At 40.5% G+C, this 72089-nt stretch overlaps 1 protein-coding gene across 3 annotated transcripts; it reads right to left on the reverse strand.

Moving 5' to 3' along the window:
• Positions 1 to 10232: 10232 nt before the first annotated feature.
• DDX18 (DEAD-box helicase 18) lies at positions 10233 to 36286 on the reverse strand. 3 transcript variants are annotated; one of them, XR_013401956.1, is made up of 14 exons: positions 36097 to 36286; positions 33072 to 33356; positions 30985 to 31128; positions 29499 to 29634; positions 29045 to 29145; positions 28732 to 28931; positions 28532 to 28646; positions 26062 to 26201; positions 25669 to 25830; positions 25150 to 25302; positions 24379 to 24492; positions 21777 to 22032; positions 21318 to 21495; positions 18422 to 20219 (listed from the first exon to the last, which is right to left on the reverse strand). XR_013401956.1 is itself a non-coding variant. In XM_015109944.3 (14 exons), the coding sequence occupies exons 1-14, from the start codon at positions 36179 to 36181 to the stop codon at positions 20077 to 20079; spliced, it is 2013 nt and encodes a 670-aa protein (XP_014965430.3). In that variant the 5' UTR covers positions 36182 to 36286; the 3' UTR covers positions 18422 to 20076. The 3 variants fall into 3 exon arrangements, 2 of the variants coding, with proteins under 2 accessions (XP_077812994.1, XP_014965430.3); XM_015109944.3 differs by having other exon boundaries at positions 21777 to 21833; XM_077956868.1 differs by lacking the exons at positions 18422 to 20219; positions 21318 to 21495; positions 21777 to 22032 and adding an exon at positions 10233 to 10528.
• Positions 36287 to 72089: the final 35803 nt, after the last annotated feature.

Below are 72089 nucleotides of genomic sequence, written 5' to 3' on the forward strand. Positions count from 1 at the left end.
AGAAGCAGGATAAGGTGGGGAGGGAGAGGAGCACGTGAAGAGTATGTGTCTCAGCTGATCTTTCCTGCATTTTAAGCTGCTTATAGGAAGGCGAAATTGGGAAGGAGGCCTGTAATGAGGTGGAGAATTACCCACGTTCCCCCTGCAGGCTAATTTACTCCCCTACTCAGAGCTGCGTGAGGTTCAGGGTAGCCAGTACCAGGGAATTTAGTCTCCAGATTCTGTAACTGAACCATCAGGCCTGGAATAACCAGTAGTTGCAATTTCTAACTAACTTCGGAGAAGCAAAAGAAAAAAGTGCTTAAAAACCAAAATGATTAAAAGAACCCCAAGGCTTGTAATTTGGAAATGTCAATTAAGAAACACATCACTGAGAAAAGTATAGATTAGGAAAATAAATCAAGACAAGATGATACTTATAAGTTTAATGTGTAGATTAACAGGATGACTATAGAGGGCCATAAAGAAATATCTTACTCATGTATTGCTTGTCGGTGAATGATAGCTATGAAGTTTTAGAGAAAAGCACGAAATATTTCAAAAAATGCATGAGTTTAAGTATAGATTCTAAGAAAAACCCCTTACTCACTATCTTACTTCACGTTCTGTGATGAAAATTCCAATTCTGCCCAAGACCCTGGGGCAGAAGGTATTCTGATTTCTGGAAGCCCTTGCCTTTCTTCTCCTCTAGGAATTTTCTGAAATGAATTCAAATTCTCCAGCTGCAGAGAAAGGTTCTGGTGGTTCCTGTTTCCCTGGTGTGCTGACTGGCAGCTGTAAATGAACTTTGGAATTCGGAAGGAGGGAGTAATACTTTCAAGTTGCCCAGGTTCCCTCAGTGCTCCCTCGCTTTCTCCGCCCAGCCTCTCTTCTCCTGTATTGATCTTTCTCTTTGCTGGAATTTGATTTCCTATGGGTGGTAGGAGAGAGTCGTTACCACGCCTCCTCCTCAGAGTTTCTTTGATGTTTATAATTTCTGATTCCAGCACATTCCACGTACATGCTTTTTATCTTGCAAAATCTGAACTTTTTTTCTGGACTTTATAGAAATCCAGTCTCTGGATCTCCTTCCTCTGAGCAAACTTACCTTTCACTTTTTTTTTTTTTTCTTTTGAGACAGAGTTTTCACTCTTGTTGCCCAGGCTGGGGTGCAATGGCGCCATCCCAGGTCACTGCAACCTCCGCCTCCTGGGTTCAAGTGGTTCTCCTGCCTCAGCCTCCTGAGTAGCTGGGATTGCAGTCGTGCACCACCATGCCCGGCTGATTTTTATATTTTTAGTAGAGATGGGATTTCGCCATGTTGGCTAGGGTGGTCTCGAACTCCTGATCTCAGATGATCCACCCGCCTTGGCCTCTCAAAGTGCTGGGATTACAGGCATGAGCCAGCGCGCCCGGCCAGCTTTCATCTTTAAAAATGCAGTTTGTGCAATGGATTATTTTCCTACTGTGAAATTTTCTTTTGGTTTCTAAGGGTTATAGAGAACACAGAAGACTTTCAAGGTCCTCGTTCTTTTCGCTCCCACTGTTCTTTCAGCATCTCCACAGACTTACCCAGCCATGATGTGACCCAAGGCTTGGTTTGCTGTCACTGAGTGAAGAAAGAAGGGGAGCTCTGGAGCCCAGCAGGTGCAAATGCCTGCCTGGTCACCACCAGGTTGCTGGTGCAGTCACTGTGGGCAGGAGGCTTCATTGATCTGCACATTATTCCCATGGCCTTCTTGCAGCTCACCTCTGTCCTATAGGGAGTGACTGCCTTGGCACACTCTGTTTCAAATAAGACCTGACAAGCAAGTGTGATGGATGTTTTCCTTTCTTTCCTCTTTTTCATCCATTCTCCTCCTTTTCTTTTGTTCTCTTTCTTTCAAGGCCATCACAGTTAACACCAAGATCCCCCTTTCAGGACTGAAGGACTGTGTTGTCCCTCCCTCCCTGTATTAGTCCATTTTCATGCTGCTGATAAAGACATACCCGAGACTGGGAAGAAAAAGAGGTTTAATTGTAGTTACAGTTCCACATGGCTGGGGAGGCCTCAGAATCATGGCAGGAGGGGAAAAGCACTTCTTACATGGCGATGGCAAGAGAAAATGAGGAAGAAGCAGAAGTGCAAACCCCTGATAAACCCATAGGATCTCATGAGACTTATTCACTATCTTGAAAATAGCACAGGAAAGACTGGCCCCCATGATTCAATTACCTCCCCCTGGGTCCCTTTGTGGGAGATACAATTCAAGTTGAGATTTGGGTGGGGACACAGGCAAACCGTATCACTTCCCTTCTTGGCTGCTGGGAAATCTTCCACAAACAGCCTTCACCTCACCACACAGCCTCTTTTGGAATCACTTCACACAAGGCTACTGCCTGTTCCAGGAGCAGCCCTCAGACATAATCAACACAGCATATAAAGGCCCAGGTCCCAGCCCCAACTTAAGGCTCAGAAGGGTCTGATCAGCTTCAGAACTTCCCAGTGGGGTTAGCTGCAACTTTTGTTGAAACTGTCATGCCTCAGCTTCCCCCTTGGCCCACATCTTCCTTCATTCCCTGCGTACCAATCCCCATCTCAGTGTCTGTGTCCTAGGGAACCTGACCTACAAGAATCATGATGAGGTAGGATAAAGAAGACACAATTCAATGGACAAAAGAAATGTACACTCAACAGGTCCATCGTGATAAAAGATCGTGACAAATGAAAGGTCATAATTTAGCATTCCATTCAAACAACATATTTACGAGGAAAAAAATCAATGAGGAAAAAAATCAATAGGAGACAGTAGTCAGGGGAGGCTTCCTGGAGGAGGTAGAGTGAGAACTGTTGTTCATGGGTAGTAGGACTTGAAAAGGAGCAGGAACAATGCTGAGGACTTTAGATAAGGGAATTGCTTAAGTAATTTGAGAATGAACATCCCTAGTTTGTGACACAGTGAGTTTTATGTGGGCAAAGCAGACACGTGGTTTGGATAAGCTAGATGGTGGTTAGTTAGATTTGGAAGAACTTTGACAGCCAGGTTGAAATGACTGAGCTCCCCAAGCAGTGAGGAACAATGAGACATAGTGGTGCGGAAGAGGGACTTGAATGTTATCTAGGTGGAGGTGACGCTGAATAATTGTTTAGGCTGGGTGGCAGAGATTTCATGATCATAGTTGATACCAGTAGTTGAAACAATCACTCTTAATTTTACTTATTTTTTTAAAAAATTACTACATTTTCATTTTGTTGTAGAGTATAACAACTTGGTGGCAAATTAATTGTGGTTTTGCTATTAGAATGGCAAAAGAGCAATTAATTTTGCACCAACCTAATAGAACAGCGACTCAAGTCTCACAAGGTGTGTGACTGTTGTAGCAACTGTCGACAGCTCCATTGCAGTGACGCCTTCCCCTCCCGGCTGTTGGCACATTATAATGGGAGTTGGAGAGAGGCTGCTCGGTGGCACCAGAATTTTCCTTTTGCATTTGTATGTGTAGGAATATTATTTTACCAGCAGTCTATATGATGAGTTAGTGCTGGGACTACATTGAAGGGAGGAAACCTTTTGGGTGACAATTTCCACAGATCCAAGGGGGGAGTGAAAGGAACAAGGACCTAGGCAAGGGCAACGGGGAAGGACAAGAACAACCATTTCGAGGGAATTGGTCAGATTAATTGGAATTGCCAAAGAGAGCTCAATTCTGCCTGATGGAATTTTTAAACAGGGAAGATGGGTGTAGGAGTGGGGAGTTGGAACCTGAGGCTCCAGGGGCTTCCAGACCCCATCCCTCCAGTGGACCCAAAGTGCTGTTGCCTGGTAAGGCCCAGAGCATATCTGTCGCTTTCACTGTTGCTCGCCAAATTATCCCACTTCACATATTTTGGGGAAAATGAACTGACCTCAACAAGGAGGCCACACCCCCTCACTCTGAGTTTCTTTCTCATGAAGGCAAATGGTTTGCCCTGAGCCATTCACAGTTGCTATAATTTGTCACCAAAGGGTGTGAATAGGGCTACAGATCTGGTGTGCGACACAGTTAGTGTCAGAACTGTCCTCAGTTGGAGGGTATCTAGCCCATATGGACAAGAGCCAGCAGCCTTGAACTTGTTAGCATGGAAGCCTCATTTCCCTGCTTTGCCTTGGGTGTCAGGATGCTTAGAGCTGTATTTAATTTGTCTAATTTTTTATTGTGGTTTTACATATATATACATACACACACACACACACACATATATATATATATATATATACATATTATGTTTTATAAACATAAAATTTGTCATTTTAAAAATTTTAAAGTGTACAATTCAGTAGCATTAATTACATTTACAACATATGCAACCACCACCACTATTCCCAAACTTTTTTTTTAAATCACCTCAAACAAAAACTGTCTAACCATGAAGCCATAACTCCTCATTTTCCCTTCTCCCAACCCCTGGTAGCCTCTAATTAACTTTATTTTTCCATGAGTTTTTCCTATTCTAGATACTTCATTTAAGTAAAATTGTATAATGTTTGTTTTTTTGTGTCCAGCTATTTTCACTTAGCAAAGTGTTTTCAAGGTTCATCCACCTTGTAGCATTTCATCCCTTTTCATCTTCAGTTGAAATATATAAACCTCATTTTATTTCTGGATTCATCTGTTGATGGACACTTGGGCTGTTTACATCTTTTGGTTATTGTAAATAAGGCTGCAAATACATAGACGTACAAGTACCTGGTGGAGTCCCTGTTTTAATTTCCTTTGGAGTGGAATTGTTGGGTCATATGACAATTCTATGTTTAACTTATTGAGGAACTGGTTAACCATTTTCCACTGTGGCTGCACCATGTTACACTCCCCCAGCAATGTATAAGGGTTACAATTTCTTCACATCCTTGCAACATTTGTTATTTTCCATTTTTTCTTTTCTTTTTAAATTATAGCCATCTCAGTCAGTGTTCATTGTATCTCACTGTGGCTCATATTTAATTATTATTTGCATATATCTTTCCCTTCGTAATAATTTTATAAATTATCTCTATTTCTATTGTTTATTGTCTTCTTTTTTCATTGTACCTCTTTTTGGAAATAGGTGAATTTTAAATCATGTGCAAAGAAATGAAAAAATATCACAAAGACTTAATGGGACTTTCACTGCTTTAAAGGAGCTTATGTTTTGTGTTATGAAGCACTACATCCCAATTGCTTTTCAGCTCCCAGATGATTTTGTCATGGAGGATTTTCTTGTTTTCTCTGTTTTTCTTTTTCAAGTTTTTTGTGTTTGCCTGTACGGTCCAGTGGAGATTTGGCTGTTTCCTGAGCCATTTGACAGTTGAACTCATCTAGTCAAAAGAAATGCTAGTCCTTATTGTCTTTTTTGAGTAACATTTATATCCAGTTGACAAGATATGAAACGCCTAGTGTATCCTGCGTGAAATGATACAGGTGATGGAAGTCACCACAACCAGCCCCAACCCTCACTCTGTCATGACAAATTTCCAAGACGAATTCTGGAAATTCTCTGTTGTTCTTTAAACATTTTCTTGGGCAAATATTAACTATTATTTTCATTAATGACTTCAAGAAGGGCTAATTACGGTTAATCACAGTGGAAAATAACACTTGATTCCCTTTCCTGCATGGTTTGAGCATGAAATAGGAGAAGGGACAAGACAACCTCTGAGTATTGTTTCTAATTCTTTAAAAAGTTGTACTTGCAGCCAGGCATGGTGGCTCACACCTGTAATCCCAGCACTTTGGGAGGCCAAGGCAGGCAGATTGCCTGAGCTCAGGAGTTCCAGACCAGCCTGGGCAACACAGTGAAACCCCATCTCTACTAAAAATACAAAAAAATTAGCTGGGCATGGCAGAGTGCCTTTGTAGTGCCAGCTACTCGGGAGGCTGAAGCAGGAGAATGGCGTGAACCCGGGAGGCAGAGGTTGCAGTGAGCTGAGATCGCACCACTGCACTCCAGCCTGGGTGACAGAGCGACACTCCATCTCAACAACAACAACAAAAAAGTTGTACTTGCACATAGAAAAAGCATTTGACAAATTCAACACCAGTTCAAGACAAAATATCCAAGAAACTAGGATTAAAAGGGAACTTCCAGTTGGGCATGGTGGTGGCTCATAATCTCAGCACTTTGGGAGGCTAAGGTGGGCAGACTGCTTGAGTCCAGGAGTGTTAGACCAGCCTGACCAACATGGCAAAACCCTGTCTCTACTAAAAATACAAAAATTAGCCAGGTGTGGTGGCCCATGCCTGTAACCCCAGCTACTTGGGAGGTTGAGGCATGAGAAGCACTTGAACCTGGGAGGTGGAGGTTGCAGTGAGCCAAGATCACGCCATTGCACCCCAGCCTGGGTGACAGAGTGAGACTCTGTCTCAAAAAAAAAAAGTTGGGGGGACCTTCCTCAACATGATACAGGACCATCATCGTATATGGAAACCCATAGCTATCACATGCAATGGTGAAAGACTGAAAGCTTTCTTTCTAAGACTAGGAACGAGATCAGGATGTCAACTTTTGCCACTTCGGTTAAGCATAGTTCTAGCCACAGCAATCAAGCAAGAAATAGAAATAAAAGGCATCCAAATTGGGAAGAAAGAAGTAAAACGCTATTTTCAGATGACATCATATTATATATAGAAAACCCTGAAGAATCCACAAAAAATTGTTAGAGCTAATTAATTCAACAAAGTTGCAGGATACAAGATCAACACTTAAAAATGAGTTGTATTTCTATATACAAACAATGAACAATTCAAAATAAAATTAAGAAACAATTCTACTTATAATACCATTAAAAAGTATAAAATATGTAGGAATAAATTTAGCCAAAAAGATGCAAGGCTTGTAAATGAAAACTAAAAAACATTGCTGAAAGAAATTTTAAAAGACCTAAATAAATGAAAAGACATGCCGTATTCATACACTGAAAGACAACATTATATTATTAAGATATCAGTACTTCTCAAAGCAATCTACAGATTTAATGCAATCCATATCAAAATCATAACAGCCTTTCTTCATTGTTGTTGCAGAAATAGAAAACTCAGTCCTAAAATTTATGTGGAATCTCAAGAACCTGGAATAGCCAAAATAATGTTGAGAAAAGAATAAAGTTGAAAGACTCATAACTCACAGGTTCAAAACTGACTACAAAGCGACAGTAATCAAAAAAGTGTGGTACTGGCATCAGGATACACATATACACCAATGGAACAGAATTGAGAGTTCATAAATAAATTCATACATCAATGGTCAATTGATTTTTGAACAGTGCCAAGACCATTCAATGGGTAAAAGAACACTCTGTTCAACAAATGGTTCTGGAACAAATGGATATCCGCAAGTAAAAGAAAGATGTTGAATCCTTACCTCACACCTAATGCAAAAATTAACTCAAAATCTATCAAAGACTGAAAGTTAAGAGCTAAAACTATAAAACTCTTAGGAGACAACACAGAGGAAAATCTTCAGAGCAGTAGCTTGCGCGCTGGTTTGTTAACTATGACACCAAAGGCATAAGCAACAAAAGAAAACAATGGATAAATTGGGCTTGTCAAAATTTGAAACTTGTGCATCAAAGGACAAGTTGACAAGTTGTGCACTAGTAAGAAGGTAAAAAGACAACCCACAGAATGGGAGAAAATATTTGCAAATTATATATTTGATAAGAGTATAGTATCCAACATATGTGAAGAACTTTTTCAATTCAGCAATTTAAGTTTCTCAATTTTCAAAAGGGCAAAGGACCTGAATAGATATTTTTCTAAAGAAGATATACACAAATGGCCAACAAACACCTAAAAAGATGCTAAGTGATATTAGTCATTAGGAAAATGCAAATCAAAAGCACAGTGAGATATCATTTTATACCTACCAGGATGGCTACAAGAAAAATGAAAAATATTAATAACAAGTGTTAGCAAGGATACAAAAAAATTGTAGCCCTCATGAAATATATATAATGGTGCAGCTACTGTGAAAAACTGTTTGGCAGTTTCTCAATAAGCTAATCATAGAATTACCATACGACCCAGCAATTCCACTCCCACCTATACTCTCAAAAGAATTGAAAAACTTATACATGAATGTTCATAACAGCTACGTTCATAATAACCAAAATGTGGAAGCAACCCAAATGCCCATGAACAGATGAATGGATAACTAAATGTGGTATGTCCATACAATGGAATATTATTCAGCTATATAAAGGAATGAAGTACTGATACATGGTATGTCATGAGTGAACCTTGAAGGCATTAAGGTAAGTGAAAGAAGCCAGGCACCAAACAGTACATACTGTATGAATCCATTTATATGAAACGTCCAGAATAGGCAAATTTATAAAGACAGAAATTAGATCAGTGGTTATCAGTAGCTAGACACAGAGGAAAATGGGGAGTGACTACAAATGGGTATAGTAGTGCCCCTTTATCATTGAAAGATGCATTCCAAGGCCCCCAGTAGATGGCTGAAACCACGGAGAGTACTGAACCGTACACACATGATGTTTTTCCTATATGTTTATACATAGGATCAAGTTTAATTTACAAATTAGGCACAGTAGGAAACTCAGCAATAGTAAAATAGGACAATAATAACGATACACTATGATAAAAGTTATGTGAATGTGTGTCTCTCTCTCAAAATATTTTATCGTACTGTACTCACCTATTTTCAGACCATAGTTGACTGTGGGTAACTGACACCATGAAAACGGAAACATCAGGTAAGGGGAACTACCATATAGATTTTCTTTTTGAGCCAGTGACAAGGTTCAAAAATTGTAGTGAAGGTTGCACAACTCTGTGAATATGTGTAAAACCATTAAATTATACAGTTTAAATGGGTAAATTATATAGTATGTGAATTATATCCCCAAAAAAGCTACCCATAAAAAGTTATAAAAAAGAAAAGATAATCCCAGCACTTTGGGAGGCCAAAGCAGGAGGATTGCTTGAAGTCAGGAGTTCAAAATCAGCCTGGGGAACAAAGCAAGACTCCATGTCTACAAACTGTAAAAAGAAATTAGCTGGACTTGGTGGTGTGTGCCTGTGGTCCCAGCTACTTGGAGGTTAAGGTGGGAGGATTACCCAAAAAGTCACTCCAGCCTGGACAACAGAGTGAGACCCTATCTCAATAAATAAATAGGGACAAAAGTAAAACAAGAAAATATTCATAGGGGCTAGACTCCTTCAACACCTTCAGATCACCTGGCAGGCGACTGACTTGTGCGCACTGCAGAGAGAGAAGGACCTCCCAGTTTCCACTGAGATTCTCACACTGGCCTCCACTGGTTATTCTGGGTTCTCCTGTTCCAGGCCATGACTCCCCTCGACTTCCTCCAGACACTGCGGATGACAAGCAGGGCCTGTGGCAGTTTGGTGCTTTATCCCACCCACTTGTATTTTGGGATTCAAGGTGACACTTTGTCACCTACTTTTGTTGTCCATAACTTTTCAGTTTTGGTTGCTGTTTTCACATGAGCACCCTGGAAGCTCCAAACATGATTCTGGTATCGCTGTCACCATCTTCCTAGGCCTCCCGTTGGAGAGCTTTGTGAAATACCCCTTTTTGATATGGATTTCAAATATGTTTTCCCAATTTACATTTGTCTTTTGTCATTTGAGCAGCTTGGATGGGGGACTTGGATAATGAGATGGGGGAATTTGGGGATCATGGGCGGCTTGTCACCTTGCGTCCCATGTGAGCTGGCAGCAGCACTTCCTAATCACCCAGGGAGTCCATCTTATCCCCCTCTTAACAGCCCTGAGGCTCCATAAAGTGATTAGACTTTCTCATGTTGTTATTAGTATTTTTCTCCTGGGCTTCTTCAATAGTATAATTCAGTTCACTTATTGCTCAGAAAATATTGCTATGGTAACCTATTCTGGCAAGTAAAGCAATTACCTAGAGTTGAAGAAGAAAAAGTTGGACTAAACACCTGAGTACTCAACCATTTATTACCCAAAGGCACTTGAAAGAATTAAGGAAAACAAATGCAGGTACATTGCTCTGTCCATGACTGATGAGAAAGGGCTTAACCCAACTGGAATGATCAGAGGACAATCCTTTAAAGTAGGGAATGTGGGTAAATTTGATTCCCAGGCCAGTCGGAAAATCAGACTCGCCTGCCAGCTTTCTGTGTGACTTTGCTTCATTAAATACCCTCATTTTCCCTTTTTAATCTTCAACCTCTCTCACCTTTGAATTCTTCTTTCGCTTTGACCAAAAATATGCCTGAGTCTGTTCCATCCTAAGAAAAGCAAACAACGCTGCCTTCCCAGGCCACTCCAGCACCCCTTGACCAAGACTACTGGGCAGCTCAACAACCAGTTTTTAACAGAAAATGTGGCCAGAAAATTAGTACTCATTCCACAGAACACCACTGCTGTGATGGAGACCGTGTGGCTGTGGTCTGGGCATCTTCACTGCCCTTTCTGTAGGAATCACTGCACATCCAAAGTTCTGAGTGGGAGCATCCACATGGCAGAGCCAGGGTCTCGGGCCTATCGTTTGGCATCCAGGGGAACAGGAAGAAGGACAAGCTTTCCATTTTGGATCCTGAAGGGGAGCAAGACACAGCCATCAAACCACAACGACACCTTGTGGCAAAGTTCCCCCATCATATCTGCATATGAGTTAGAATTAGGTCTCACTGCATGTGAGACAGACAGATATGCACATGTGCGCACACATACACCCCAGAAAAAAACAAAGCTTAAACTATATTTCTATGTCACACAAATAAAATGTGGAGGTAGAGAGTCTAGTGGTGACATGGTAGCTCTGTGATCATCGACTACTCAGATTCTTTCTGGGTGGTGTGTCACCATGTTAGCATGTAGTCTCCTAGCCCAAGATGGCTGCTTACACTCCAGACATCATTTCTGTTTTCCAGCCAGAGAGATCAAAATGACACAAAGAAGGTAACAACCCAAGGGGATGTGACCACATCTTTCTAGGCTACTTAAGAAGTTGCAATACATGATACTTCCTCTGACATATCATTGACTGGAACTTAGATAACTACAGTTAGGTTTAAGAGGGGCCAGACATGGCTGTCTTCTTCTGGGCAGCCATGTGCCTAGATGAAATCAGGGGCTTTGTAACTGAGGAAGAATAGATAATGGGACTAGTATTTTTGAGAGGTTAAATTCCTGCTATTTTTCACCTTTCTTAAAATATTGAAGAAAGTCCACTATGGCTTCTGTGTTAGTTCATTGTCTCGATTATCCTTCTTTTTTTTTTTTTTTTTTTCAGACAAGGTCACACTCTGTCATCCAGGTTGGAGTATAGTGGTTCAATCTCTCTGCTCACTGAAACCTCTGCCTCCCGGGTTCAAGCAATCCTCCCACCTCAGCCTTCTGAGAAGTTGGGACTACAGGTGTGAGTCACCACACCCAGCCAATTTTTTGTATTTTTGGTAGAGATGAGGTTTTGCCATGTTACCCAGGTTGGTCTTGAACTCCTGAGCTCAAGCAATCCACCTGCCTCGGCCTCCCAAAGTGCTGGGATTACAGGAATGAACCACCACATGCAGCCTTCTGTGTTTAAGCCATTTGTTGTATTCTATTCCTTCCTCACTGACTTTATCAATTAAGTTACTCTGGTTGCAAGTAACAGAAAGTGACTATGTAACTTAAGGAAAAATGGGGGGAATAAAAGGCTTACAGAATTGAAGGGAAGGCTTGCAAACCTAGCTTAGAGAAGTCAGAAACTCAGCAGCTCTAGGGACCTGAGAAACAGGAATTATTTGAGAATCTCATTGAAATGCAATACTAAGGTTAGTGAGCTTCAACTATTTTTTTTTCAACAATTTCATCATGACTCCTGGGATTGTAAGTTATATTTGAGAACATGTCATTGATTTAGCTTTTTCTCATGCCTGTACCTCCACTAGGAGAGGACTGAGGGGGAAGAGATAATTCTCTAAAGAATATAGATGCTATTACCAAAAAGAGAAATAGCCAAAAAACCTATAGATGCGTCCTACCCTTCTTCAAATAGAACAATGGTCAATTTCACTGCTCTGGCCCCACCTGCTATTCCCTGCTATGCACCTCACTCCTCTGCCTCATGACCCTCTCACTACAGCCCTGCTAGGCATTTCCACCATTCTCATTTTATGTAAGTTGTTCCCACTGCCTGGAATATCCTTCCAGCCCTCACTCTTCTTTACCAGAGATCTCTACTGATGCCTCCTGTTTTGGCCCATGATTCCTCAGACCACGCTGGGTGTCCATCCCCTGGGCTCCCACTGGCTCCGCTGAGAACAGATGAATTTCTATGTTTCTCCCACTATGTGTAGACCAGGAGTGCCTTATTCATAGGGGTGGCCTTGCTTATCTCTGTTGCCACAGCATCTAGTACAGTGCCTCACACAAAATAGTTACTCAATAAAATTATGATGGCTGGATAAATGGCTCTAAATGTCTTGCTGCAAATTCTCTTCTGAATTCCAGTCTCCTTGCCAGAGCCCCTCTGGCTGTCCAGCTGAATTCTCAACTCTAAACTAAATCTTTCTTTTTTCCTGTCAATTAGCACCTCCTGATTTCTGTTCAACTCCTATTTGCTGAACTCATACTCTGCTTGTGAGACATGAGGGAACAAAGATAAGTAAGATTCAGTCTATGCCTTCAAGAATTGTCTTCATTAGGGTTTCATAACCCCGGCACTATTGACATTTGGGGCTGGATAATCTGTGTGGCGGGCGTCCTGGGCACTGCGGGATGTTCCGCAGTATCCCTGGCCTCTGCCCACTAGATGCCAATAGCATTCTCCTCTTGGTCAGGACAATTAAAAATGTCTCCAGATGTTGTTAAGTGTGCCCTGTGGAGCAAAACTGACCTCAATTGGGAACCACTGGTCTAGATGCAGAGACATAAAGAAACAGAAAGAGAAAATTTCAATATGAAGTAGATATAAGGACAAGTACCGAAATGGTCTGTGAGGAAATTAAAATTGGAGGCTTTAAAAATACTTGTATCTACAAGGATGAACTGGCCAATAAGCTGAAGTTTAACCAAACAAAATAATTAAAGGACATCATAAGACAGCATTTTCACCGGCGGGAAGGGAGGAAAGGAGCTAACACTTGTTTAGTCTTTGTTATGCAAAACCTGCTTTGCATTTGTTGATTTATTTCATTCTTATGATAACTCAAAGTGTACAGCATGCTCTGCTAACGGCAGCTAATATTTCTGCACTGCTCACAGTGCTAGTTCATATAACCTTTACGGTATAAGGGCTGGGTGGCAATTCTGTCTTTACATGTGACAGCCAGGAGGCACAGGGAGGTCCCCTGCTAGTCAGTGACAGCACTAGAATTCAGACAACGGCAGACTCCAGGGTCCAGCCCCACGCTGCCCCTTTGCCTTGGCTCATGCTGTTCACGTTGCCTGCATGCCTTGGCTTCTCCCTTCCTTTCTCCCCTTTGCTGTTAGAACATCCTTCAGGACTCAATTCCAACGCGGAGCCCACCCAGCGCCGTTCTTGAGCGTTCAGTCCTTGAGATGGCGATTTTCTCTCTGTGGTACATTTCCCCCTGGATTTTCTTCAGATCCCTCTCACATAAGTTTGTCGGAGGGGGCTGGAATCACCCTTGCACGCCCAGGCTCTTACTCTTAGTAGCCAAACAAATATACGTGTTATCAGAATGGAGTCCAGGGCGCTGCTCCTAGGGAGTCTGACCTTTTTCTATTTCCTCACCCAAAGCCGCCCTGGTAACCCTCTGTGCTGGAGTCTCAGGGTTGGAGGCCACATCCTCTGTCTTTGCCCCAGCACCTCCAGCCCTGGTTCGGGCCAGGCTCTCAGGCGCTGGCAGATTTCTCCTGCCCGCATCTGAGGACACCGGCAGCATTCCCTGGGGGCAGCAGGGAGGGAAGGGCAGCTCTCCCTGAGGAGGAAGAGGAGGCGGTCAGGGAGCGGGAAAGCGCCCGGCCCTAGGGCTGAGCAAACCGCGCTGGCGTCCAGGTTAGGCGCCCTCCTATCTGCGGTTTACTCTGCGCTTCTGCTCCCTCACTGTGACGTCCGGGTAAGACTGTCCTTCCCAGGGCGGCCGGCAGGCTTACAGCGCTTAAAGTACAGGGGGCACTTGGTCCAGAGCCTCAGCAGCCTGGGAGTCAGAATCCTCTCTCCACGTCCCCCTTAGCGCGTGCTCTGGGCACGACCGAGTCGCGTGTTTGTCCCACTCTTCCCCTATACTCCAACCTTTCTTTCCTCAAGCTGGATAAAATGAACCCTTTATAGCGCTTCTCTGCCAGCAACGGCAAGTCAAAATCACCAGCTGCTCCTCTGACAAGCGTAGCTGGCCGGGTCGCAGCCGCTGTCCTGAGTCGGCACAGCCGAGAGCCCTCTGCTGGGGACATTGGGTGCCGCGGAAAGGCCGGAGACTTCCCAGAAGGAGGCTCCTTTTGGCGTTTTTGGCCTAATGCCTCTGAAACCATGATTTTGATGGTGGGGAGAGAGTGTGAGAAACCGGTAAGTCCTAGAAAACGTCGTTTTTCTCGCTTCTGACCTTCTTCCCGCTTTTCCTGATGTTCCTGGTAATAGTGTGTTAGCTCTTGTTTCTAAGACCTGACTTGGCCTGACTCTGTGCACCTAATCCTTGTGTATTCATTCCTTCCGTTCTACAGATAAGGAAACTGAGTCACAGAGCAGGGAAGTCACTTGCCCCAAGCCTCCTGTATATTCTGCCTGACTCCAGAAAGTGCTGCCTTGGGAGGGCTGACAACCCTTGACTCCCCCTTTCCCAGCTGTGGACACTCCTCTAGAGGCTCCCAGTGATGCCAAGCATCCCGCTTTTGCCTGCCTCCCAAACCTCCAGAGCAGTTTCCCCATGACCTGTCCCGAGGTGAGTTTGCCACTTGTTCTTTTTTCAACGCATCCTTGCCCTCGATGTTTCAAAGTCCTGGCCTTGCTCAAAATGTCCAATTTTCCCTGTGCCAAGGGGTAGAGGCTCCAGGCAGGGAGGGCACGAATGGTGGCAAGCAACCTGGACACGTCAACAAGAGGGAGAGGGAAACCAAACCCTAGCGGCTATTATATCCTTGGGCTAATTATGAGCAACAAAAAACCACTCTGAGAAATTTAAACTGAAACAGAATGAATTGAAAAGATATGAAATAGCTGCTGAACTAGGCTTGCAAAATAGGCAGGAACAAGGGCAGGTAGCTAAAGGGCAGGAACCCAGCCAAAGTCATGGCACACACTCAGTCACACTCAACCTGGTGTGAGTGCGGCTGCTGCCTGGTGCCACAGCTGGAGCTGCCTGTTCCCAACACAGCTGCTTCTGGACCCTGGATGAGAAAGCTGCTACATCTACTGTTTCTGCTCCTGTTTTATTAGTTAGTAACTGATTCACTCTGGGCAAGTGCATGTGATTAGTCAAACCCAGGTCACAGCCCCACCCTGGCTGCATGGGAGGCCTTTCTGCTTGTCCGATGGGAGGTGATCTCAGCAGCCTACCAGTACTTGAAAGGTATTGTCTCCAAATAAAAGGTTGGATGCAGGCTAGGCGAGATGGCTCACACCTGTAATCCCAGCACTTTGGGGGGCCGAGGCGGGTGGATCACCTGACGTCAGGTGTTTGAGACTAGCCTGGCCAACAGGCTCACGTCTGTAATTCCAGCACTTTGGGAGGCCGAGGCAGGCGGATCATGAGGTCAGGAGATGGAGACCACCCTGGCTAACGCAGTGAAACCCCATCTCTACTAAAAATACAAAAAAGTTAGCCGGGTGTGGTGGTGGGTGCCTGTAGTCCCAGCAACTTGGAAGGCTGAGGCAGGAGAATGGCGTGAACCTGGAAGGCAGAGTTTGCAGTGAGCCAAGATCGCACCACTGCACTCCAGGCTGGGTGACAGAGCCAGACTCTGTCTCAAAAAAATAAAAATAAAAATAAAAATAAAAATAAAAATTAGCCGGGCGTGGTAGCACAGGCCTGTAGTCCCAGCTGTTCAACAGGCTGAGGAAGGAGAATCGCTTGAACCTGGGAGATGGAGGCTGCAGTGAGTCGAGATCGCACCATTGCACTCTAGCCTGGGTGACAGAGCGAGACTCTGTCTCAAAAAAAAGTTCGATACTGGGTAGCCCCTCAAAACAAAATGTGTGTTTTTCCCTCCACAGAAAAGTGATCATCCAGTTGGAATTTTCCACATTCGCCTCTTATATGAAAGGTACGTGTGCCTGATTTCCAGAAGGGAGAGTGGCTTTTTTTCTCAGACATGTGGCCAAGGCAAATTGGTTTCATCTCTGGTCCAACACCAATGGACAGGGATTGAATGGAGCACTGTTGAGGGATATGGAGGTTTTGTCTGGTGCAAGGAGGTTCCATGAAGCTAGGCTGTCCTACTTCTGACACCAGGCATTCAAATGAAACACAGCTGTTTCTCTCTCGAAAGCCCCAGCCTCTCTCTCTTCCGGGCAGCCCTAGTTTGTGAATGACTACAACATACTAACACCATTTCCTTTGCTGGGCACTTTCAGTTTGCAAGGTGACAGTAGAAAATATTTACTAAGAGTCTGTATGTGAATGGATTCTAGTCTGGCTGCTCCCAAACCTAGCTGAGCATAAGCATCACCTGCATACCTCTACCCTGGCAAAGGCCTACTGAATCAGAATCTCCTAGAGATGGGGCAAGAAAATCATAGTCCACTACTAGGACCCGAGGACGCAGGATTTCCAGGCTTAATAAAAATAGCTGGAATATTTGCCTGCATCCGAGGATGCAGGATTTCCAGGCTTAATAAAAATAGCTGGAATATTTACCTGCATCCAAGGACGCAGGATTTCCAGGCTTAATAAAAATAGCTGGAATATTTGCCTGCATCTGTCACATCATTTGGAAAACAATATTGCCACAATTTATGCCTACCTTCTCTCATCTGTATCCTTCCTAAGAAGGATCTGGGCATATTCTTCTGTGTCCTCTGCAGTTTATGACATCTAACAGGTTTTTAATTTATGATGAACCTTCTTTAATCTGTATCCATCCTAAGAAGGATCTGGGCATATTCTTCCGTGTCCTCTGCAGTTTGTGACATCTAACAGGCTTTTAATTTATGATGAATTAGGTTATCCAAAGGCACACTACACTGTTGTTGCCACCCCACACTCAGTAATGTTGAAAACAGCATTAATATACTTGACAGCTACTTTAGGAAGGTGCTGCAGGACTGGACCACTTTCCAAAGCCCAGGTCTGCTCTCCAGAATTCCAAGAGATCCAGACTGTTAGAAATCCTGTCTGTATGCCAAAGCCCAGACTGCCTCAGGGTTTGGGATGAGCCTCTGTATCTGCCGCTGTATGGCAGCAAGTTTTTCGTGTAAGGCGCACGGAGGCAGGTACCATGGACAGAGCACTCAGCAACCGGGCAGTGTCCTGAGCACCGCCTTCTGAAGGAGGAAGTATTTACTTTTGCATCACTCCTGAATCAGCCCCGAGGTTAGCAAGTGGCACCAGCTGGAATTTGAATCCAGGCATTCTGGTTACAGAGCTCTCACTTATAACCCCTGTATAACTTAGGGATCCTGTTTTGGATATCTTGTTGTATTTATACAAGGCTGGCTGAGACTAAATAAATTTGGACACAGCAATGTCATCACTTGCAGCCCACAGGACCCAAAGACTTACTGGCATGTAGTGATGTGCTTGGCTCCCCCACCTCACATTCTGCCTTCAAACCTTCATGGCTGCAGCCACCTAATCCCACCTGTCAAACACCCATATTTGCCACCAAATGTGCTCTTAGCACAGGAACCTATGAAGCCCTTACTGTGCATGAGCCTTGCAGATGGTGCTGCTTTCATTCACGGTACGTGATACCAGTAACTGGCTCCTTCTTGTCTGAATATGGCCAGGCTGGTCAAGTCTGGTTGTCTCTTGTCCATAGCCTGGATCATCCTGCCACTGCAATCACAAACAGCACCCAGCAAGTACAGTAGTTCCCCCTTATCCTCCGGGGATACATTCCTGGACCCCCAGTGGACGTCTGAAACTGTGGACAACACTGAACCCTCTATATATTCTTTCCTATACATTACCTGTGACAGAAGTTTAGTTTATAAATTAGCACACTGAGATTAACATAAAACAATTACAATAGACTGTAATAAAAGTCATGTAAATGTGGCCTCTCAAAGTGTATTATTGTACTGTACTGACCTAGTTAGACCACAGTTGACTACAGGTAATGGAGATCATGGATGAGGCTGCTAATGGACCTGAAGTAAGTTCTCATATAGCAGGGCCAACCCTGTCCACTTTGTTTATATGCTTTTCTCACAAAACCTCTTGAGACTGACTCATACTAGAGATAAACAATCTCAAGACCAGTAGGAGTACAGGACATACTGAGAGAGGGAGAGCCAGTCTGGCACAATCAGGTAGGTATCTTGAACGTAAATCCTGGCAGACCAAGCAAGGGTCAACAAAGTATCCATAAACGAAATACAACATTGAGGTAACTATTTAATGACACAGGAAAATAACATGTTATGAAACAAGCTGGTTACAAGTAGTAGGTAGATGACTTCATTTTTGGTAAAAAAATTAAAAAGCACGAACATGCATATAAAAATTAGATTATGTACAAAATACCAATAGTATTTACTTCTGCTCAGTAATTAAGTATTTTTCCCTTTGTTTTTGTATTTTAAAAGACATTATTTCTGAAAAAAATAATCAGAAAAACATGATCCTGGAGAGAGTTATTAAACACCAGGAATTAGGAACCCAAGAAGCTAAGCCAGGAGCCCAGCAGTCAAGGTTGGAAGCTCAGGACAGGTCCGACCAGGGTGATGGTGGCCAAGTCCAGAAATGGAAGATTGTTCTTTTCCTACTGGAATGTTCTTTACCAAAGTTTTCTCTACATTGGATGTTCGCGCACTAATTTAATGGGATCCTATGATTAACTGGCACAACAGCAAAATGATGCTAGCAACTTTGGTTTTGAACTGCTAAAAAATGTACTATCTTGTAGTTACATACTACATAAAACACACTAGAATAATCAACTGCTCCTACAACAAAGAACTCACCTGACTAAATCACTGACTTTGCTGTTTTGTTTCTAACTTTGTTCATTTTCAATCCTCACAGCAAATGTATTTTTTGTTGCAGGGCCTGGAAGAGGTATTTTTTCTCAGAAAGAAGCTAACATTAATGTGTGCTGGGTACTGTCTGATGGCGGGGCTCTAACTCCAAGTAAGTTGCCCTTGTCTTCTAAGTACTCTACAGAGTGCAAAGGCTTACCAAAATCCAAACCACCTTGAATTAAACAAATCTGAATAAGGAGCACCACCATTCTTTGTATGTGTTTTTAAAGTCTTTGCTATGTTACCAAATGAAGAAATGCAGTACATTACACCTCTATTGATGTAAATGAGGCTCAAACATCTCAATTCCATCCTCTTCCTAGCCTCCACCCATCAAACGTTGTAACTGCTTAGTGACACTTTATTCAAATTGCAACCCATAGTTTTTGCTCCAAAAAACGAAACACCTGGGAAAGGCCCATTGCTTTAAAATCAAGAATCTATAAAAGCAATGCCACCTTAATCAGGTGCTTCTTAGGTATTTCCCAAAGCTCTCTGCTCTTTTACACTGCAGCATTTTCAGGAGGAGTCATTGGATACTGTCAAGGTCCAAGAAATAACTAAAAACAAAAAATAACCTGAGCATCTTTTCTGCACTGCCACCAGCTGCCCAGTATATACTAGGTCACCTTTTACAGCGGTGAGCACAGCAATCCATGCCACAAAAGTCTTCACAAAACAAGAAGGAAAGGTAGAAAAAGAATTATATTAAAATAGTAACATACATTTGTGTGTATGAGGGAGGGATATTTAAAATTAAAATATTATATAATCACAAGAAAGACCAGATATTCCTTGCTCTGCCCTTGGGCAACCAAGAAAATTAAAGCCTGTTTTATGTCCCAAAACTAAAAGAGAGACTCGATAGAAGTAACAGTGCTCAGTGCTTGCAACCCAAGTCAATTTATACTCTTGTTAAGTCCAAATTCTAAAGTCTACAAAAATCCTGTCAAATCAAGGGAAAAAAAAAATTCATTTTAGGACAAAGTTACTCAAGATGAAAGAAAGGCATGTGTTCAGTGACAGAACTGCCTGCTGTCAGATGATTTCTTGCTAATGTGTTTAAAGATTTTGGACTTCTCAACTTTCTTGGTTTTCTGGTAGCCAAATCCACCACCACCTCCTCGCTTTCTCTGCTTGCCTTCGTTGCTGTTGACGTCTGGAGGCAAACGTTAAGGAAATCAAGCAAAAAAGATAATGAACTCCAATCTAACATCTCCACAGAGAAAAAGTCAGCATGAACACTGCTGTCCCTCCACAACCCCATTCTCAACAATGAAAATGTGGGAACAGAAGCCTATGCAATACATTTCCAGAAAATTAGGAGTGGCCACGTGACTGTGGACTTAAATTAGCAAGTATGATTTTAAACTTCGGTGTGTAACGGTCATATTAATTACTTCTTCCACACAATGAAATTCATGAGAGTGAATAAGGATTTATGAGTTTAATCAGGAAGTTGATAGCACATTAAAAAAACACCTCCTGTGTCAAAACGAATGACTATCATTTCTCTTCGGAATTGATTTAGGAATGCCTAAGTGAAGGAGCTGCTCTTTCTTCCACAGGACTCGACATACATTCATTTCAGTTTGCTCAATGCTTACAATGGGGATGGTGACCCAAAATTTGGTCCTCTAGTCCCCTCAGAAGTTACTCCCAATGGCAGTGAAGCACAGGCCTCATTTCAGCCGCTCAGTTTCTTCTGCAAGGCACAAATTATAAATCACAACTGGAGCAACTGGAAGTACTCCTTCTGCCTTTTATCTTAAGCAACACCTAAGTTTTATTTTCTTTTGCTGAACTTGCCACTTTCTTGTATAAAACCCTCCAGGGGCTCTAAGAGGATTAAAACTCCTTGAAAGGTCCCATCCTCTCTTTAGCTTCAAAATATCCCTTTCACCTAAGTACCCGCACAGTGCGGCCTCAGCAAACACTGAAGTTTTGCTTTCTTACCTGTGTTTCTGCCTGGAACACACAACTGTCTCTCTCCTTGACAGTCAAATTTGTCTTTTGAAGGCTCAAGGCATAAGCTGCCTTGTCCCTGTAACCCCATCCTAAGGATTAACCCCTGCTTACCCATCCAACCTCTACGTCCTGTGCTAGCACAGACAAGCAGACATTGACTAGGGCGAACACTGGAGCCTCCAGTCTGAGCCAGAACACGCACCAATCCACTACAAAGCCCAAAATGCCCCTCTGTCCCCAAAGCTTTTGTTCCTTAGTTCCAGGGTAACTTCATTAAAGAAAAGGATACTCAGATCAACGAAGGGAGGCACCTTGAAACCAAATGACAGAGCAACTTGAGGCAAGTTTAAGTTATTAACATTAAAGATCTGTTTCAGAGAATGGGAATCATAGGCTCGTATGTATGACTTATATGCTTCCTGGGCTGACTTATGAAGAAAGTAGTTCTTTTCGATCAATTTCTCAAGCTGAAATAGAAAGAAACACTGGTTTTAATAAATAAAAACAACCACCTGCAAAACACCGGATTTCAAATATCCTAGAGCAAAGCCACTCCAGAGAAAACATTTCAAGAGGGCACAAAGCGGTGGTAACTAGAACAGCAAGAAACCTTATACACCACACAGTCTGATCCTCACTTTACCACAGGGTAGACTTTAAAGGACAGTGACTGCCCAATGAATTACTATAAAGAGAGTGCTGGGACAAGGTTCCTGCCTACTCACAAAAACGTTTAAAAAGCACATACCTGAGACTGAATGTCAGAAATTTTAGACCAGGAAAAGTCAAATTCACTTAATGGAACCTAGAAATCAAAAGTATTAAGATTAGTAAACCAGGATGATCGGCATTCCAATGCTGGGTACTGAAGACGGGGAAGGCTGAACCAGCTTATGAAATTCCCTCGGGACAGACAGGAAAATCTGCTTTTTCTAGCCTCCCAATGTTGACGGGAAAGTTTCGTCTTTGCTCTGCTGAGTTGGGCAATCTGCACTTCTTTCCTTCTGAAAGGCAAGGAATTGGATAGGGATAGAGTCAGTAAAGCACTTTTCTGTAAGAATCTCTATAATCCTGACTATTTGGAACCATGAAACAGTTCGAAGCTTCTAGTCAGAAGGGTCATCAGCCCCTTTTCTCCATGTCAGAAGAGGGGCCCTAATACCCCATAGTCCTGTATTGAGGCTTGTGATACTGGAGGCCATGATGACCACAGACTCCTACAGGATGGATCTGCCATCAGTTATCATTCATTCAATAACTAGAAAAGCAACAGGCCTGTGCTAGGTGATAGAAAACAGGTGCCTAAGTCCTGGACTCTGCCCTCAGCTTGCCGTCTTGTAGGGGAGAAAGATAAGTAATGAAATGTCAACCTGCAGATTCTGGATATTAGCCCCTTTGTCAGATGGGTAGATTGTAAAAATTTTCTCCCATTCTGTAGGTTGCCTGTTCACTCTGATGATAGTTTCTTTGGCTGTGCAGAAGCTCTTTAGTTTAATTAGATATCATTTGTCAATTTTGGCTAGGGCTAATATCCAGAATCTACAAAGAACTTAAACAAATTTACAAGAAAAAAATCAAACAACCCCATCAAAAAGTGGGCGAAAGATATGAACACTTCTTAAAAGAAGACATTTATGCAGCCAACGGACACACGAAAAAATGCTCATCATCACTAGCCATCAGAGAAATGCACACCAGCTCATACCAGCTACAATGGCGATCATTCAAAAGTCAGGAAACAACAGGTGCTGGAGAGGATGTGGGGACACAGGAACACTTTTACACTGTTGATTGGACTATAAACTAGTTCAACCATTGTGGAAGACAGTGTGGCGATTCCTCAAGGATAGAGAACTAGAAATACCATTTGACCCAGCCATCCTATTACTGGGTATATACCCAAAGGATTATAAATCATGCTGCTATAGAGACACATGCACACGTATGTTTACTGTAGCACTCACTATTCACAATAGCAAAGACTTAAAACCAACCCAAATGTCTATCAATGATAGACTGGATTAAGAAAATGTGGCACATATACACCATGGAATACTATGCAGCCATAAAAAAGGATGAGTTCATGTCCTTTGTAGGGACATGGATGAAGCTAGAAACCATCATTCTGAGCAAACTATCGCAAGGACAGAAAACCAAACACCGCATGTTCTCACTCATAGGTGGGAATTGAACAATGAGAACACTTGGACACAGGGTGGGGAACATCACACACCGGGGCCTGTTGTGGGGTGGGGGTAGGGGGGAGGGATAGCATTAGGAGATATACCTAATGTAAATGATGAGTTAATGGGTGCAGCACACCAACATGGCACGTGTATACACATGTAACAAACCTGCATGTTGTGCACATGTACCCTAGAACTTAAAGCAGAATAATTAAAAAAAAGACATGTTAACCTGATGAGCACCTGTGCTGTGGGAACAAGGAGGAGGGCAGGAGATCAGAGATAGCTTCCCAGCAAAGACAGGGGCTAGCTGAAACCAAGCATTCTCGAGAAAGTGTGCAAAAGCTGTAGAGCAATTTCAGGGAACTGCCTGTGGTTAGAGGGTAGAGGAAGCCTATCAGCAAGACTATGCCAGAAAGGCCAATGAGGGTGGAAATGTCAGGGAGGAAAAGGCGTGATATGCATCCCCATGGCCTAGCAATAAAGAGGCCACTTAGGGTTCTGATGGATTCAATTCTGGTGCAACAATTGAAAGCTAAAGCCAAATTAGGCTGCTTAGGGACTGAGAGGGAGGTAACTGGCAAGAATATAAACCATTTTTCCAATAAGGCAGACTGAGAAAAGGCAACAGACAGTAGCTATCCTGCAGACAGGGGTAGAAGAATAGGTTTAAGGTTGAAGTTACTTTTTTACCCTGAGAAATCTGAGATGGTAAAGCGCCAACTGCAGAGAGACTATAGGCCAAGAGTTGATGAATAGGAGACAGAGGGCAGTGGAGGAGGCAGAGGCTAGAGTGAACGAGGATTCCCCACTGCTTCATACGAGGTGAGAGGAAAGAGGGGGAGCAGAAGCAGAGATGACTAGGTGTGAGGGAGCTTCAAAGGAGTGGAGAAGGTTTAAAAGAGGGCTGGAGGGAATGGGAAAGGAGAGGCTGGGACACAGAGGTGTTGCTGGGTAACAGAGCTAGAAAGCCGAGACATGTGGGCAGTTCCTTCTGTACTCACTTCTTGGGCTAGAAGTACATAAAACCTTACTTGCTTAATTGCCACAAGAATGGTTGTAATAGTACTGTCCAAACTCCAGACTCCTCTGACACATGTAGAAATGGTGCTTGCTAACAATCCCTACACCAAGAGAAATTTTTCTCCAAGTAAAGATCTTTACCTTGGATTGTTTCAAGTAGCGAAGAAAACCCAATTCTTCTGGGCGCAATATAAGCAAGGCATGCCCTCTCCCATTTAGGCCCCTGGCTGTTCTACCCACACGATGAATATATTCCTTTGGTGGAGAAAGAAAACTTGAGTTAACACAGTGACTTCCACATGAGCCCATTTGTGTGTCTGTATCCTGAGTATGTGCACGTCTGTGCTGAGATGGTGCACTCCTGCGGTGCTGGGCCACACACATCTTCACCACACCCCCACAAAGCTGGGCCAGCAATCGCTCTGCGCACATCACCCCCAACAGGCCAATGATTGAGGCCAAAAAAAAAAAAAAAAAAGGCTGGACATGATATTTGCATGAACAGTGATTTAATAAAATGAGTATTATGTGTGCTTCATCATCAAAATGGCTTTAATCTATTGTTTGCTGAAAAGACTTCTCAATGAAGCTTATTCTACCACATATACTACAGAAGCTTATCTACCTCCTTAAGCAATTTTATTTCCTTCAGGCATCTGCTGTTCTTAAGAGATCATTCCAAGGATCTCATTTTCATAACTTAAGTCCCACTGATACTTCTCAAACCTCTTGCACAGCCCCTCTGAGCCCCGAAAAGCCTTAAATACTTATCAATACCAGAGAAATACTGCAGTCACTGTATAGCAGGGATCTTTACCTTGAGTGTGGAATGCAGTTTCTGTCAGGGAACTGGGAGAATAAGTGAACTCTTTAATGCAGTCATTCTGAAGATACCCCAAGGATGCCAGTTACCTTAGGGTCATCCGGAGGGTCATACTGAACAATCCAGTCGACTTCAGGAATGTCTAGTCCTCTTGCTGCCACATCCGTACACAATAGTGTTCCCGAATCTGCGTTGCAGAACTGGAAGAATGTGGTTGTACGCTTATTTTGCTTTTGCTTTCCCTAGAATTAAATAAAAACATCCATTAGAGCTGGAATCTTGAGATTGTCTCTAGGAAGTCTAGCAGCAGAACCCCCAAATTGTGGAACTGTTACCCTACTTTATTTCGAGCTCATCCCCTGGCCTGTGTCCTATTTCCCTAACTGTTCTGCAAGCCCCTCAAGGAGGGGCCTGAGTTGTCTCATACTCTTCGGAAGTCCTCATACCCCTCCATACCCAGCTGCGCTCCCTCACACAGGATCCATCACTTAGTGGTGATTAAACTACTCAGAACAATGTTTGGAGGAGAGGGCCATACCTCCAATCCTACAATCTATAGGGCTTAATAAGCACACCCTGTTTTCAATGAGCTCATCATCATCACTTACATGAATGGCCAAGACGGGCAAATCAATGTAGTTCAGCAACTCATAGTGGTATTTCACAGACATACAAGACGAAAAGAAGACCATAAGCTTCTTCTTTCGGTTCTTCTTAAGGAATGTAAAGAGCAGAAGGAATCTCTTTTCAGAAGGACAAACAACGTATCCCTAGAAAGCGTTTAAGCAGACAGATACAAATGAACCAAATGGACATTTTCCGTTTCCTAACTTGTGTAATTTGACCAACAGCACTGATAAACATAGTATGTAAACTGTCGTGCCTCACCTACGGCATTTTAAAAGTTCATTAACCCATTTGCTTTCTGAATGATCCTTCCAACAATTACATAAAAACACCAAGTAAGATCCCTACAGTTTTCAGTCACTGATAAAAAGTACCTGCTCAAGACCATCCACTGTTGCATTAGCTTTATCATCATCAACACCAACATACAATGGCTCCTTTTTCAGAGAAATCCTTGCCAGGTCTTCAACTTTTCGAGTTTGGGTGGCAGAAAAGAGCATAGTCTGTCTACGTGCTGAAACAGACACGTATAAAAATAACCCGTCTTTTAGGGAATCTGTACAACTGCCTCACAACTACAAATATTCTAGGTAGAGATATCGGAAATGGGAAATATAATGTCTCCATAGATTCTACAAATATTACAAAAGGTAAAACAGGCATATCATGAAACACGAGGTCTTTGAGTTTGAGAACTTAGATGAAACAGACAAACTCCTTCGAAGACAAACAACCGAAGAAAACAGGAAAGCTTTAAACAGCCTTATATCTACTAAAGAAGTTTTAGTTGAAAACTTCATGTAAAGAAAATTCCAGGCCCAAATGGATTCCACTGGTGAATTATATTGAACATTTAAGAAAGAAACATCAATTATTCACAAACTCTCTAATAAAGAGATTTATTATAATTTATTATACTGATTATATAATTATTATAATTTATTATTATTATATTTATATGTCATTATTTGAAGTCAGTCATTACACTATTCAAAAACCTGACATGACATTAACAAGGAAAGAAAACTATGCACCAATACAATTCGTGAGCACATATGCAAAATTCGAAATAGAATTTTAGTAAAGTGAATTCAGCAACATATAAAAAGGGTAATGGATCATGACTAGGCAGGTTTATTCTACAAATGCAGGGTGGTTCAACATTTGAAAAATCAACCAATACAATTTACTATGTTAACTAAAGAAAAAACATGATTACTTCAGCAGACAGAAAAAAAAATCTGATCATCTATTTCTGATTAAAAATCCTCAGCAAACTAGGATCAGAAGGGATCTTCCTTAATCTGATAAAAGGCATCTATATAAAACCTGCAGCTAAATTCATATGTAATTAACGGTAAAAGACTGAATGCTTTCCCCTAAGATCAGAACCAAGACAAGGATGTCTGCTCTCATCACTTCTATTCAGTACCATACTGGAGGTTCTGGCCAGGGCAATGAGATAGGAATATAAATAAATAAATAAACAAAGAGGTGAAACTGTCTTTATCTGTACATGATTGCCTATATAGAAAATCCAAAAGGCTACAGTCATCTGGAAAGTCATGCTGAATATTCATTCAGTACAGGATTAACTGTCTTGCTAGATATAAGATCAATATAAAATTCAACTGTGTGTGTATATATATGTATGTGCGTGTGTATGTGTACATATATTAAAGCAACGAGCAATTGGAATTTGAAATTTTAATGAAATACTTGGGGATAAATCTGACAAAAGATGTGACTAAACCTGTATCCTAACCTCCCCCCAAATATTATAGAGAAATAAAATATCTAATACATGGAGATATACCTTATTATAAGTTAATATTGTTTTCCTCCAATAATCTCTATTCAATAAAATCTCAATCAAGATCCAAGACTTTTTTGGAGGGAAGGGGGAGAAACTGACAAACCAATTCTAAAATTTATATAGAAATGCAAAGGACAAGAATACCACAACTTTAAAAGAGAACAAACTTGGGGCTAACATTACCTGATGATCAAGACTTAACAGGAGGAACTGGAGCTTTCTTGCACTGCTCATAGGAATGTTAAATGGTACAGCCGCTTTGGAAAACATCTGGCAGTTTTTTAAAAAGTTAAACGTATACTAAATATATACCAACTATGATACTCCTAGGTTTACTTAAGAGAAAAGGAGACATATGCCTCTACAAAGAGTTGTAGATGACTGTTCACAGCAACTTTATTTCCAGAAAGTGCAACCTAATCTAGTGACAGGAAACAGATGAATACTCACTTAGGGACGAGGTATGTGTGTAAGGAGGGGTGGGAGGGAGAAACTGAAAAGGGGCAGGAGGAAACCTTTGAGTGGGACAGACATGTTCATTTTCTTGATTGCAGTGATGGTGTCACAGTGGAACATAAAATTGTACATTATAAATGCACATATAATTATGTCAATTATACTTTGATAAAACTTTAAAAAATAAATTATACAATGAAGGAAACCGTGGTCTTAGTTATAACCAGTTCATAATGTTGCAAATACTGTAACCAAGGTATGTACAAGTAAGGCAACAAATCTATGGCTACTTGGGGGATGTTACATGAGGTAAGAATGGGCAAGAGGCGGAGGACAGGACCTATGTGAAGACTGTTTAACATGCATTATAACTTCTAAAACAGCAAAACTACTATATCAAGTTATTAATCAGTTTGATGCTTGTATTCCAAACTAACTTTCAGGTTAACTGGCACAACTACCTCACTTGGCTATGGTAAAGTTCTGGCATTAGCACAGTTTTTCTATAGGAACAACTCTTATCTACTTCCAACAGATACTTTGCAAACCAAATGCAGATGCTACCTACTTACTTGGCAAAAGTTTAATAATTTGCTTTAATTCTTCTTCAAACCCAACATCCAAGATACGATCAGCTTCATCAATAACCAGACACTGAAGGTTTTTATACATAAACCCTGGGGTATTCTAACAAAACAAAGGACAAAGAACAACTATTAGTTGTCAGTCTATGTTTCATATAAGACAATGAGACAAGCACTACATCTCTTACCTGCATATGGTCCAACAGACGGCCTGGTGTGGCCACAATGATGTTGATCCCATTAGCGAGTTTCTGTGCTTCAGCAGATCTGTTACTGCCACCCATTATCAAGCCATAGGTATGCACGTGGTGAGTCATTAGCTCCTTAAGAACACCAAAAGTTTGCATGGCTAGTTCTCTGGTAGGTGAGAGAATAAGGACTCCCGTTCCTAAAAATGATACATATGGTAAAAGTCTAAACGTGGTTGTCACCATTGAGTCCGTAACAGCTACAATAAACCTCTAGTGAAATAACGGCAGAAACAAGCAGACAAAAGCTTACCATTCCTGGGCATGAACTTTAACTTGACAATGAGTTCAACTGCAGGGATGAGAAAAGCCAAGGTTTTACCACTGCCTGTTTTTGCAGCTGCTAGAAGATCCCTAAATATTAAAAAGGGAAAGGAGAAAGACATTGAGCCTACTCATTTACGATGTACTACACACACACACACTTTAGGCACTAAGGCTAGAACATGAACAAGATGATGTCTACTTCGCTGAAACTGATCACCTGGGTTATATACCGAAATCATAAGTCAGAACTGTGCTACAACAGAAGTGAACATCTTTCCAACACTTTCCTTCAAACATCAGTAATTAACTTAGTCTTTCATGTATGCTGGATACATGACCCAACATATAGCAGAAAATCAACAGAATATACTGGTATGTTCTTTATAATCTACTAGTTCTAAAAGCAGATGCCAGTATCTAAGCTTCAGTGTTAATCATACCTGCCTTCCAGAAGTGGTCTGATGCTTTTATGCTGAATTTCAGTCATGTTTGTAAAACCCATTTCTTTTATTGCCTTCAGAGTGTTTTCATTGACAAGATTACATAGAGAAGCAAATGAAGTATCCTCAAAAGCTCCTAAACAGAAGACAATGTATCATCAGCAAATTTACTTTTTTTAAAAAAAGTTAGTATCGCTACAGTTGCCTAAATCTATTTTGCCTAGAAAAGCTTCCCACAGTAAGAAAAGGCTAAACCTTAATTATTCATATCTGATAATACCAACAAAAAGATCCTTTATCTTTCAAGTTTCTCCATTGTTAATGGCTGTGTAAGTTATAGTCCAGAGTCCATACTGTAACAAAACGAGGGGTATAACTGAGGAATTTATATAAAATAAAAATACCAAGACAAGGAAAATTGAGAGTCCAGAGATAAATGAAATGCTTAAGAAATCTGATACAAAAAGTAAAAACATTGAACATTAATAAAAACTGAGTGTCAAGTCAATTTAAAAAAACACTGTTAATCTCACTCCAACAAGACACAGAACAGTCAGATACAGCCACAGAATATTAGGCTGAGCCTACGTATCAAGTAGTATGGCGGTTCTTCAGCAGGAGGCATCAAAATCAGCTGGGGGTTCCCTCACACTCCACATGCCCAGGGTGTAAACCAATCACTCTTGACCTTGGCACTGCTGACATTTGGGTTGCATAATTCTTTGTTGTGAAACACTATTCTGTGCATTAGAAGATATTATGCAGCATCTCTGACCTCCACTCACCAAATGCCAGCAGACTGCCCCTAGCTCTGAGAAGCAAAAATGTCTCCTAGGCTTAGGATGATCTTAGTAGGCTAGGGACAGAGGAGGTTCCTGGGATGTGGGACTTTCAGTGCTAAAACTGGAAAAGTTCTGGGCAAACCAGGATGAGTTACTCATCTTACTTGGGGGGCAAATTTCCCTGCTTGAGAGCTACTACCAAAACATTTGCAATTTGTGTTAAGCAGGTCTGGGGTTGGGCCTCAACGTTTTAACAGACAAACCAACCCAAACCAAACAAACAACTCAATTAACTCCTTGACATACCTGGTTAGCAGTAGTGAATTCTAGTCTAAACTTGACTTTATAAAGGAACAAAGGTCAAAGGAGGTTAACCTGGTACAGGGTCAATGATTTTCCTATTACAACATAGAATGAGCCTTAGAAAAGGACAAACCAAAGAATCATAGAAGCTGCTTGTGTGCATACAAAATATTTAGTATCAGGAATGGACAAAAGGAAAATAATAGGGAACAAACAGAACTAAAACACCACAAAATAGAAGATAAAGAGAAAAAGCAGCAGAAAGATTTACAAAAAAGTTTCTTGTTGATAGTTACTTTTTCCAGGTAAACTAAAAGTCACAACTCAACCTTCAAACCTATAATCCTCCAAAAGAGGTACATTTTAAAGAAGTTATGTCTAAAAAACTTCCTGGACGTTACCTGTCAGTCCCAGGGGCAGGCTGGGCACCTCACTGTCATCTTCATCATTATCTGGCTTCTCCACGTTATTTTCTGTTTCTTTAGGAGTCTTGGCATTTTCTTCTTCAGATTCCCCTTTGTTTTCAGTTTTTGCTTTTTTTGCATCTTTGGTTTTAAAAGACAAAACCCGAAAATTTTTTTCCTTAAAATAAAATTCCAAATGAGATCAACAAAACAGAAGATCTCTGATGTACAGATGTGTATTTTCAAAAGCTAAATATATTCTGTGTTACTTTGTTAAGAATTCTGTTAGATGAAAAATGACTGGTTATATTTAAAAATCCAGGGTACAGACAGACTTGGTGACCAAACATTTAGGCTTCTTAACGTATTATAGCATCTCATTTAAAACTTTAAAAAGTTCAACCAAACAGTATAAAGATACCAATTATAAGTCTCACATACTCCACTGAGGGGAAAGAAAGCATATCTGATTAACATAATCCTTAACAACTCATTATAAGCACTCATTTTTCCTCCCACACCAATTACTATCAAAGGCTCTTCATGTTACTAGAGATAGACTGTAAAGGGCAGCAATCCACTTGCCTGGATGACATACACTGGACTGCTCCTTGGCTATCAGGGATGAGGGTGGGAGGAAAGGCAGAGCTTCCGAGCTTCTCATTTCTACATTCACAACTTTCACATGGCCCCAACTACCTTTTCAGTCCTACTTCTCACTTCTCTTTTCAATGTTCGACTCTCAGTCAAATGGATTAACCACATGCTAGGCTTATATACAAATATATGGCAATTAGTGATGTTTGAAAAGAACTGACTTAGAACAGAACCCAGGACTCTCTGTAGCTGAGTACCGGTCTCTTCCCTGTACCTTACGGCCACCCCTCCAGGAAACAGTCAACTTTGTAGGACCCACATGTTCAAAAGCCATAGATATCTTCAGCTGGCCTCCATGTATTTTGTTTTCCCTGGAATAGTTCTTAAAATGTACCCATAAGGTGGCTGGGTGTGGTAGCTTCCGCCTGTAATCCTAGCGCTTTGGGAAGCCGAGGTGGGGGGATCATTTGAGCCCAGGAGTTCAAGACCAGCTTGGACAACACAGTGAGACCCCATCTCATTAAAATACAAACAAACAAAAACCCATAAGGTTACAACTCCCAGCATTATGATTCAATGTTTGAGAGCAGAAATAATACCACTTCCTGGGGCATACTCAAAACAAGAATTGTGAAGGCAATAATTTTAGAACAGGATTACAATGACTTTTGTTTGAAGGCATCATGAAGACAGTAATGCATGTTTGGGAAAGTTCAAAGCTCCTTTCTAAATAAAACCCTTATTTCAGGTAAAATACATGAATAGGATGTTCTAACTCAGGGGCTGGCAAACTATCTAAAAAGGGCCAGATAGTAAATGTTTTAGGCTTTGCAGGTCCTATGGTCTCTGCTGCCATAAACACAACCAAATAGGCACTGCTATGACCCAGTAAAACTTTATTTACAAAAATAGGTAGAAGGAGGGATAGTTTGCTGACCCCTATCTTATCCTACCTTGAAATCTCTGCTTGTACAAATCTCAATTAAAATGTCCATTCTTTCATCCGAGCTTACTGAAATTCCATCATCTTCAAAAAATATTCCTTCCTTTTCCTCCTGCCATTCTTAGCACTTGGAAATTAATGTTCTGTTTATTCAGAAGTTTCCTACTTTATATACTTTGTAACCAAGACTCCTTTCAAAGAGAGGAATTTATGGTAGGAAAATGGGAAGAATCAAGCAGAAAAAAAGGTAACTTAAAAAGAAGAGAAAATTTCTAGCACTCTAAAGAAAGTCTTTTCTGAGAGTGAGGTTTTCTTCAAGGTTAGTGAAATTGAAAGTCTATTCCTCAATATTTTGAGTAAAGTTAAAATGGACTCCCCGTTTCTGCCAATAAAATGTTTCCATTAGCTACCAGGCTAATCTCCAATATACTGGTGAGTACAGGGAATTCTCATATGGCATGTGCACACAATAGTAATAGAAAGAGGAACAATAACCGTCTGTGAAAATCTAAATGGCTGAAGTTCAAAGATAATAAATACCTACCAGGCCCAGCATCATTCACCGTTTTCCTCTTTTTCTTCTTCTTTTTCTTTTTTGATTCTGAATTGGGAGACTGCATTGCTGCTTCTCCATTGGTTAATACGGTGGATTTCTGGGGAGATTTTTTAACTTTTATATTTCCCACTGCTTCTTGAGACATGTTTCCATTTTGAGTTTCTGATAAGCCCACATTCACACAATGTTTTGATTTTTTAACCTTTCCACCTCCCATTGTTTCTTCAGATACATCTCCATTTTGAGTTTCTGATAGGGTCAGATTTGAGGCCCCTGTTTAAATAAACAGAACATACACTGTGACAAAGAAGGAGAAATTTACTTATAAACACTGAAATCCCAAATGAGAACTTCCATGGCTTCCTGATACGAATTATTTAGCTTTTCTTCTCTTTCATGTAATTAAAACAACTTATAATTTTATGGTGTTCCCTTACAGGGAAAGTAAGTTATCTTAAAGAAAAAATACTGGAAAAGGGAAAGCAATATTGATTTCTTAACTTCAAAAGACAGTAATCTGAGTTTAAGGAGTCTAGGACAGGAAAACTTCAATGAGGTCAAATATTTAAACAGATGAGGTCAGATAATGGCAGTTACAGAATAAACATAAATATTTGATAAACATATGATTAACTGATATATTGAAAAAGACATTTACAACTCATTCGCACAAGTACTATTTCTCATACCGCTTCAAAACATTCAACCCCAACTCTACTGGACTGCAGTGAGTTGAAAATTCAGTTGATAAGACCACTTATTTACCCCAATATTTATCACACACAAATACAGTAATGCGTGCACAATGACATTTCTGTGAATTAAGGACAATATATACAGTGGCTCCATAAGATTATAAAGGAGCTAAAAAATTCCTATCACCTAGTGCCATCAGTTGTTGCAATGTCGTAGTGCAACATATTACTCATGTTTGTGGTGATGCTAGCGTAAACAAACCTACTGTGATGCCAGTCATATAAAGCACAGCACACATAATGATGTACAATACATAATACATGATAATAAACAACTATGTTACTGGTTTATGTATTTACTATACTTTTGATCATTAGAGTGTACTCCTTCTACTTATTAAAAAAAAAAATGAGTCGACTGTAAAAGAGCCTCAGGGAAAAAAGTATTTTAGAAGGCACTGTTATCATAGGAGATGACAGCTCCATGCCTGTTGTTGCCCCTGAACATCTTCCAGTGGGACAAGATGTGGACGTGGAAGACAGTGATACTGAATGTGTTTGTGTCTTTACATTTTTAACAAAAAGCTTAAAAAGAAAAAAAACAAACAAACAGAAAAATCACATACAATAAGGACATAAGGAAACTTTTTGTACAGCTGTGCAATGTGCTTGTGTTGTAAGCTAAGTGCTAAAATTTTTTTTTTTAGTTTAACTTTTTTTTTTTTATTATTATACTTAAAGTTCTAGGGTACATGTGCATAACGTGCAGGTTTGTTACATATGTATACTTGTGCCATGTTGGTTTGCTGCACCCATCAACTCATCAGCACCCATCAACTCGTCATTCACATCAGGTATAACTCCTTAACAAGTTTATAAGGTAAAAGTTACAGCAGGCTAAGGTTAATTTAAGAATAAAAGTATTAAAAAACTAAACAGTATAGCCCAAGTGTACAGTGTTTATAAAGTCTATAGTCGCGTACAGTAATGTCCTAGGCCTTCACATTCACTCACCACTCACTGACTCGCTCAGGGTAACTTCCAGTCCTGCAAACTCCATTCATGGTAAGTACTCTATACAGATGTACCATTTCTAAAAATCTCTCATGTCATATGTACCGGTATTTTTACTGTACCTTTTCTATGTTTAGATATATTTAGCAATACATACACTTACCATTGTGTTACAATTCTCTCAGTATAGTACAGTAACATGCTGTACAGGATGACAGCTTAAGAGCAACAGGCTATACTATGTAGCCTGGGTGTGTAGCAGATTTAGGTTTGTGTAACTATAAGCTGTTCGCAGAACGACAAAAGCCCCTAATGTCGCATTTCTCACAATGTATCCCCCCTCCTGTTATGTGACGCATGACTGTATCTGAGAATGTCCTTACCAAAGGCTTCCTGTGTGTTTACTGAAAAAGAGAAAACACCATCTTTTGTTCAAATCTACTTACACAGGCACTGAAAAGTAGTTAGTAACGCTGTAGTATTATTCTATAGGAATTAGAAATATAAGAGTACTTCAAAACATATTCCTAAAATTCACAAACCTATTGCCTCCTGCAGAATTTTTTTCAATTAATGTCTGTTGAAAACCTACTGGGGCAAGGCACTGTGCCTCCAACCTTTCCCTCGGGTAGTTTATATCTTAACCTGGACAATAAGTTAACACAATTACTTCAAGATCTGTGGCCCCATTGTCAGGACACTGGGACTGCAAATGAGGTAGGTAAGAAAGGTGACATTCATGTAAAATCCTTTTCATTTAGGTGACCGCGCAGGACACAAATATGTAGAAGCTCTTGTGAGAAAGTGCTACGAGTGTGTGTGGAGGTGGGTAGAGGAAGGCAATAGTATCAAAGAAGCTCTAGAAACAGCGAGACGGGCTTTCGGAGAAAGAAATACGGGAATTAAATGATGTGAAAAGTGGGTGTAAATGAGAACGTTCCATGTAGCCTAACCGGAAATGAGGGATGGGGTGAGGTGCGACTTGCAGGTGGTGAGGGAATCAAAAGGTAAGGTGGAAATGCAAAAGGCAGGGTTAGCTGCAAGCTTAGAAACGAACCGGGAGGCCTCCTGCTCTAACGCTGTAAGAAGAAACTGCTCAGAAAGGTCAGGAGCAGCGCTGGAGCCACGCGACTAGTCGGCAGCAGCGCAGGCCCCGAGTGGAGGCCGCCTTTTCACTCTCCCCAGTCACACACTCTGCAGGGGACGCTGCCTCCGTCACTCGGAGCAGCTGGGCCCCCGGCCGCCCGAACGCGCCAGGACTGGCGCGTGGGACTCCTGAGCCATCGCGAGTCAACGCATCTCACCCTGCAACTTTAGGTTCCGCTGCCGCAATTTGAGGTTGCGCTTCTCGATCTTCTTACGCAGGAGTTTCATCGGCAGGTGAGACATGGTGTCCAAGAAGTGCCTAGAACAAGGCGCCACACAGTACAGCTATTCAGTTCTCTAGAACAAGGCGCCACACGGCACCGCTACTCAGTTCTCAAGGCTGACGTTACTTCCCTTCCGGTCACATGTGCGCAGCTCAGCTAACCGGAAGTGCGTCACAGGAACGCTGGTACCCGGCGGAACGACGATGCTCCAGAGCGGAAATGCTTCCAGACGCGCGCACCACGATACCTTTAGCGACCAAAATCTTTGCATCGCCCCCTGGAGAAGTGGAGGCCAGGCCCTGCACTGGCTTCACGCTGTGCTAAAGCTAATTTGAGCACCCCCTAGAGGAAGATTGAAGAAAGAGCGTGGAGGGGAAGCCGTCCATAGGGAGTCGGCATTTTTATGTTCCTGTCCTCTGTGGGTGCAGAATTAGAGAGTTGACCCTCCCTATACCTGGGTTACCTATCTGTGGATTCAACCAACTCCCCCATTGAAAACATTACAAAAAAAAATTAAAAATAATACAGTTTAATGACCACTTTCATAGCATTTAGGTTGCATAAGGTATTACAAGTCATTTAGAAATGATTTAAAGTATACTGGAGGTTGGGTGTAAAATAAATGCAAATATTACACTATTGAATGTAAGGGTTTTGAGTATCCTAAGATATTGGTACCCATAGAGGGTCCCGGACTCAATCCCTTGTGGATACTGAGGGATGACTGTATTTGGGAAACTGAATAAAACTAAATTATATACATGCGTTTCTAAACTTGTTTGGCCACTCTCCTCAGAAATACAATTTCTGTGTCACTTGGTACACATACACACATAAATATGACATTTCTCAAAATAATATTCTTGCTTTTCACTCTATTTTTCCTCCAAGTCCATTCATTCCATCCTAAATTATTCTTTTTAGCTTACTAAAAATACCGATTGCTATGAATTTAAATTAACTTTACTACATTAATAATAGGTTGACTGCAGTTTGAAAAAGAGGTTTATATATTCCCTAAGTATACCCATGGACCCTTCAGGAGTCCAGGACAGAAATTGCAATCTGACTAGCTAATAGTCATCTTTTTTGGGGGATGGAGAGGAAGACAGGGGTATGCATACAGTATTTAGTTTTTTAAAAAATTGTTATCAACATTAAAATCCTTGGAGATTTCCATACAAATTCATATTTGTCTTTAAAAATTGGCCCAATGCACTCAAATTCCCCTTAATAGTAATCAGTTTGAGCTGAACAACTGGAAGAGTCCATGAAACCTGGATTAACCTGTTTACTTGGAGTGGCAGAACATGAGACTCTGGAGATTAGACGTGATCATAGGGAGGAACAGAGAGGGAGAAAACTTGGAAGGGAGTTTAAACAGAATGTGAAAGAATTGACTTGGAAATCACATTGGATTGGACTGGAAAACCAAGACAAACAAATAATAATGTGCTTAGATTAAGTTGTTAGTGATCAGGCAGGCTGAAGGATGAGTCAGAAATTGAAGCACACACACACACACACACAAACATTTATCTCAGTGTAAATATATATGCCAGTTTAAATTTATATATATATCAGCATATATATGTATATACACCTATGTATCTATTTATCTCTATGTACATACGTATATATTTACATGATTACATGTGTGAGTTTTGGGTCTGTGACTTTGAAATAGATATAACTGACGTCTATATAGAAAGTGCTCAAAATTTGTTATTTCCTTTATGTTGTAACTTAAATTTGTGGGGCTGTGTTTTGGTAGTAGTAATGGAAAGGTACTCCCTTTTTTCTAGAGTGACTTTTTCTAGCTAGTAGGGAAGATTGGCAGTCATTTCCTCAAAACCAGAAAAACACACATTTACGAGTTGTTTAAGACATTTAGATCAGAGAAGCCGATCCTTTGAGGTGCATGGAAATGCTTAATGTTAGGGATTGATAACCTTCTAAGAAATGTAGATAAAGCTACCAATGCCAATTCTTCTGGATTTTAAGAAGAAGAATGAGAAATTATAACATCAAATCAACTCTCAAAATTAGGGTTGAGAGTTATTTTTAACAGAGTGAATTTCTAAGGCCACATCAGCAGTTACTCTAGCAAAGAAAACAATGTCATTGGGTTAGCTACTCAAAAATTATCTGTGAGGGTGAAGTAACAATCACATGCTTCTGAAAATCCTATTGTTCCTCACAGCTGGAGCCTATCCCAGTATCTATTCAGAATGAGTATCAGTCTTTAAAACTTCTTGCTTGGGCTCTCTGTCACAGGGGTCTCTCTCCTCAGAATATGGTCATTCGCCATAAAACAATCACATAATATAGTCATTATGCAATTATTTTTTGAGCATTTTTGTGCTAAGAGTGTGTGGTAGGCATGTGCTAAATCCTGGGTATAAAATGGTGGACAAGATAGACCTGGCTCACCTGTGTGGAGCTTACAGCGCTTACATGGGGAAGACAGAATATTAAACAATTATGGTAAACTATGATGGATGCAATGAAAAGGAAGCACATGACAGGAGCAACATCCTAGCCTTGGGAAGGGGTCTGGGGTTGGAGTCTGTCATTCAGTATTCATTGTGCATTGGCACTGAGCCAGCAGCAGGCAGAAGCAGGAAGGGAGTTGCTGTGTTTTTGTTGTTGTTGTAGTTTTTTGTGTTTTTTTTTCGAGACAGAGTTTTGCTCTTGTTGCCCAGGCTGGAGTTCAATGGTGTGATCTTGGCTCACCGCAGCCTCTGCCTCCCGGGTTCAAATGATTCTCCTGCCTCAGCCTCCTGAGTAGCTGGGATTATAAGCATGAACCACTACACCCACATAATTTTGCATTTTTAGTAGAGATGGGGTTTCTCCATGTTGATCAGGTTGGTCTCGAACTCCTGACCTCAGGTGATCTGCCCACTTCAGCCTCCCAAAGTGCTGGGGTTACAGGCCTGAGCCACTGCACCCGGCCAGGAGTTGCTGTATTTTACTTCCTGACTAAAAATAATTAAATTTAACATAGAACAGGTCTTATTCATGCTGTTTTTTTTTCAGTTTTCACTTGAGATCCTTAAACCTGAGACAAGGGTTTGTAAAATAAAAAGCAGATTTGTGTAGTTTCTTGTCATTCAAATAAAAAATGTCCCACTTCGCTGGGAAAAGAAATCAATCTATTTCACCAACATCATAGAATTGTGAGCCAGAAATAACTGACTCATCCACTCCAATCACTGCATTAGGACTCTTAAAGTGATTTTCTAGGAACTTTCAAATGCTGTTTTCTACAAGGTTAACCACTCTGTCGTGTATTGGAACTTCAAAATGCTATGTTATTGTAAATAAGCATGATGTTGCCTCCTTCACATGACCTGACTTTCCTGGACCAGAGTCTGGTTCTGTGTATTTCTACATTGTAGAAAGCAGATGGCTGGTACTTAAGAAAGGTCTTCTTCAGTGAACTGATGGACATAAGAGTGGAGAGATTATTTTAAAAAGCATCACCACAATTCATGACAAGTCATTATTACTGCAGTGGTCCTAGGAGCTGGAGAGGACAGAGAAACATATAACAGAAACCTTTCTCTCAAGAAGTTTATTCATTTATTAATTCAAAAAAATACCATCTATCTGTTCCAGGTACTGTTTTAGGCCCCAGGAATCCGCAGTAAACAAGACAGGAAAAGTCCTTATTTCCAAGGAGATTACTGCCTAGATAAGGGAAGACAGGTATAAGTAAACCAAGTGATTGAACAAAATACCTTTACATGAAGCGAAATGCTGGGAAGATGTTACAACCAGACAATGCAATATAATAGAGAGGGATGGGTGGCAGGGCAGGACACATGCTACTCAGGTGGGAGGTATTTTTTGAGGAAACAAAGATCTAAGGTCAGAGAAAAGGCTGTCAAAGACAAGCCTTAATATGCTATTAAGTAACAATTCAAGAGATCAAGAGCAGATTCGTAGCCAGGAGAATAGGAGGAGATTCGCAAGGGGAAAGAGTCTAGGAGCTGGGTCAGGCTTGAGTGAATAAGGCGATAGTGACAATGTTAAATTGAACTGCATTTGACTTCCCTTTGAGTCATAGAGTCTGACCACTGATGATTGAATCATAGACTGATTCTTGCTTGTCCAGTATGTTGTGGAAATAAGAGGATGGAAATGAATTTATTTTTAATACACTTCTTATGTGGAACAATATTAGACTTGCAAAAATGTTGCAAAGACAGTGCCCTTTACGGGCATTGTTTTCCCTAACGTTAACAACTTAAAGCCGTGATACATTTATCAAAATAAGGACATTAACATTAGTAAATTACTATTCACTAAATTAGACTTTATTCAGATTTCACTAGTTTTCCCACTAATGTCCTTTTTCTTTTCTTTTCTTCTTTCTATTTCTCCTGAAAAAAAGGAATACACATGCAGAATGTGCAGGTTTGTTACATAGGTATATGTGTGCCATGGTGGTTTGCTGTACCCATTGACCCATCCTCTAAAATCCCTCCTCTCACCCCCGCCTCCGCAACAGACCCTGGTGTGTGTTGTTCCCCTCTCTGTGTCCATGAGTTCTCAGTGTTCAACTCCAACTTATGAGTGAGAACATGCGGTGTTCAGTTTTCTGTTTCTGTGTTAGTTCACTGAGGATGATGACTTCCAGCTTCATCCGTGTCCCTGCAAAGGACATGATCTCATTCCTTTATATGGCTGCATAGTATTCCATGGTGTATATATTCCTCATTTTCTTTATGCAGTCTATTATTGATGGGCATTTGGGTTGGTTCCATGTCTTTGCTATTGTAAATAGTGCTGCAATAAGCATACATGTGCATATGTCTTTATGGTATAATGATTTATATTCCTTTGAGTATATACCCGGTAATGGGATTGCTGGTTCAAAGGGTATTTCTGCTTCTAGATCCTTGAAGAATTGCCATACTGTCTTCCACAATGGTGGAACTAATTTACATTCCTGCCAACAGTGTAAAAGTGTTCCTGTTCCTCCACAGCATCGCCAGCATGTATTGTTTCCTGACTTTTTAACAATCACCATTCTGACTGGCATGAGATGCTATCTCAATGTGAATTTAATTTGCATTTCTCAAATAATGGTCAGTGATGTTGAACTTTTTCTCATGTTTGTTGGCTGCATAACTGTCTTCTTTTGATAAGTGTCTGTTCATATCCTTTGCACACTTTTGGATGGGGTTGTTTGTTTTTATCTTGTAAGTATGTTCAATTTCCTTGTAAATTCTGGATATTAGGCCTTTGTCAGATGGGTAGATTGCAAAGGTTTTCTCCCATTCTGTAGGTTGCCTGTTCACTCTGATAATAGTTTCTTTTGCTGTGCGGAAGTTCTTTAGTTTAATTAGATCCCATTTGTTAATTTTGGCTTTTGTTGCAATTGCTTTTGGAGTTTTCGTCATGACGTTTTTGCCCATGCCTATGTCCTGAATGGTATTGCCTAGGTTTTCTTCTAGGGTTTTTATGGTTTTGGGTTTTACATTTAAATATTTAATCCATCTTGAGTTAATTTTTGTATATGCAGAAAACTGAAACTGGACCTCTTCCTTACACCTAATGTTTATTTTCTGTCCCAGGATCTAATCCAGGATACCACATTGCATAAAGAAAATTTTCTGAAATGTGATTTTTGCCATTTCCTAAACAATTTGTATTTGGGAATAAATGAGAGGTGTGACTACCAACCAGAAGCTAACTTCCACCCCATGGTCCTTACCACATTGTCTTTTTTAACTAGTTCTTCATTTTAGCTAGTACAACCCATGATCTCCCTCCTCTTTGCCAACCCCTTACCCTATTGAAGTAGTGTTGGTATTTACATGATCATCCTTTCATAATAGTTTTTACAATCACCACACCAACTTATTTCCTTAAAAATTTCTGAAAATTGACCACTTTTGGAGAATGAGTTTAGGGAAGCACTTACTAGATCTCAACCCTCTACCTAGCTATTTTACTCCAACAAAATGAATGAGAATTCTGATTCCCCACCAACTGATTTTGTGAAATTTATCGAACTACCTTCCTGCGTCATAACTTCTCAGCTAATTTTACCTACTTGAGGACAGGAATGTTATTTCATTTGTCTTTAGAGACCGCCCACACTTAGAACTTTCCATTGATTCATATTTTCAAACCGGTATTGACTATCAATGGTAACATGCTGGGAAATAGGCTAGGTGCTAGGGATAGAGAGAAATCAACCAAAGCTCTCACCCTCAAAGTGCTCACACTTTGGTAGGAGTCAAAGACATCTTTAGTCACATTTAGACTTGTATGCCCCACATATTACCTAGCACTTAGCAGGCACTCAATAAATGTTTAGCATCCTGTTTTAAAAAGATGCTTTCTGGTAGCAGTGGAGAGCATAGAGGTGAGATAATCGATCAGGTGACTGTTGCAGCAGTTCAGCAGGGATGTTATGAAGCTCACAGTGTCAGAACAGAGTGAGTTTAAATATATTTTCTGAGAAAGAATGAACATAACTGGGTGACCAATTGGATGTGGGAGTAAAGTGAAAGGAAGAGTAAAGAATGCTTCTGAATTTTCCATCTTGGGATGTGTTATATAAAATACAGGAAGAGGAAACAAGTTTGGAGAATGGTGGTAGAAAGGAGGAAGGGAAAGGAGAAAATGGGAGAGATAATTAATATGGTATGGGACATTTAGTTTGAAAAGAATTAAATATAAAAGATGACCCACAAATATTTCTTGAATGAGTAGAAGAAGGAATGCATCACAACTTGAGTAACTGCAGATTGATGAGGAAGTTGAACTCAATGGGGCTAAATTTGTTCTGTAGATAAAATTTTGAGTCTGTGATGGAACTGCCCAACAGTTTTGGCAACAAGAGCAGGTAAAAAAGGGCCAAGAACAGGTGGCGCATGAGCTGGATCCTAAGCCTGGATAGAATTTGGCTGGCGAATGAGATAAATAGAAGTGTAAGGTAGGATTGTGCCTCCTGTCAACAAGAAGTAGACTCATTAGCAGTTTTTGAGAGGCGCTGGTAAGTAACAGTCAAGATAAGGATATGTGGGAACACATCGTGAGGTCTCTAATAAGAGGTGGCAGTGTGGGCATACTTTGATGACATACGGCAATATTACATTCTTGAGAAGGGCAGTGGGATGATCAAAGTTATGCTTTTGGAGGATCTATTAGTCAGCAGTGTTCAGGTGGGTTTGGATAAGGGGCAGCATTGAGACCTGCTGGTGACTGGCTTGGTAATTCAGGAGTGAATTGGAAACAGTTTGAGTGCTTGTGTCGTGCCCCTGTATGACCTCCATTGCTTGGCAATCCTGCTTTGTCTTTTCTGCTTCCACTTAGTCTTACCCACCTGTCACCTTCCAGACTCAGCTTCAATGCAGCCTCACTTGGAAAGTTCCCCTAACTCTTATGCCCTCCCGATGGCTACCGGTATGTTGTATATGGTTTCTGTGGATGCTCTTTTCACACTGGATGGTAATATACTCTCTTGAGTATCTTTCTTTTCTAGTACACTGTGAGTTCCTTAAGGGCAGAGATACTACCCGTGGGTTCCAGAACTGGGTTGAGCACATAGTAGACATTCAGTAAATTGATTCTGATTTATGCTGCATAAACTAACGACAGGAAGAATGGAAAAAAAGTGAACTAAGGATACATTTGGAGGACATAACGGGTAATATTTACTGGTTAATTTAAGGAAAGAACTGTCACCTATAGAATTCATATTTTCATTGAGGGTGGAGTGGAAGTGGTGCGTTGTTTTGAAGGTAATAAAGTCAGTCAGGAACAGCATCATGTATATGCAATATATATAAATATGTATTTTTACATATTTATATATTTTATATATAATATTTCTCATGTACATTATACAACATATGTAATGAAGTGTATGATAATATATAAGTATATACAATTATATATAGTGTTATATTAAAATATATAAACATTTAGTTTAGAAACTATAACCATATGAATGTAGCACATTACAGTTTTCAAACAAAATACTTAGATTTCAAGAAAAAAATAAAATGGGGCGGTTAAGCACTCAAGGTTTGGAATGAGAGAGATATAGGCTTGAATTTCAGCTCTGTCATTTACTGGCTATGTGACTTTAGGCAAATATTTACCTTTTTTTTTTTGCTTCAATTTCTTTATCTACTCAAGGATATAGTAATAATTATCCCACAGAGTTGTACGAGGATTTAGTTAGGTCATATGCTAAGCACATTGTAGCTTGATGCTTAGGTTTTATTAAATGATGATAGTCGTTATTATTCATGCACACATAATAGAATTAATGGGGAATTATTCAGGAATAGGAATAGCCAGTTAAAACCAACGACTATGAGACAACCTTTGAGCTGAAGATAGGAATTTCTGCCAGGGTCAGAAATTAGGAACAAGGGAAACATCTCATATACATTCATGTAATTACTTCTGAGTAAATTAAAGATAACTATAATTACCAAAGCATGAAGAATTTCTGTTTTATACAGAAAATGTGTGTTGAAGTAATAACCACATTAATGTGATTAATCTGGAACAATATACCCAAACCAGAGTCAACTTTCAGCATCCAAGGAAAGAGAATGTGTTAGCTATGAGTCTAGGGTTGTGATTATTGAGATGAGATTTTCTTAAAGCCCCATGCTGAAAACTGACGTAGTATATCCCTTTTCAGAAGATGAAAAAAAAAAATGGTTATCAAAAACCAAAAGGAGTATCTCCATGTACCTTAGCTGAACGTGATATAGACCATATGAAAGATTTGATTCTCCAGCTTATGAACGAGAATAGCCTGTTGCAATTCTCCAGAAGTTTCCTGTTTGGGTTTATGCAAAGACAAACAGAGACTAACTCCTCTTATTTGACAGAATGTCTGATTTGTATTCTTAAAGAGGGGTGCCTGGAGCCTGATCTGGGATAGGAAAAGCAGAAGTACTGTTGTTACAAGGATTCATGGATTGCTGGAGCTGGAAAGAGGGTTGGGGGTATCTAGCATATACCTTGCAAAGTAGAGGCTGGTGGGCTATAAAGACCTTTCTTCTGGGATTGGGGCATGGAGAAGATAGAGCTGAGTACTCTCTGTCATGAGCATTAGGCCTGCTGATTAAAAGTAATTGATTATATATTCGTATGTATTTCCTACACACTGAAAGGAGGCAGTGAAACAGACATCATTTACCTGGTTTTAGACAAGGAAAATAATTCCACTAAAACAAAGGGGCCCTGTATCTGAGTATCATGAAGGGACAATTCGGTTCAATATTAATGGGATCTCCACGTCTTGTCCTTTCAATACTGAGACTGTGTTAATCTGCACCTTCAAGTTAAAATACCATTTTTAAAGGCAAAATGAAACATAAATATATTTTCTTAAAATTATGTAATATAATAGTCTGTTTGTCCTACGAAAGTTAATTTTCAATCACTATCCACAAAAAATATGAACTGGGATATTCCCAAAGAAATACTGGGACAGGTGCAGTGGCTCGTGCCTGTAATCCCAGCACTTTGGGAGGCTGAGGCAGGCAGATCACAAGGTCAGGAGATCCAGACCATCCTGGCTAACACAGAGAAACCCCATGTCTACTAAAAAATACAAAAAATTAGCTGGGCTTGGTGGCGGGCACCTGCAGTCCCAGCTACTCGGGAGGCTGAGGCAGGAGAATGGCATGAACCCAGGAGGCAGAGCTTGCAGTGAGCCGAGATCGTGCCACTGCACTCTAGCCTGGGCCACAGAGCAAGACTCCGTCTCAAAACAAAATTGAAAAAACAAAAAACAAAAAACAAAAATAAGCCAAAAGAAATACTGATTCACGCCTGTAATCCCAGCACTTTGGGAGGCTGAAGGGGGTGGATCACCTGAGGTCAGGAGTTCAAGACAAGCCTGACCAACATGGTGAAACCTCATCTCTACTAAAAATACAAAAGATTAGCTGGACTTGGTGGTGGATGCCTGTAATCCTAGCTACTCAGGAGGCTGAGGCAGGAGAGTCACTTGGACCCAGGAGGTGGAGGTTGCAGTGAGCCAAGATCGTGCCATTGCACTCCATCCTGGGCAACAAGAGCAAAACTCTGTCTCATTAAAAAAGAAAAAAAAAAAAAAAGAAATACTGATGATGGCTCAGTGGCAAGTCTGGCCCAGAATTCAGGCAGAAATTCAAATGTAAATCATTTTTCCCTTTGAAATTGTGATATTTATTGCTGCCCTCATGTCACATAGGCATCTGATTGAAGAAAAAATTGCTCATCTCTGTCCAGTACACAGTGGACATATTTATATCAGGTATTTATCAATGACATTAGCCATTCATAATTAGCCATTGAGTTAGGCTTAAATTGGAATTATTTGAACTAGGATTTTACGAGTGTCACATATTTTGGACTGGGGTAGTTTAAGATATATCTCGAGACTACTTCTGCATTAATTCATGATTTTTTTTTCACCTCATAAAACAAATCAGCTTGAAACTGATGTGACTGAGGGATCTCACTCAAACCCTTTGGGGTGCAAACATTGTAGAATGTGGCTTTTTAACTCTTACCATGTCCTGTCAGATCCCTAAACTCACTACACTGTGGGATACCTTAATTATATTTCAGTTTGGTTCTATCATTTCTGCTATCTTTAGTTATTAAAATGTCTGGTCTATTGAGTGTCTCACTCTCACAATCAATTCAAATGTCCCTTCCCCTTCCAGAGCAGGCTAGGTTCTCTAAAGATTTGAAGGTGAGCAATGATGCATTGCCTGCAAGCTTTCCTCCTCCTTTCTATTGCTTGTGCTTGTTCCTTGAGCATTGCAGCGAGAAGGGAGAGGAAAGAAAAGGCAAAAAGTCATTTCCTTTTTTGATTTTCCATGGAGAGTTGGTTCCCCTTCCTTTATTGGTTTGGGTGGCTTTCTTCTTATGCAAACAACCATGTATTGGTGGTAGAGAGTTACTTTCCCTATTTTTCTAGCCACCATTCTCATCTACTTCTTTGCCTGAAGACCTGGACAAGCAGAGTCCCCAGTGGATTCCAAAGACAAAGGGTTCAATTCTTTTTTTTTTTTTTTAATTATACTTTAAGTTCTAGGGTACACGTGCACCATGTGCAGGTTTGTTACATATGTATACATGTGCCATGTTGGTTTGCTGCACCCATTAGCTCATCATTTACATTAGGTATTTCTCCTAATGCTATCCCTCCCCCTGCCCCCCATCCCATGACAGACCCCAGGGTGTGACGTTCCCTACCCTGTGTCCAAGTGTTCTCATTGTTCAATTTCCACCTATGAGTGAGAACATGCAGTGTTTGGTTTTCTGTCCTTGTGATAGTTTGCTCAGAATGATGGTTTCCAGCTGCATCCATGTCCCTGCAAATGACATGAACTCATCTTTTTTTTAATGGCTGCATAGTATTCCATGGTGTATATATGCCACATTTTCTTAATCCAGTCTATCACTGATGGGCATTTGGGTTGGTTCCAAGTCTTAGCTATTGTGAATAGTGCCACAATAAACATACGTGTGCATGTGTCTTTACAGTAGCATGATTTATAATCCTTTGGGTATATACCCAGTAATGGGATGGCTGGGTCAAATGGTATTTCTAGTTCTAGATCCTTGAGGAATCGCCACACTGTCTTCCACAATGGTTGAACTAGTTTACAGTCCCATCAACAGTGTAAAAGCATTCTTATTTCTCCACATCCTCTCCAGCATCTGTTGCTTCCTGACTTTTTAATGATCGCCATTCTAACTGGTGTGAGATGGTATCTCATCATGGTTTTGATTTGCATTTCTGTGATGGCGAGTGATGATGAGCATTTTTTCATGTGTCTGTTGGCTGCATAAATGTCTTCTTTTGAGAAGTGTCTGTTCATATCCTTTGCCCACTTTTTGATGGAGTTGTTTGGTTGCTTGTTTTTCTTGTAAATTTGTTTAAGTTCTTTGTAGAGTCTAGATATTAGCTCTTTGTCAGATGGATAGACTGCAAAAATTTTCTCCCATTCTGTAAGTTGCCTGTTGACTCTGATGGTCATTTCTTTTGCTGTGCAGAAGCTCTTTAGTTTAATTAGATCCCATTGGTCTATTTTGCCTTTTGTTGCCATTGCTTTTGGTGTTTTAATCATGAAGTCCTTGCCCATGCCTATGTCCTGAATGGTATTGCTTAGGTTTTCTTCTAGGATTTTTAAGGTTTTAGGTCTTACATTTAAGTTTTTAATCCATCTTGAATTAGTTTTTGTATAATGTGTAAGGAAGTGATCCAGTTTCAGCTTTCTACATATGGCTAGCCAGTTTTCTGAGCACCATTTATTAGATAGGGAATCCTTCCCCATTTCTTGTTTTTTTCATGTTTGTCAAAGATTGGATGGTTGTAGATGTGTGGTATTATTTCTGAGGCCTCTGTTCTGTTCCATTGGTCTATATATCTGTTTTGGTACAAGTACCATGCTGTTTGGTTACTGTAGCCTTGTAGTACAGTTTGAAGTAAGGTAGTGTGATGCCTCCAGCTTTGTTCTTTTGGCTTAGGATTGTCTTGGCAATGTGGGCTCTTTTTTGGTTCCATATGAACTTTAGTTTTTTCCAATTCTGTGAAGAAAGTCATTGGTAGCTTGATGGGGATGGCACTGAACCTATAAATAACCTTGGGCAGTATGGCCATTTTCATGATATTGATTCTTCCTATCCATGAGCATGGTATGTTCTTCCATTTGTTTGTGTCCTCTTTTATTTCATTGAGCAGTGGTTTGTAGTTCTCCTTGAAGAGGTCCTTCACATCCAACAAGGGGCTCAATTCTAAGAAGTTTTCATATGTATTGGTGGCTCTTATTGAGATTCATCTGCATCTTCTTGTTGACCTCCACATCCCCACACTTACATTCTCAATGTATCTTCCTGTCATGTGCATACCTCATTGTCCCATGCTATAGAGGTTACCTACGAGTCTATAGCATCAATATTATCTACATGTTGTGGGCCCTCTAACCCCTGTAGAGATTCATCTTCCTCTAGGTTCCTTAGATAAGGCATTGAAATGGAACAAACAGTACTAAAAAGTGTACTTCATCAGTTATTTTCTATTTTTTTGTCTTCTCAGCTCAACCTAACATTAGAAAGTATTATATTTAGTGCTTCATTCCCCTGGGCTTGTTTTTTTGCAAATAGCTGTCTGTGAATTCATATGCATAAGACTTCCTAGAGTAAGGATACAGGTGTAGGCAAAGGAAGGCCTAAACTATGCATGTGGTGGTGTTAGCTGACAGCATGTCCAGGTAGCTGACTATTATTGATTCCCTTTATCTTGGAGTAAACTCACTCACATAGTCACTTATCTCTATGACTATGAAAGTATGAAAGAAGAATTCCTCTTTATTCTTTTTTTTTTTTTTTGAGACAGAGTCTCGCTTTGTCGCCCAGGCTGGAGTGCAGTGGCCGGATCTCAGCTCACTGAAAGCTCCGCCTCCCGGGTTTACACCATTCTCCTGCCTCAGCCTCCCGAGTAGCTGGGACTACAGGCGCCCGCCACCTCGCCCGGCTAGTTTTTTGTATTTTTTTTTTTAGTAGAGACGGGGTTTCACCATGTTAGCCAGGATGGTCTCGATCTCCTGACCTCGTGATCCGCCCGTCTCGGCCTCCCAAAGTGCTGGGATTACAGGCTTGAGCCACCGCGCCCGGCCTATTCTTTTTTTCCATTTTCATTTGGTTTGCCTTACATCTGTGTGAAAGAAATACTTATACCTACAAGACCTGATGCCAGGCTATACAAACTTGGGACCAGTTACTTAAATTTTTGTGCTTCATTTTCTTATCTTTAAAATGGGTATGATGTTAGTAACTACCTCATTGGATCACTGAGAAAATGAAATGAGTCAATACCTGTCAGGTGCTTAGAACAATCCTATTACACAGAAAAAAAGCTCAATAAACATTGGCAGGTATCATTAAGGTGTTTCTCTGGTTTGCTGTTTTGTGTTTGTGAAGAAAGCCTTACGCAGGCTGAAAGTCGCTGGAGAGCTCATCAAAGATGTGCTTTGTGGGCTATGGGTTCTTGGTGCCACAGGGAACGTATCTTATTATATTTGTTTTGTTTTTCTAGCATGCAGTGTGGTGGTGCCTGGCCCATAGTTGAGATTCAATAGAAAATGAATGAATGAATGAAAATGCTCTCAGTCCTGCTTAGATTCTTGGCTATGGCTATGCCTTCTTTCATACAGACATGTGAGCCACACAGTACAGCTCAGAACCTTTGGCTTGAAATTCTGCAAGGGGCGGGAGAAGAATAGAGCCTTTTGGAGGCACAGACTTCAAGCCATAAAGTACCAAGGACCCATTTTAGTAGATCACTTCTGTATAGACTTCACCATTTAGAAAACTTCCCAGACTCTTGCAGTTGAGAAGTGACTCCCACGTTTTTCTACTTGAAGTAACATTAGCACTACTGATTTTTCAAGACTAGCAAGTAGGGTCAACTGAATAATGAGCAGATTAATCAAGACTTCAGATGCTGCCTCTAGCTCATAACTTATAGACTGACAGGTTCATAATCTTTAAAATCATAATTTTCCCCAGGGTAGAGGACTTTTCTATAATAAGCTGTTCTTTTTTTTTTTTTAACATGAATATTCTCAAAAAAAAAAAAAGGATTACAATCTCTTTTCCATCAACAGAGTGCACCTCAATTCTTTATACCTATTCAGCTACCAAAAAGAAATGTTTTAAGGAATCGTGATAAGGGATTCTCTCCCTTTCTCTCTTTCAAATATACACAGAAATATGGACAAAACCTGCAAACCTAGCTCACCCTTTTCAGTACCTAAAGTAACTTATGGCCAAGAAGTCACCTAGAAATATATAGTTTGCCATTAAGTCATTATGGCTCTGGGTTTAAAGTTTCTAGTCCACAGTCTGCTCCTAAACCAACATCTGAGAAAATACATCCATAATCGCTCAAGTTCTGTACTGTATGTGCAGTCTTGAGAATTTGAATTTTTGTGACTGGAACAATATATTAAATCATATAATTTGTTTTTGTTTTTGTTTTTTTTAGACAGAGTCTCACTCTGTCGCCAGGCTAGAGTGCAATGGCGTGATCTCAGCTCACTGCAACCTCTGTCTCCCAGGTTCAAGTGATTCTCCTGCCTCAGCCTCCCAAGTAGCTAGGATTACAGGCATCTGCCACCACACCCGGCTAATGTTTGTATTTTTAGTAGAGACGGGGTTTCATGACGTTGGCCAGGCTGGTCTTGAACTTCTGACCTCGGGATAATCCACCTGCCTAGGCCTCCCAAAGTGCTGGAATTACAGGCGTGAGCCACTGTGCCCAGCAAATCATATACATTTTAACAGGACTCAGAATTGAATAAATATATGATTTAAAAGTTCACGTGGCTCATAGTGCTTGCTTACAGATCTCCTTAGAAACTTAAATATTAAAAAGTTATCTAGAGGTCAGGTGCAATGGCTCAGCTTGTAATCCCAGCATTTTAGGAGGCCGAGGTAGGCAGATCTCTTGAGTCTAGAATTTGAGCTAAGTCTGGGCAACACAGCAAATCCCTGTCTCTACCAAAAAAAAAAAAAAAAAAAAATTAACAAAAATTAGCCTGGTGTTGTGAGCAACTGTAATCTCAGCTACTTGGGAGGCTGAGGTGGAAGGATTGCTTGAGCCCAGGAGGTTGAGGCTGCAATGAGCTATGATCACACCACCGCACTCCAGCCTGGGTGACGGAGTGAGACCCTATCTCAAAAAAAAAAAAAAAAAAAAAGTTATCAAGATAATACTTGTAAAAATAAAAATAAAAAGTATTGTGACATTTACAAGGGAAAAAATAAATCTCTCACTCCAGTCTTTATCATAGTGGAAACTTGCTTTAACTTTCTGCTCTTTCTTTTAAATTCTAAGTAAATATCATATTTCTAAGTCATTCATTTACTTCTGTATCTTAAATATCTAGACTTTTTTGACTTTCTATAATGATAGGACACTTTTCTTCCCTTTAATAAGTCTTTCTCTTAATCCTTCTTGATAGAGTAATGTTACCATTTTAAATTATTAATTATTAGTTCACGCCCACCTCATTATATCCATGCAAATATTGTCTTACGAGACATGTAGATTTTTGTCTTTCTCAGACATCTTAATTGTCTTGTTTTTCATTTAAATAACTTATTATCTGCCTATTTTTAATTTTATAAGGATGTCTGTATCCTACTTCTTCAATCTTGTCTGTTTGCTCTTGGACCTGTTACCTAATGCCAACATTTTCAATAAGTTGTGGCATATTTATATGGTTTGATAAATATCTCCCCCAATACCATAAGAAGTGTGTTGAGGGGAGACAGTTAGCCATATTTCACTTATAATGAGGAAGATTGTAAGATAATCCTCATTATATATCACAATATATAATAATATGTTAATATCACTATATTATATATTATAATTATGATAAATGTAATTATATACATATAAAATTATATATATTTTTTCTCATGTGTGACTTGTGGCGGAAAAAGCCCTCTGTCACCCCATCATGAATCCAGCCTGATTTTGGCCAGTTCTTAATGTGTTAACTTTGAGTAACCTAGCCTTTCTTTCTGCTCCTGATAATCATATATGAAATAAAGCAATAGTGATCTGAATGTATTTTTGGGTGTCTAACTGCCCTGGCTACTCCTTATTTGTGAATAACCCAAAGGCAGAGAATTAAACCAGAAGTTTTTTGTTAACTCTTCCAGATTTGGTTTTGATGAACAATTTGTTTTGTGTTTTTTTGACCATATTTGAGGGTCTAAAAACTTACTGCCGGGCCTGGTGCTCATGTCTGTAATCTCAGCACTTTGGGAGGCCAAGGCAGGAAGATTGCTTGAGGCCAGGGGTTTGAGACAAGCCTGGGAAACATAGTGAGATCCCATCTCTACAAAAAAATTTAATACATAGTTGGACATGGTGGCATGCACGTGTAGTCCTAGCTACTCAGGAGGCTGAGGTGGAAGGATCCTTTGAGCCCAGGAGTTTGAGGCTGGAATAAGCTGTGATTGTGTCACTGTACTCTAGCCTGTGAAAGAAAAGAAGAAAAAGAAAGAAAGAAAGAATGACGGGAAAGAAGGAAGGAAGGAAGACAGAAAGAAAGAAGGAAAGAAAGAAAGAAAGAAAGAAAGAAAGAAAGAAAGAAAGAAAGAAAGAAAAGAAAGAAAGAAAGAAAAGAAAGAAAAAGAAAGAAAGAAAGAAAGAAAGAAAGAAAGAAAGAAAGAAAGAAAGAAAAAGAAAGAAAGAAAAAGAAAGAAAGATTAACAAATCAGCTGGTTTGGCTCTCACTTTGGCATTGGTGGCAATGGAAGTATAAGCCTAACTTGATAGTTCTTAAGAAAAAAGGAAATGCATTAAATTTAACAGGAAAGATGCATAGGAACTGTCATCAAGGCAGCCTTCCTTACTGGCTGTGCTGGACTCCAGTTAGTGCCCTTTCTGGTACTACTGTGGAGCCACAGGTAGAGCTATTCACTCTTCTGGCACTCAGCATGAGAGAAATCATGTGCCATCGTTCATTCAGCCAAACTGATTGAGTAATCACTGTATGCTGGCACCAGGCAAAGCACCAGGAACACAACGGGGAGCAAAATTTAGACACTCGCTGTTCTCCCACTGCTTAGAGTCTGGGACGGCATCAGGCACTAATTGAATATTTTCAGGTTAATATGTTATTACAAATGAAAAGCAGGGTTCTGGGACAGAGTATGGTGTAAGTCCTAAAGGCAATGATAACCATTGTTTCTCATGGGGGCAGCTCTGTCACCTAGAAGGAACTTTGGAAATTTGAGGGAGCATCTTTGTTTGTCCTCACATATGATGGGAGGCATTCAGTGGGAGAGAAACAGAGTGCTAGACACCCTATACCTCCCAGGAAAGACCTGATTCAAAGGATTGTCTCCCTTCACATGTGACTTTCAGATATCCTCTGGAGATTCATGTGTTTAATTACCTGAGCTTGGAACTCATTATATGTAAAACTCCACTTTACATATAAATGCAAAATATTTTTGCATGATTTGAACATGTAGAAAATAAGTCTTCTACTCCAGTCTCCATCCCAGTGGCAACTTGCTTTAACTTTCCAAGCTCTTTTGCCTGGTGGATACCACTGTATTTCTAAGTATCTAGAAATGGTACCCAACTTATATAGCGCTATATTTTAATTTTAAAATATTAGGCTTTTAAAACTTTGTGTAGTGATAGAAAACCTTTCCTTTTAAATCAGGTCTCCCCTTAATCCTTCCTGATACTGTAATGTTATAGTTTTAATTCAGCGTAAATTGAGGGAAGATTGTACTTCATCTTGTTTGCAACTTTAATGAGAGTTGTTCATGATTTTGGGAAATCATGTTAATGATGGCAAAGCGGCTTATGGCAGTTGAGTCACCAACACAACAAATCTGTATTGATCTGCATTTGGGGCTCTTTCATTCTTAATGATTCCATATATGAAATCATACACAAGCATGAGATTACCTTGTTGAATCTTTTCAGGTGGTCATGACTAGGCATTCACATATTGAATTTTTAAATTATTATTTGCTTTCCTTTTATTTCTGCTTCATATTATGGTTTGGTACCTCACTGGTTGTTTTTAAACTATATGTACAGGGAGGTTAATCTGTAAGTTTAATTTTAGGACCATAAAGGTGACGTTACAAATAATTGTTTTAGAAAAATAAGTTTGGTCTTCTGGAGTCAAGAATCCTAATTGTATAACAAAGAACTTTCCAGAAAAAGGAACATCTTACCTGAGGGCTGAACAACGAGCTCGGGTTAACTAGGCAAAGAAAGTGCATGAGTAGATGGGGAGAGGTTGTGAGGTTGTGTGCAGTGTCAGATGATATGGATGAGGTCTTTGTAGAGGGTGAAGCTAGGAGAGGGTTCAAAGAGCTGAAAGGTAGATCCTATGGCTGGTGTTCCTAGAGTGAGCCAAAAGTGGCTATTAAGGTGTATGGAGGCCAGTGTCTTCCAGAACCTGTGAACTAAGTTAAATTAGACTCTCATTTTATTTGTAAAGTCAATGGAAAGCCAATGAAGGGAAGAGAGTAATATCAGATTTTCATTTAGAAAAATAACTGCCTGTAGCGTAGAGAAAAAACTGGGGTGCAGGGATGGGGTAGGGAAAGTGGTGTGAATATGGGAGAACAGTAGTATTCTATTTGGATGTGGTTTGCCCCATCAAAACTTATGTTAACAGTTGATCTCCAGTGTTGTGGTGTTGGGAGATGGGGCCAAGTGAGAGGTGTTTAGTTTATGGTTGCAGATCCTGAATGATCTTGAATGACTTGGTTCCTTTCTTTTGGTAATGAGCGAGTTCTTGTTCTGGTGAGGCTGGATTGGTTCTTGTGGGTATTCGTTCTCATAACAGTGCATTGTTATAAAGCCAGCAGGCCCCTTGAGCTCTCTCTTTTCCAATGTGTCTGCTTTTTCTTTGATCTTCTCCTCTGTGTTCTGATGCAGTATGAAAGCCATCTTCAGAAGTCAGAGCCATGCCCTTGAACCTCCCAGCCTGCAGAACCATGGGCTACATAAACCTCTTTTCTTTATAAATTACCCAGTCTCAGGTATTTTGTTATGGCGACACAAAACAAACTAAAATAGTCCAGGTGAGAGATGACTATGGTCTGGATTAGGGTGAAGGTAGCAGTTATGAAAAAAGTGAACATATTTGCAAAAAATTTAGGCAGTAAACAATTCAATTACACTTTTTGAATAAATACTTGAAGAGATGGATATCCCTATTTTACATGATGTGATTATTACATATTGCATGCCTGCATCAAAATGTCTCAAGTACCCTATATATATATCTATATACCTATATCTACCTATATTTATATCTATATACCTACTATTATACACAAAAGTTAAAATAAAAATTTTTTAAAATTTATAAGGTAAAAATAGATAGACCTTGGAATAAATTACTTGTTAGTCATGGGCAGGAGGGACAGGATGGTGTCAATGATGAATCATAAGATTTTGGCTTGTACAGTTGAATGATGAAGCCATTCACTATATTATGGAATGCTGGAAGAGAAAGACAACTAGGTTTGGGTAGGGTCAAGATCCACAAATCTGGCCTTGGAATGTTGAGATAGTGATGCTGATGAGACCACAAAGTTGAGGTGTTGAGTAAGCAATTGGAGCCTGGAAGAAACTTACCAGAACTGGTTAGTTACCAGAAACTGGTCAGAGATAGAAATGTGGGGTTATTTTTGTAATACTGGGGACAGTCTTGGCTGTAATTATGAAGGAGAGGGTATAGATTAAAATGAGAACACAGCCTAGGATAGAGCCTTGAGCAACTTCAATATGTACTGTAGGACAGTGGTTCCTAGAGTATGGCCTCCAGACCAGTGACAGCAGCATCACTTGGGAACTTGTTAGAAATGTACATTCTTGGTCGGGTGTGGCAGCTCACGCCTATAATCCCAGCCCTTTGGGAGGCCAAGGCAGGCGGATCACTTGAGGTCAGAAGTTTGAGACCAGCCTAACCAACACAGTGAAACCCAGTCTCTACTAAAAATACAAAAATCAACCAGGCATGATAGTACATACCTGTAGTCCCAGATACTCGGGAGGCTGAGACAGGAGAATCACTTGAACTCGGGAGGTGGAGGTTGCAGTGAGCCGAGATTGTACCACTGCACTTCAACCTGGGCAACAGAGCAGGACTTCATCTCAAAATAAAAAGAAAAAAAAAAGAAAAAAATGTACATTTTTTTTGGCCCCACCTCAGACCTACACTGGGGCTGGGGCCTACCTATCTGTGTTTTAGGCCTCCAGGTGATTCTTATGCTTCTTAAAGTGTGAGAACACTGAGTATAAGAATGGAAAGGAGTAACCAGAGAGAATGGCAGGGTAAGAAGAGAATGTGGTATCACAGAAGCCAAGGATTAAAATGTTTCAAAAGGTTATTAATTCACAACAAAACCCTGCAGAGAAGTTTCCCAGTAAACTTCAGTATCTGATGACTGGGCAATATAAAAAACTCTAACTTACCAACTTTACAACTCCAAAATTTTCTGTGTAGCTCAACTTTTATAATTTCTGTGAGCAATGAGATTTTCAAATTTGCAATTGGCTTTAAACATGACATATTCAATAGTAAAATAAAGCTTATTATTGACTACATTACAATCTTGCATTGCAATTATAATCACAAAGAGGGAGAAACATCAGAAGTGGAGAAAGGTGAATGAAGAAAGTGCTACTTTATAGTATGGACTCAGCTACAATCAGACAGGAGCAGCCTGAAATGCCTTGCTTAGGGGTCTGAGAATAAGGGCATCCTCTATGCAGTGGTTCTCAACCTTGGCTGTCCTTAAGAATATCCCAAGGGGTTTTTACAAAATACCGATCTCCTGGCCTCAGCCCAGGCCAATTAAATCACAATCTCTGTAAGTAGGCTAGTTTCCTCATTTAAAAAATAATCCGCAGTCGATTATAATATTCAGCCAAGGGTAGGGGACTGATATGGTCTGGCTCTGTGTCCCCACCCACATCTCATCTTGAATTGTAATCTGAATCGCAATCCCCACGTGTTGGGGGAGGGACCTCATGGGAGGCGATTAGATCACGGGGGCAGTTCCCCCATGCTGTTCTAGTGATAGTGAGTGAGTTCTCATGAGAGCTGATAGTTTTATAAGGGGCTTTCCCCACTTTGCTCGTCACTTCTCTCTCATGCTGCCATGTGAAGACACACGTGTTTGCTTCCCCTTACACCATGGTTGCAAGTTTCCTCCCCAACCATGTGGAACTGTGAGTCAATTAAACCCCTTTCCTTTATAAATTATGCCGTCTTTGGTATGTATTTATTAGCGGTGTGAGAATGGACTAATACAGGCACCTTTGAGCAGGTTCTTTGGTGAATCTGGATTCTACTAACTAGACAGTCTACCTTTCAGGTATCTTTACAGAGGTGGTTTAGTAGATCTATCTCAACTGGCTGGGTAGAGTATTCTAACTCTAATAGGCCATGGAGTAAGTCCTTTTCTGGGTTGCAGTTCTTGATGGAAATCAGTAATATCCTTTTTATCCTATTAAATTCACCACTTTCAGCAACATATTGACATTTAAAAGATTTGCTTCAACAGTAATTCATTTCCCAGTGTTGAGAAGAAGTAAATAAATAGAACCATACATAGATTTATGAGTTTTTATTTGAAACACTAATCATGGTGTTGTACAAGGTCGATATTTTTGCTTAAAATTAGCTAAACAGAGAAACAGAGTATTATTCATGTGAAGATACTAAATGTTTATTTTCTTTGTTAAGTTGCAGCAAATTGAAAGGCAAGAAAAATATTTTTTCTTTTGTAGAAGACTACAAATAGAGAGATTGAATCCATTTTGGTTGAGACAGGACAAACTATACACATTGAAGATGTTGAGAGCAATTTGGAGACGATAGGAGTTTCCAGAACCAGGTTTCCTAAGCTTATTTGATTCATGGACATTTTGATCTTGCTGTCAAGGTCTTTAAATCACCACCAGGGGGCCCTGAAAGCATTTCTGTCTGATTTCAAGGACCACAGTCTATTACCGCGAGTACAACTGATAAACTATCCCTAGTGCAAATGAGAGGGGTGCCTCAGTCCCCATTTAAAGTTTGGATTTACTATAGACGTTTTCACTCAAAATGTAGCAGCAGCAGCCTAAGTGGCTTTGATGTACTCTGAGTTTTATCATTTTTTTTAGCTGTAATATTCAACAATCTTTTATGGCTTTACTGCTGCTGCTGCTGCTTTTTTTTCTCTTTGAGACAGGGTCTTGCTTTGTCACCCAGGCTGGAGAATAGTGGCATGATCATGGCTCACTGCAGCCTTGACCTCCTGGGCTCAAGTGATCCTCCCATCGCAGCCTCCTGAATCTCTAGGACCACAGGCGCGTGCTATCACACCAAGGTAATTTTAAAAAATGTTTTGTAGAGATGGGGTCTCCCTATGTTGCTCAGCCTGGTCTTGAACTCCTGGGCTCAAGTAATCCTCCTTCCTCAACCTCCCAAAGTGCTGGGATTACAGGCATGAGCCACTGCGACCAGCCCTTCTAAAAGACTGGCGATGGTTTTGAATATAAATTTGATATTGGTTATAGTAATAAAAATATGGTTCATTTCTTCTTAAAGGAAAAAAAAGAGTTAACTTTGGTTCTCCACCTTGTTATTGGGCTAGAATAGCTGATAATTTGTGAGGTCTGTGCTGAGTGTGTGGTGGATTTCTTAAGATTCCATTCTTTTTATCAGACTTATCCCAAATTTTCCTTTAGAACTTCTGTTTCCAGAACGCTGAGTTTTTTCCCAAATGAATAACTGATTGCTCAAAGGGGATATGATCTGTAGCCATAAAATATTTGTTTTCATCTGTTCAGCTTGCCGCAACAAAATTGCGTGAATTGGGTGGCTTCTAAACAACAGACAATAATTTCTCACAGTTCTGGAGGCTGAAAGTTCAAGCTCAAGGTGCTGGTAGAGTCAGTATCTCATGAACGTCTGCTTCCTGGTTCACAGGTGGTCCCTTCTCCCTGTGTCCTCACATAGTGGGAGGGGCAAATAAGCTACCTTAGGTCTCTTTTATAAAGACACTAATACTATTCTAATCTAATTTGGGACCTACGCGTCTCCCAAAGACCCCAACTCTTAATGCTTATCTCTTCCAGGATTAGGTTTTAACATATGAATTTTGGAGGGACACAAATATTCAGACCACAGTAGTATTTTTTATTAATCTGGGCCATTCATTTTAATATTTAGATAAATACTTCTCATATTTAGATACATACTAATGGTCAGGTTATGCATTAGTTTAAAATAGTGTAATTTTTATGTAAATGATTTCTTTTGGTGGGAGACATTCACAGTATTTGAAATGAGATACAGGTAGTAACGCTATATCATCCTGAAGAAATGAAAGATTATCTGTTTATTCTTCTTATATTTTGGATTGACTCCCATAGGTTTAACATTACTTATCTGAAGTCTAATTATTCCCAAGCATTTGGGAGGATTAGCAAGGATTTGATAGTTTTTACTGAAAAATCTATTGACTTTTCAGTGAAACCTATATTGAATCAAAAATAAAAGTTGTACCAAATGCAAATACTTAATAAATGAATATATTGTGGTAAGGATTAAACAAATGTAGAACTAGTCCAGAAAGTTCTTTGACCCTATATTCAAGGACAAAAAGGATAACAAATTGGCAGGAATTGGCAGGAAGTATTTATGCATTACAAATCTGGTGGATAGAGGTGTCCTATAAGATATTGTCTATCTTTCAGATTTTATACATATGTGAAATAAGATACTACAGTCAGTCCCATTAAAAACGTGGTTTTCCCAAACCCCACAATTTCCTTATAGACAAAATGTTTTGCGACAAGAAAGAAACTCAAAGTTTAAGTTACAGGATGTTTTAATTCCCTGGAGGAATATCTTGTCAGGATTAAGCTATTGAGCTGACTTTGTTTGGGTAGCTGGTCATTGGATGTAACAGAGTCAGGGAACCTTTGTGGTTTCCTTGCTCTATAAGCATGCTTAAGAATTTTCTCTTATAAATGCATTTAATGCATTCCTTTTCCCAATGCTCTCATAATGTCAGCAAAGGACATCAATTTGCCAATATGGCTGCCATTAGCAGAGCTTCGAAGTGCCAGGGTCAAACATATCTTATTAGAATGGATTTAACAGTCTATTTCTTTTTCTCTTTCTTTCTCTTTCTTTTCCTTTCTTTCTTTCTTTCTTTCTTTCTTTCTTTCTTTCTTTCTTTCTTTCTTTCTTTCTTCCTTCCTTCCTTCCTTCCTTCCTTCCTTCCTTCCTTCCTTTCTCCCCTTCCTTCCTTCCTTCCTTCCTTCCTTCCTTCCTTCCTTCCTTCCTTCCTTCCTTCCTTCCTTCCTTCCTTCCCTCCCTCCTTCCTTCCTTCCTTCCTTCCTTCCTTCCTTTCTTTCTTTCTTTCTTTCTTTCTTTCTTTCTTTCTTTCTTTCTTTCTTTCTTTCTTTCTCTCTCTCTCTTTCTTTCCTTCCTTCTTTCTTTCCTTCTTTCTTTCTTTTTTGATGGAGTCTTGCTCTGCCACCCAGGCTGGAGTACAGTGGCATGATCTCGGCTCATTGCAACCTCCACCTCCTGGGTTCAAGTGATTCTCCTGCCTCAGCCTCCCCTGTAGCTGGGATTACAGACTCCTGCCACTACACCTGGCTAATTTTTCTATATTTAGTAGAGATGGAGTTTCACCATGTTGGCAAAGCTAGTCTTGAACTCCTGACCTCGGGGTAATCCACCCGCCTTGGCCTCCCAAAGTGCTGGGATTACAGGTGTGAGCCATCGTGACCGGCTTTAGCAGTCTATTTCTAGACAGAACTTCTTTTATTTGGTAATCTCTAAGACTGCTGGGTGAAGAGCAAAGATTTTTCCAGGTATAGTGGCCCATGCTTATAGTTCCAGCTACTTGGGAGTCTGTGGAGGGAGGATCACTTAAAGTTGAGTGCGAAGTTGCAGTGAACTGTGATTGTGCCACTGCACTCCATCCTGGAGACAGTGAGATTCTGCCTCTAAATCATAATAATGATAATAATAACAACAATAACAACAAAGTTTTTTGTGTGTGCGTGTATGCATGGTGGGGGTGTGGGGAGGTCGGGTATAGGAGTGGAGAGAGGAGGAATTTTTTCTTCGTGAGTAATTATGAATATGTATTTTTATAAGTAAATTTAAACATACAACAGTTAATCCAATTATTCATATTTGAAAGTTACTAGTAGATGTGACTAAGAGATTCTAGAAACGTTTTCTCACTTGAGAAATTAAAATCACCATCTGCAATGCAAATCCATTTTCATCTTGATGGTAGAAAATGTCCTTACTTATGTAGATGTTACCTAGCTTCTAATATCCTTTTGGTAATCTGGAAATTAGAAAAATAGGTGTTTGACCATCGAGAGAGATCATTCAAGGTCCAGAATGTAAAGTCCATGTCCTTTATTCGAGAAAGTCTCCCAAGCGTGTGGACTTTTAATTTATTAAATTAAATAAAGTGTGTGGACTTTTAATTTACCCACACTTCTAGAAAGCCTGGGGACTTTACTTTCCCCATCTCCAGAAACCATGGATATTGAGGGTTAGTGGGTGGACAGAGCACAGATACAGGGATCTACACTGATTCACCTAGAAGCGATTGTTGACATTAAGAAGGACACTATAAAACACACTTAAAAAAAAAAAGACAGCAATTTCAGATTGTAATTTAGGATTGTTGAGTACAGGAGCAGCCTTTTATCTCTCAGCAATTCTTGAGAGTGTTACTAAATGACCAGTGGTTTCCAATGGCTATTCCTGGAATCTTGTGGTTCTGTGTCATCTCAGGAATTCCTAGTGGGTGGGACTCTGTTGCACACCCATCTGTCTCTTCAACTTTTCTTTGCATCTATTTTGTTTGTCGGAATTCTAGAAAAGGCTTCTCAGTTAAAACACACATTTGAATACTGCATATCGGTGTATAGTTTGATTCCGTAATGAGGCTGAATCATAAAAGATTAAATGGTCAAACTCTGTGTAAAAGGCAGAGAAAGATATAACATATTTCAGAAACACTTGCATTAAAATGCTGAAAATACAAGTTTTGGTATGGTAGGCTGTAAGTAAATATTTGTTAAATGGATGAATTGTGAAATGCAGAGAGAGAAACTCAAACTATTCAAAAGTTGCCTTACTCCACAACACTGAATAAATAAAGTATGACTGAATATAGTGCCTTTGTTGAGTGTATAGATACATGAGTTCAATCTTCTAAGAAAAACTCTAATAGAGACATGACAACATGTGGCCAGACGCTTGTCTCAAGTGCCTTCAAGTATCATTCTGCAATCTACAAAACAGCTTTAAGAAATACATCATCCAAGTATTTGGAATGAAAGTTGATGATTCATTCTGTTGCAGATGTGGAAATTGAGAATAAAATAAGTTTTAGAGGCAAGCACAGTTTATTTTGTCTACATAATCAATATATTTAATTAAAGAAAAGGACATTTGTTTTCTTGAAGATAATTGATGTGATTGTTGTTTTATGCATTGAATGTCTATTGTCAAACATGATTCAGAGCTAAACATGGAATCTAGTTACATATATAACTATATAACTAAATATACATAGTTAACATTATAAAATATGACATGTATAAGGAAAAATATACAAACTAGAAATGTACAGCTCAATGGTTTGTTACAGGAGTTGGCAAATTTTTGTATATAAGGCTGGATGGTAAATATATTAGAATTCATGGGCTATATGATGTCTGTTATGACTATTCAAGTATCCTATTGTTAATAAAAAGACAGATATAGACAATGTGTAAACTAACATGGGCTGTGTTTTAATGAAGTTTTCTTCACAATAATAGGTGGGAGATTAGGTTTGGGCCATATTGTTTGCCAATCTCTGATTTATGACATTGCAAACCCTACTGTTTCTACCATCTAGGACTGGAAATACAATATGGTCAACATTTCAGAAGCATCCTCATTTTCCCTTCCAAGCACCATCACTACTCTCTTGCTCCTATACTATCTTTCATGGTAATATATTCTTTGCTTTTCTTTATAGTTTTATCAGCTAAACATACATACCTAAACACACATTCATTAATGAAGTCATATGGAATGTGTTTTTTTCTCAACATTCTCTCCATCAGACTCATCTCTGTCACATGAAGTGGCAAATTTTTTTTCATTTTCATTGCTGTAAAGAATTGTATTATGTGAATAGTTTGATATTTATTTTCCAGTTCTAATGCTGGTGGACATTTGATAATTGACTTCACATTTTGGCTTTTATGACTAATGCTCCTATAAATATTTTCGTTCATGTGTCTGCATGCACATGTGCATGCATTTTTGTTGGATATATATTTAGGAACAGCAGAGTATGCTTTGTACTTGTGTTTTAGGAGACAATACCAGTGATTTTCCAAAACAGTGTACTAACTTTACTCCTACCTACAGTTTAAAAGAGTTCCCCTTGTTCTACATCAGAGGTCAGCAAACTGTGACCAACAGTCAAATACGGAGTGCACCAGTGGAGTGGGCTAGCATTGTGAATCACGGAGACTGGGCTGGGCCGTCCGCCTGTGCCATTGTTTCTCTCTTGCTAGCAGCCATGCCTCACTGCGGCCTGGGGCCTGGCTGGTCACCATCTACACTCTGGGGACTCTGCTGTTGGCAGCTGCTGGCACACCAAGTGGTAGAAACTATCAGCCTCAAATTGACACAGGCTCCTCAGGAGAGAAGGGCATGTTGAGATCAAGTGTATCTAGGGCAGAGAGGGAAAGTGACCATGGTGACTGTTCCCACTTCTCCTCCCCGTCAGGACTCCTCAGACCCATTGCTCTTCCTTCAGGTCGTTTCCAGCCAACCACAACTGGGACACAGCCTTCCCACCACCTCACTGGTCCACGTCAGTCAAATGTGGTGGAGAGAGTCAAGAGTTTCTCATGTTATATAAGCGCCTGCCTTCATAATATCCTAATTGTTGTCTCTTGACTACAAGGCCTAAGAAAAGTACTAGCTGGCCCTTTACAGGAACAGCTGGTCAGTCCCTGTTCTACATTCTCACCAGCACTAGAATGTTGCCAGTCTTTCTCATTTTAGGTATTCTGGTGGGTTTGTAATTAGACTGCATTGTAATTATATATATATATATATTTAAATTTCTAAAGACATTGAGTACCTTATCACATTGGTTGGCCATTTGGCTGTCTCCTTCTAAGAAATGTCTGTCAGGTGTCTTGCCCATTTTTCTTTTGGGCTGTCTGCCTTTTTCTTGTTGAAAGGTAGGCGTTCCTTCTGGATACTGGATATGAGTGTTTGTCAGTTATGAGTTGCAAATTTCTTCCTCCACTCTGCAGCTTGCTTTTTTTGTTTACTTTCTTCATGCTATCATTTGATGAACAGACATTCTACATTTTTATTTACACATCTTATTCTTTACAGTTGTGTTTTGTTTAAGAAGCCTTTTCTTACCTTGATTATGTAAATATTCCCCTAAACTAGCTTCTAAAACTGTGGCTTTCAAACATGAACGTGCATCGAAATTGTCCAGATAGTTTGTCAAAATAAGGCTTGCTGGGCCCCACTGCCAGATCTTCTGAATCAGCAGGTCTGGGGTGAGGCTGGAGAATTTGCATTCCTAACAAGTTCCCAGGTGATGCTGTCACTGTCTGGAGGCTACACTTTAAGAACCACTGATGTAGAAACGTGGCTGATTTGCTTTTCACATTTATATCTACAATCCATCAGAAATTATGAATTAAGGGTTGGCTTTAATTTTTTTCATATGGAAATCTAAGAAGCATTTGTTGACAGACAGTCCTTTCTCCACTGTTCTGTGAACCACCGTCCAAATGTCCATGATTCTGTTTCTGGGTTCTCTAGTTTATACTGTCAGTCTCTTTGCCTGTTGTTGAAACAGTACCACACTGACTTAATTACTATAACATTATTATAAGTCTTGATACATGGTCGAGCACCTTTTACCTTTCCTTTTCCTTCAATATACGTTTACTACCAGCTTATCAGTTCTCTCTCTCTCTCACTTTCGCTCTCTCTCTGTCACACACACACACACTCACAGTGTGCACCCATAAGCACATGCACACACACACACCCTATTGGATTTTGATTAGAAGTGCATTGAATCTACAGACCATTTGGAAGGATTCCAATATTTACAATATTAAACCTTTAAACCTCCTAGCCAGTTCTTTCCATTTTTCTTCCTGTGCTCCCCCTGAAGCTGAAGAAGTCCCCCGTTTTTTATTTACTTTTTCCCTAACTTCTCCTACTGTGAAATTTTAACACCACGGGTATACTGTGTATCTTTGCTTTGCACATAAGAAGATTTTTTTTTTAAATCATCCCCAAACCCAACATTTTTCCCTTTTGGGGCTACTTACCCTTGTTGTGAATGTGTCCCTTGTATTGAGAAATCCCTTCATTCAATCAGTTCGTTAAATTCCTTAGTTTGAAATCCCCTATTTCATTTATTTAGATATGCTTTAATTTCTCATAGTAATATTTCATCATTTTTCTGTGTAGCAGTCAAAATGTATCTAGTTTCAAGCTGATTCTTCGGTATTTGATATTTTGGAATGCAGGGTTCATGCCCTTCTGGGTTGGCTGTACAGCCCCCAAGCAGGCTTGGGTGAACAGGTGAGGTCACCATTGTGCAGGGCACCTTGGCCTCCTGGCTTCACATCTAAACACCTGCCATCTGGGTGCCCCACCTTATCAAGTCTTGATTTGTAGACTCCATTTCTCAAGACATATTACTTGAAAGTCCCAGTCTCATTCCAAACCCATTTGTCATTTGTGGCTATGAAATAAAATAATATATATAGGTTTAAGTGCAGAACAGATATTTTGAAAGGAAGGACATGTCTTGGAAAGCATTCAAAATTAAGGCATAAACAACAGTTAATTTTTTTTTTTTTTCCTGGTTTACAAGAACCAGAGTGAAAATGTGTCAGTAGATGGCACTGTTTCTTAATAGACAGAGAAACTACACTGGTAGAAGAGATTTGAATGGAAACATCGTTTTTTTTCGTTAAATTGGAATTAAGAATAACATAAGTAAAACTTAAAAAAAAGTTCTGTGGGATCCCATGCGATCTACTTCTCTGGTGAGCTTAATTAAAGTCAATGAAGAAGCTTAAGCTCCTTCACCTTCTCTTACTCTTGGTGGGCTCTTGCTCTAATTGTGTCTTTTCTCAGACAAGGCTAAGCTAAGTGACAGCGTATCGTACAGTTGGCGAGGCCAGAATAAAGTCACTCAGACAGAAGTCCCAGGTGCCTCCTGCGTGTGGCCCTGTGCTGTGGCAGAAGGCAATGCTGGTTTTCATTGTCAGCACCATCTGTGCGGGAGACAGCACAAAGCATGAGAGGGCTAAACCCAAGAGTCTCCCCTCAGTGTGTTTTCCATGCAGCAGAGCAGAAGATCTGGTTGCAAATCCTGCCTCAGCTGCGTCCTACCTAGTTGACCTTGGTAAACCATTTCGTTTCACTGATTTCAACTTTGTTATCTGAAAAACGGAGATAATCTCTATATCACAAGAAGCTGTGAAGATTAAATGAGGCGATATATGTAGAGCACTTAGCCTGGTACCCAGTGACAACGTGTTTTTGTGATTATTCCGTGCTTTTTGGGGTTTGAAAGTGGCATGGAAAGTAGACCTCATGGGTTGCAAGGGGTAACTGTCCTGTGCCCAGGTAAAAAACGTCAGCGAACCTGGCCACTTGCATTGCTCTCAAGTTTAAACTCCACAAACCAGGAATATGGCCTTAAATGGCAGAACTTTTGCTTCCTGAGTCCCCTGAGGTGCTTTCAAAACATGCCATACCCCAGCCCTGGAGATCCTGATTTAATTGGTCTGGGATGGGCCAGCTCCCCAGGTGACTCCAGCTGGCAGCTTGTTTAGATACCCAGTCTACAGTGTGCTGTCTTTACACGGTGTTATCTGCAAAGGTGAGACCAGGTCTCAGGCTTCTGTTGCAGTTGCAGGTTAGTATCTGAGTATCTGTGAGATATCCGAGCTCATCATTTCTTCCAGGGTACTGTGCAGTCGGCTCAGGTAGGTCTCTGACAGGTACCTTTGACAGAAGATTCAGACAGGGCAGAGGTGTGATTAAAATATGTGTGGCATGTCTTCTCCTTAGATGTGCTTTCTGCAATACTGAAATAAAGCTCTACGAGGAAATCACAGAGAACACCATGAAATACTGTATCTTTTCTCATTTTCTCTCTTTGTCTAGGTTTTTGCTTCTGTTTATATATACGTCTATGTGTCTGTCTGCTATCTTGAGGTCTTGCTTGTTTGTCTTTGATTCTGTCTATTCTGTTTCTCTCTGTCTCTGTGTGTCTCGCTGCTCTGTATCTGTACGTCTGCTCTATTTCTTTTTGCCCTACTTTGTCTGTCTGTATCTCTCTCTCTCTCTCGATTCCTTTGTCTTGGTGGGACCTGATTTATGCACTCAAAGGTCATTGTGCATATTAGTCAGGCTTCTCCAGAGAAACCACTAGGGTGTGTGTGTATGTGTGAGTGTGTGTGTGTGTGTGTGTGTGTGTGTGTGTGTGTATGGAATTGGCTCACATGGTATGGAGACTGAGAAGTCCCAAGATCTGATGTTAGTCAGCTGAAGTCCCAGGAGAGTAGATAGTGTATCTTCCCATCCCAGTTTGAGTTTGAAGACAGGAAATGATTGATGTCCCAGTGTGAAGACAGTCAGGTGGAGAGAAAAAGAATTCTTTCTTATTTATTCTTTTTGCTCCAGTCAGGTCTTCAAGGGATTGGATAATGCTCACCTACGTTAGATAGGGTAATCTGCTTTACTAAGTCTACCAATTCAAATGCTAATCTCACCCAGAAACAGTCCCACAGGCATGCTCAAATGATGTTTAATCGAGTATCTAGGCATTCTGTGGCTCAGTCAGTTAACACATACAATTCACCATCACACCATGGAAGTCCATTATGTCCACCACCCTAGAACTTCTGGGTCTAGAAGTCTTAATTTGGCTGACTGAGGTTCAAATTTGCCTCTCAGGTACATGCTGCTGGTCTCCTGTCTGCATCTGTGTATTATACCCAGTGAGCTTTACTCTGTACATTACCCATCTGATCACTTTTCTAGGACATGGCCACGTGCGAGGTCACTAAACTTGTGCCCCTTTTCTATCTACTCCACTCTACTGCGGCCAAGCTAGATTAAATACAGTTTTTTAATGTCTCTGAGAAGATCAAAGCATGTTTACAACCCTCACTGGCAATATTACGCAGCTAAAAGTATTCAGCAATTTGACTACATAACTCTTTGCTTTCTTCTCAGTCGTCTATCTTGGAAAGAAAATCCACCACGTTATTAACTTATCAATGGAAAGAAAGGGATTTCATTCATTTGTACCCTCTTTAAAAGGGTGACCCCAGGGTGGTTTTTATTTCCTGCTTCCTCTGGAAGGAGGGGTTTTTCTTCCCTTTCCCCCAACCTGACTGCCTCTTCATCATAATTCATGATTCTTCTCTTCTCCCTTCTTCCTCTTCTTCTTCTTCTTCTTCATCTTCGTCTTCGTCTTCATCTTCGTCTTTGTCTTCGTCTTCGTCTTCGTCTTTCTTCTTCTTCTCCTTCTCCTTGTCCTTGTCCTTGTCCTTGTCCTTCTCCTTCTCCTTCTTTTCTTCAACTTTTTAAAGTCACCTAATGCTCCTTCCTCACTGGAACTTTGCCTGACATCTCCACATACTGAATTCCTTTATCAACCAGGACATACACCATTGGGCTGCTCTGGATGTAAACTGTCTTCTGTAAATAGCTTGGAGTTTGAAAATACAAATTTGTCAGTACATAAATTTTACAATGTCTAAACAGAACTTAAAAGGCTTTAAAACAAACTGTTCTATCTAACAGGAATAAAAGAAAAGGCAGGTCTATAACTCTGTAATAAAAACATAACCCCTTGAGCGAAAGACTCTGTAATTATACTAGTGTTATACATTCTTTTCTGAAAATCTTTGTGACAAATTATTACCATTTCTTTGTTTTCCTGTGGTAGATTAAATTGTTTCCAACAGCGCCATGTTTTGGAAAGCATGAGGCAAAAGTAGACTCAAATATTAAAAATAAAAATATATATATGACGTAGTTTCCGTGCCCTAGCTGACTGGCAGTGGGGGCACCAGGTTGGAAGTGGTGGTGAGGACTCTGGGGTGGATGAGATTGGAGACAGAGATTAAGGCATAAACAATGAGGGACCTCCTGAGGCACCCTCTCTCAAGATGTCAGCAGCCTCCTGACAAAAGTGTGTTAACATTTTTAAGACATATTTATGGTCTTACCTTTTATTTTATTCCCTTTGCATAGGACACTTTTTTTTTGACTTTTCTTTTAGATTCAGAGGTTTCAACTACAGATTTGCTGTATGTGTATATTGCATGATGCTAGGGTTAAGGGTAAGAATGATCCCATTACTCAGGTACTAAGCATAGTACCCAACGGTTACTTTTTCAACCCTTATGTCCTTCCCTCCCTTCCCCCTCTAGTAGTTCCCAGTGTCTACTTTTGTCATTTATCATTTTTTTTTTTTTTTTTAAATTTTGAGGCAGAGCCTCGCTCTGTCACCCAGACTGGACACCCAGGCTGGAGTGCAGTGGTGTAATCTTGGCCTGCTGCAACCTCTGTCTCCAGGGTTCAAGCAATTCTCGTGCCTCAGCCACCAGAGTAGCTGGGATTTCAGTCATGTGCCACCACACCTTGTTAATTTTTGTATTTTTAATAGAGATGGGGTTTTGTCATGTTGGCCATCCTGGTCCTGAACTCCTGCCTTCAAGTGATCTGCCTGGCTCGGCCTCCTAAAGTGCTGGGATTACAGGCGTTAGCCACCATGCCCAGCCTGTTTTTGCCATTATTATGTCTATGAATACCCAATGTTTAGCTCCCACTTCTAAGTGAGAACATGTGGTATTTAATTTTCTGATCTTGTGTTAATTTGCTTAGGATAATAGCTTCCAGCTGCATCCATGTTGTTGAAAGGACTTGTTTTTTTTTGTTGTTGTTGTTTTTTTGTTTGTTTGTTTTGCGTCTGTGTAGTATTCCGTGATATATACTTACCACGTTTAAAAAAATCCAATTTGTCATTGATGGACAACTAGGTTGATTCCACGCCTTTGCTATTGTGAGTGGTGCTGCAATGACATGTGACTGCAAATGTCTTTTTGGTAGAATGGTTTGTTTTCTTTTGGATATATACCCAGTAATGGGATTGCTGGGCTAAATGATAGTTCTAGAATAGTTTGTTTTAAAACCTTTTAAGTTCTGGGGGCGGAGCAAGATGGCCGAATAGGAACAGCTCCAGTCTCCAACTCCCAGCGCAAGCGACACAGAAGACCGGTGATTTCTGCGTTTTCAACTGAGGTACTGGGTTCATCTCACTAGGGAGTGCCGGACAATCAGTGCTGGTCAGCTGCTGCAGCCCGACCAGCGAGAGCTGAAGCAGGGCGAGGCATCGCCTCACCTGGGAAGCGCAAGGGGGAAGGGAATCCCTTTTCCTAGCCAGGGGAACTGAGACACACACCACCTGGAAAATCGGGTAACTCCCACCCCAATACTGCGCTTTAAGGAAACGGGCACACCAGGAGATTATATCCCACACCTGGCCGGGAGGGTCCCACACCCACGGAGCCTCCCTCATTGCTAGCACAGCAGTCTGTGATCTACCGGCAAGGCAGCAGCGAGGCTGGGGGAGGGGTGCCCGCCATTGCTGAGGCTTAAGTAGGTAAACAAAGCCGCTGGGAAGCTCGAACTGGGTGGAGCTCACAGCAGCTCAAGGAAACCTGCCTGTCTCTTTAGACTCCACCTCTGGGGACAGGGCACAGTAAACAATAACAAACTCAGCCGAAACCTCTGCAGACGCAAACGACTCTGTCTGACAGCTTTGAAGAGAGCAGTGGATCTCCCAACAGAGAGGTTGAGATCTGAGAAGGGACAGACTGCCTGCTCAAGTGGGTCCCTGACCCCTGAGTAGCACAACTGGGAGACATCTCCCACTAGGGGCAGTCTGACACCCCACACCTCACAGGGTGGAGTACCCCCCTGAGAGGAAGCTTCCAAAGCAAGAATCAGACAGGTACACTCGCTGTTCAGCAATATTCTATCTTCTGCAGCCTCTGCTGCTGACACCCAGGCAAACAGGGTCTGGAGTGGACGTCAAGCAATCTCCAACAGACCTACAGCTGAGGGTCCTGACTGTTAGAAGGAAAACTATCAGACAGGAAGGACACCTACACCAAAACTCCATCAGTACGTCACCATCATCATCAAAGACCAGAGGCAGATAAAACCACAAAGATGGGGAAAAAGCAGGGCAGAAAA

The sequence above is a fragment of the Macaca mulatta genome, chromosome 12 (assembly GCF_049350105.2).
Source record: "Macaca mulatta isolate MMU2019108-1 chromosome 12, T2T-MMU8v2.0, whole genome shotgun sequence".
Taxonomy (NCBI): Eukaryota; Metazoa; Chordata; class Mammalia; order Primates; family Cercopithecidae; genus Macaca; species Macaca mulatta.

Excerpts from the sequence above, each read along its gene's own strand:
- DDX18 (XM_015109944.3), bottom strand. The coding sequence starts at position 36,181 with ATGTCTCACCTGCCGATGAAACTCCTGCGTAAGAAGATCGAGAAGCGC. Across the intron at positions 29,635-30,984 it reads CCTGCCCCTGGGACTGACAG|GAGCTTTTGAGGATACTTCA; the intron begins GTAACGTCCAGG and ends TCTTCTGTTTAG. Across the intron at positions 20,220-21,317 it reads GCCTCCCTTCGTTGATCTGA|ACGTCAACAGCAACGAAGGC; the intron begins GTATCCTTTTCT and ends GTTTGCCTCCAG.